General features: G+C 37.6%; 2 protein-coding genes across 3 annotated transcripts; one reads left to right on the forward strand and one right to left on the reverse strand.

Annotated features, from left to right (window-relative positions):
• The first annotated feature begins 9,178 nt into the window (after positions 1-9,178).
• LOC107802632 (WPP domain-interacting protein 2) lies at positions 9,179-14,016 on the forward strand. 2 transcript variants are annotated; one of them, XM_016626161.2, is made up of 3 exons: positions 9,179-9,317; positions 9,575-10,633; positions 13,177-14,016. In XM_016626161.2, exons 2-3 carry the CDS (start codon positions 9,577-9,579, stop codon positions 13,899-13,901), a joined length of 1,782 nt encoding a protein of 593 aa, XP_016481647.1. In that variant the 5' UTR covers positions 9,179-9,317; positions 9,575-9,576; the 3' UTR covers positions 13,902-14,016. The 2 variants fall into 2 exon arrangements, with proteins under 2 accessions (XP_016481647.1, XP_016481646.1); XM_016626160.2 differs by having other exon boundaries at positions 9,207-10,633.
• A 7,136-nt stretch (positions 14,017-21,152) lies between these two features.
• On the reverse strand, positions 21,153-23,816 carry LOC107802631 (uncharacterized). Its single transcript, XM_016626158.2, has one exon. It carries the CDS (start codon positions 23,441-23,443, stop codon positions 22,247-22,249), a length of 1,197 nt encoding a protein of 398 aa, XP_016481644.1. The 5' UTR covers positions 23,444-23,816; the 3' UTR covers positions 21,153-22,246.
• Between the last annotated feature and the right edge of the window lie 48,273 nt (positions 23,817-72,089).

Here is a 72,089-nt window from a genome sequence, read left to right on the forward strand (position 1 = left end):
AACTAGTAGTGAGTCCGACACGATGGCTATAAGTTAATTGTCTTATTTTGAAATTCGTATAAAAGCTTTGTAATAATGTTATCCATTTCGAAATCTCATTAGTATAATTATATTTGAATTGTCAAAATAGGGAACATGGCAGAACGTTGGCCATTAATTTTATCTTGGGATGTCATTAGCTAAGTAAAGAATAGTGTAGAAATATCAAAAATTATATTATTAGCCTATTTTGTCAAATATCAGATTTTGTTTAAGGCTAGATAATGTTAATGGTATTTCGATCAGATATGGCATAATAACGGTTATGTGAAATACCATGGTAGAAATGTGAATTGATATAATCCGTCTCGTTTATGATTTTGGAATATGATGAATGGTTAAGACGTTCCACTACGTTGCATGTGATGTCATTTTATTGAATCAACTTGTAGAATAATTATCTTTCTTACCAACAAAGGGTCCTCCTATTTTAATTCACTTCTTAAAAATAATGTATAAAAAATAATGTCAATAATTCTTACCAAAGGTACATTTAGTGACTATAAATAGCATGCGTAGGCCGAGAATAAAAATTGGTTTGATTTTATCTGTCATCATAAGCAAATTAACCGAATAATTATAACTTTGGACTAAAAACAAGTAGATGAGAAGGAGATATAATTTCTTCGAAAACTATTAGTTTGTTTATCAAATTAATTCTTTTTCCTAGTTTTATATGCAATTCACTTTTTGGGTATGCATATATTGTATTTACGGAAAAATGGTATTATTAATCTCACGTTTATTTTTACCCTTTTAAATTTGAATGGCTTGGAGAAATATAATTCTTACGCAAAAAATATAATTTGCGGTCAACATTCAACAATTTATGGAAAATCTATACTACTATTAAGAATATTTTGCGTGATTAGGGATGCGTTCGCTTAACCTGATTATATTTCTAAAAGCAATTCGGATTATGCGTTCGCGCAACTTCGAACGAACATTTAATAAAAAGGGGGCTCTTCGGAGAATATCAATATTAATTTCATATAACTCGAGATGTGCGGTTTAATATTTAATTATACAAGAGCGACGAACGTTCTTAATTTTATTTTAAGCACAATTTCGAACTAGTCCTTTTTTTTCTTATAATAAAAAATTTCGAAAAAAATAATAATTATTATATTATCAATATCATTGTGTATACGTACGCGTGACACGATTTTTCACGTTAAAATATATATAATATATAAAACGGATACACGTACGCGTGATTCGATTCAAAGAAGGGTCTTTAAATCTAAATAGAAGCGGTAACAATAAAATCATGCAATAAAAATGTATTTAGCAAATCAAAATAATCAAGCCGAATATAACAGTTGAGCGACCGTGCTAGAACCACGGAACTCGGGAATGCCTAACACCTTCTCCCGGGTTAACAGAATTCCTTATCCAGATTTCTGGTGCGCAGACTGTTAAATAGACAGAGTCATATTCTCCTCGATTCAGGGATTAAAACCGGTGACTTGGGACGCCTTAAAATTCCCAGGTGGCGACTCTGAAACAAACAAACAAATCCCATTTCGACTGTCCTTTAATTGGAGAAAACTCCCTACGCACCCTCGCGGGGGCGGAAAAAGGAGGTGTGACAAGGCAAAGCAATCAGATTAAAGAGTAAAGTGCTATGAGCATGTTTTATTTAGTAGAGCAAACATACTTTTAAAAGTAAGGTCCTAGAAGCAGGATTTCTACCCGTATTACCCCATAAAGTATGCATCTACCTACCCTTTTTTACTAAATACCCCAATATCCGTTTACAAATTATTACAGACCAATGAATTAATTACATAAGTAAAAATAGAAAATCAAGAAACTATTCTATAGGGAACCTTCAATTAGGCCCAGATTTCCCAAAGCCTCCAATAGCCTCATATGTCTTAGTTCCATAGACAAATCAGGGTCTAGGTGCATCAAAGTTCCCTAAGGACCTCAAGGATCCCGGGAAGTGCTTACACCTAGACTTAGTAACCAAGAATTGAACAAGTGCAGTGTGAAAAGGCCAGCCTCAGTATGCCAGAGTTTAGAGGGTTCTCAAAAGGATCCCAAGGCAGTACACATACTAGAGGGGGCAGAACTTATTAACTAAGAGTAAAGTGAAAAGTGATGGACACAAGTTGAAAAACTTTAGTAAGCAAAAAGTCTTTTTTGAAAATAGTTCAGTAAAACAATAGAGATTGTTTGAAAAAAAGAGATTGGAGAAGTTAACAAAGTCCAAATGCCTTAGGATAGGTTCAGATACAACCATGAGTCATAGCATCAAGGCAGGTTTGGTAGTCACAAACAGGGGTAAGAGGGGTTTGGGAATACATAGGACACACATAGTTAAGCCAAGACCTGGGAATTAGTAGTCATACCCAGAAGTAGCTAACTAGACATAGTCACATAATCAGACATAAAGAACAGACTTACATGCAAGGGAATAGGGATTTGGGAGATCCATGGTGGTAAACATATAACAAGCAAGAGATGACTAGTGTAGACATGCAGAAACAAACAGAAGGGGAAACATACTGATCTAAAGGGGAGGGGAAGACATGATATCATGCTAACAATGTAGCTATCAACTATAAGTTTCACAACAAAATCACAAATAGAAGCAAACTAGGAACAAAATGAACTGAAGCAACAAGAGAATCATATTGTGTTTGGAACTTTGAATTGAAACTAGAACATACCAGTGAAGAGGATAGTAAGCAGAATGAAAGAACAAGAGAGCACAAATGGTTAGCCTTGGTTAGCCTCAGCTAACTTAGAGTAGTAGCAAGTAGCACAAGAGAGAGAGAGAAGAGATTTTTTAAGTGTGAGAGATAGTTTTGAACCCAAGAGTTCGTGTCCTGTGCTAATGAAAGACTAGAGTATTTATAGTTTGAACGCAGGTAGTAAATAAGGTAAGAATCATAGTAGCATAGTAATTGAAGAACTCAGAATTAGTCAATCAGAAAATCAAGGCAAGTACTCCCTTAAATTAAGGGAATTAATTCAAACGGCAAGAACCGGTAGCATATAAGGCAAGAAAATTAGTATATGACTGATAAGGAAATAATCAAAGTTCAGTAAGCATTGGGTAGTCAATTAAGACTAAGTTCAGAAAAACTCCAATTATGGAAATGATTCAGTAAGAATAAAATACCACAGCAAATAAGGTAGGGGGATCAGTCAATTTAAACAGACGAGGTAGAATTTTAGGGTCTTTAAAAGAAAATCTTTCAATCAAACCATCAAATAAGGAAATCAGAATCAATCAAGGGAGTTATAATTCTATACTTCAACATATAAATAGAGAAGAACAAACAGACGTAGCAAACAGGTAAGGTCAGTAATATCGACAGAAAGAGGCAAGTCTTGAACAATCAGGATGAATACAATCATATAGAGGTGATATAAGTAGGCTAAGGACTTAGTAAAACCTATTCGAAGCACGGTAACCACAGAAACTTAACAAGAATCGAGTAGTCATGCTAACACACAGAACCAAAACAAATAAGATCTAAAATAATTAGGGCTTTTAACATAGGCGAGTTGAAAAAGCAGTAAGGACATAGAATAAGTCAAGATATGCAAGGATAGAAGTTTCAAACATAAAGAATCAGTTTAAACAAAGTGTAGAAGAAGTTCTGAAAAACACTAATTTTTAAAAGAAAGTAAAACAACTTAAAGTTGATGATTTTTCAAAAGAGGTTTGAGAGCAGTGTAGAACATAAAAGGAACAGGCTTGAATCGTTTAAAAATGGCCCAGATCTAAGAGATACAAACGAAAAATTAGGGTTTCAAAGGAAACCCAAGTAGAGATAGAAGAACCTGCTTAGGACTTCATAGATCGTAACAAATATAGTGTGATTTTGCCCAAATCACACCGGAGAAGCCATAAACATCAAAAACAACAACCCTAGATACAAGTTGGCATGGCCCAGGGCCCTTGAAGGCCTCAGAGATGATGAGCAAGCCGATGGAGGAACCATTGGAGGCTTGGAGTTGAAAGATGGTCACCGGAGAAGACCGGAGAAGGAGACGGCGGTTGAAGAGGGATTTGGGTTAGGTTTGAGAGAAGAGAGGAGACGAGAGCATCTGAAGATGGCGGGGTTTTGGAAATGAGGTAGGGTTAGGTGGTCTTTTGAATTAAAAAAAAGGAAAGGGCTCATGTGGACCGTTGATTTGGGTGATCAACGGTGAGGATTTGACCAGGTAAATGGGTTCCGGGTTTGGGTAGGTGTTTATAGGGGTTGGGCCGGGTTAATTGGGTAGGAAATTAGGCTGGGGAGTGGGTTTAGTTTGGGCTATAATTGAAAGCCAAATCTGGCTATAATTTAAATAGATAATTTCCCTATTTAATTTATAATAAATAATAAATAGTTTTTTGAAAATAATTTCTATACAAAAATGATTTAAAATGTGTAATTATCATTTTAAAAATATACGAACCAATTTTACGCATATAAAATATAATTATACATTAAAATGGGCTAACATTGCAATTATATGCAATTTAGCTTAAAAATACTAAATGTAATTATAAAAATGCATGAAAAATATATTAGTCATATTTTGGCATAAGTATAGAAATTAAATGAATAAATCATCATAACAATAAATTGGGAAATAATTATTGAGGATTTTATGAATAAAAGGGAAGAAAATAAATCAATTTAAATCCTTAAAATTATGGGAAAAATTATAAAAACCTTGTGCATGATTATATATGCATATATATGCTTATTGAAGGTATTTATACATATTTTTAAAAAAATATATAGGGAAAAATTGGGTATTAACAGTTCTAGTCCCTCTTTTTTTCTGATACAGTTCAAGTTTTTTTTCCTGACATTGTTCGAGGTTCTGCTCAAAATTGATACAAGTATCTATAGAAATATTTTGAAATTTGATTTTCTATATATGAATACATCATGTATTTATATCGGATACAACCTGTAATAGTAACCTACTACCTGCATATTTCATTATAAACCTAGCGCTTGTATTATGTTGTAACTAATGATTGTGTTCAATGCATTCAAGTTTATTTTTGTATTCACAATATTTTATTTATTCTTAATACATGATACTACTGCTTTATTGAGTATATTTCATTGGTTGTATTCATTTATTTTCTATTTGTATTGAGAGTATTTTACTGTATTTCACTATAGTATTGTTTTAAATACAGATGGATACAATTAAGTTTAAAATACAGATGGATACAGCTAGGCTTAAAATACAGATGAATACAGTTAGATTGAATGCACAACTAATTGATGAATAACATCAAAATGATAGAACTAACAATGTATTTATAAATATTGTTGTAAGAACTCAAATACATAAATACATCTAAATACAACAGTCAAAAATCACTGTACAAAATAAAAATTAGTGTATGCCTTATCGAATACATATAAATTCATTTAAATAAAAGAAGAGAAAATCACTGTAGAAATTAAAAATCAGTGTATACGAACTCGAATACATATAAATACATCTACAATTAGGGTCATTGCGTATTTTTGTTCTCCTTTTGGCTTCAATGGTTGCTGGTGAACCTGCAAATACAGGTTCCTCTTGAGTGATTTGCAAATCAAAATATGACCCTTCGAAATTGAGTGCTTTAGTGGGTATTCTGCAAAAAACCTATCAATGATGGATGTTTTAACACAACTGTTGAAGAGAAAAAGAAGAAGCTTTAACCGGCCAAAAACTCAAAAAATTTAGTGGTGAGTGGTGAAAATATGTGTTGATAATTTACGACTTGCACAATTTCATAGTTCTTGACAGAAGCAAGAAATCATGAATCAGAAGGGAAAAAATTTGGTGTCACGCCTCCACGTCCTATGGAATTGGGAAAGAACAATTTTGAAAAGGATGTTAAAAAAACTTGCAGGAAATCATAGAAAAGCTCACTGTTTTCATGGCTGAAGAGTAGTGATAACCATGAAAATCATGGAAAAGCTCACCGTCTATCGGAGGAAACCATTTTTCTAGTTCATATAGGAAAGAATGAGAGAGAGATCGTGGAGACAGAAATAAGATACTATGCGTGATTTTGGGAGAGAATAAACTGAAAGAATGAGAGAGAAAAATATTAGATAACGTATTTAATGGCTTAATAGTAGGAAATGACTATAAATACATATTTTGCTATAAAAATTAAAAAGTAGCTGCAGAAAATAATATTTTAAAACGATTTTTATTTATAATAAATAGGGTCTAATGCTTTGCTATAGAAGGTAAAAAAAATGGAATTTTTACCAGCAAATGTTAACACCTTATGTATTTTAAATAAATACCATTTAAAAAATTATATTCTATAGATACATTTTAATGTTTATAGAAAAATATCTAATTTTGGTTACCTCCTACCCCTAAGCCACTAAATACGCTATTTAGTTACACTATTTTCTTTCTCTCTCTACTTTGATACATGCCATTCTCTTCCCCCATTCCCTGAAAACACGATGCTCAATCTCAAAATTTCACTCACCCACATTATCTACCATTAGTCACAAACGGTGATTTTGTCTGGTATACCCCGAAGATTTCTATTGTGTTGATTAGTCGATTCTACTGGAGAAGAAAGTGCGAAATTCAAATTGAAATCTCCAACAATAATTACGGCATCAACTGGTGGATTTTATGCAGTTAAGTTCGGCAGTCCTTCATAGACGACGACTCAAAAGCAGTGTTAGTAATTTCTACAACCGAAATTGAATTCAAAGGAGATGAAGCCTCTGATTGGCGCGCACAACACAACAAATCCACGAACCTTTCTCAACTTCCATCATCTTCAATACAAGATTCAAGCCAGGGTTTTTGCTCGACGACAGATTCGCTGGAAATTAGGGTTTGTTCTTGAACAAAGACGACGGAGTTTGGGGCTGAGCAACTTGATTTTCTGTTAATATATTTCAATGTTTTTTCAACGTATCATGTTGTATTTTCATGTATTTCATTGTATTCATTGTCTTTTTTTCATTGTAATTCAATGTATCTCGTTGTATTCCATGTAATTCATTGTATTCACTGTCTTTTTTTCTATTATATTTCAATGTATCCCGTTGTATTCTATGTATTTCATTGTATTCACTGTCTTGCTTTATGCCATGAATGTATTCATATGTTTTTTTTTTTAATTAATATAATTTATGTATTCATATGTATTATATAATTTCTCTGAAAATTGCTATATTTTTGGAGTATTTTTCGGTTGAGAATCTTTTTTATAACTAGAAATACAAATTTTGTGTGTTATAATTGAGTTTGTTTAGTTATATTAGGAGTCTATTATATTAATTGATTCATTTTCCGTTTAAAAACAGTGTAATCCCATGTTTCACGCCATGAATACAGTCGAATACAATAATATGTCTAGCTGTAATCCCATGTTTCACGTCATGAATACATTCGAATACACTCGAATACAACAACAGATTAGCTGGGCTTCCTTGATTCACGCCTATTTTTGCTACTGTATTCATGAATACAGTAGCTTAAATACATCTAATACATCTTATAATAACAGAAAACGTATCTACAATCCGTAATATAGCAAATGATATCTATAAATAGCTAATTACCACTTAAAGATAGTGCTTTATGAAAATTTCTCTAAAATAATACCGTTAATTTTGAGAGATTCGGCTAAAACTAATCCCTTGCGGGCCATTCATGTCAATCTCCCCATATAATTAGGTAAAAATTGCACGGGGCGCCCTATTTGGTCGCTCCCATTTAACCTATACCCATTTTTTTTAAAACTTTTAACTTGTACCCACTTTTTAAATAACTTCAGCCCCCTTTCTTCTCCTCCTTCTCCTCCTTCGTTTTCTTCTTTCTTCTTCTACAATGATGACTTCAACACTGCTTACTTTGATTAATGAAGCTAAAACAAATATACTGAGGACTTCCACTTGGATTATTATAACATTAAAAATCCCAAACCAAGAGACAATAAAAGTTCTTTGAAATTTCACTGTCTCCCATTTGGGTTGCTTTTGAATGATTCTGCCTCATGACTTCTTTTGGGACCACCAGTGTGCCACCTTGTCCAGTAATTTAGTTTGGGCCTCTGAATATATTTAGTACGATTGGATCAGATAACATAAAATATGAGAGCATAAAACATGCTGAAGTTAATCAAATATAGAACAAAAACTTCAGTTCTAGAGCTGAAGTTCCCCAATTACAAAGACAAAAATTTCAGCTCTAGAGCTGAAGTTCGCTAGTTACAAAACAAAAACTTGAGCTCTAGAGCTGAAGTTCGCCAGTTACAAAAACAAAAACTTCAGCTCGAGTTCGCCAATTACAAAACAAAAACTTCAGCTGTAGAGCTGAACTTCAGGTTCGGCTACTAGAGTGCTGAAGTTTTGCGTGATTGTCTTTGCTACTTCAACCCTGTATGCTGAAGTTATGCGAAAAAATGGGTATGCTTGCAATTTTTTTTGCAAAACGAACACAAATTAAAACGTGACATAAAAAGCGGGTATAAATGCAAATGGATAATTAGCACACCGTTTTAGGCTCACATTCGGTTCTCACTGTTGGCCCCTACCCCATGTGCCATGTGTCCCCTTCGGTATCCTCCGTCTATGCCATGTTGCAACCAACCCTTTATTCTTCTAGATTATTCCACCCATTTACTTATTATCCTGTTATGATATCACCGTCTAAAGCAATTACAATAAAAAATGAAACACCCAAAAATTTATATGGTTTGTATGACATTAACTTAGTCTCAATTATAAATTTTTATAGTTACACGAATATAATGATATATTCAATAATTACGATCATAATTTTTTTTTAAATTTCGTATCGAACTAAATTATATTATATGAATTAAAATAAAAAAAAGATAATTTAAATTTTTAACATATGTTTCCAGCAATTTAAGATATTTACTCAATATATATAGTATATTATATGTAATGATTTTTCTTTATCCTATCAAATGCCGTTAAATAAAAGAAGAGAGGAGTATTTGCTTTTTAGCCTCTTTTCATCCCCAGTTTTATTTCTTTTCCAAAAAAAAAAATTATACTTTTCATTTTAGCTATTCTAAAATAAATAATACATTTCTAAATTTAGAAATAATTTAATTTTAAACTTTTATAATAACACAAATAAAAATAATTGTACCAATTTGGGCGGCTATAAACAAATAAAATTAGTTGTAGCAATTTGGGCGGCTATAAATTTCCAAATCCAGCCGACACCTAGGGTTTCCATTCTTTTCGAATTCATCACAAAGATCTTCTGGAAATCTAGGAATAATAATGAATGAAAAGGTAAGCCCAGTTACTTTACGTGCTTCTCGCCCTCCTAATTTCTCACATCTGTCTCCTAAATCAACTACAGTACAAGTTTAATAAACAATGAACAATGAATTCAATTCAATTTTGTTCAGTATGATGATTATTAAGCTGCAAATTATCGAAAGCAGCGTAATTTATTTTATCGGGAATTCTTGTTAGAGTCGTTATCCGTGAGCTGGAATGATGGTTGCTTGTTCTCGATCTTGATCTTCGCTCTTCTTCATCTGTAGTGATGGACTTGGATGATCAAAATTCAGCTCTTAAATCGGCCCGACATAATGAAGCAATGACCACCCCTCAAAGCAAGATTGGAAGTAATGGGTCTGGTACTCCTGTGGGTAATAATAACAATAATAATAAATTGGATGATGTAAAAGGCAAAGGAATTGAAATTAACGGGCCAGTGGATAATTCACCTCCACTGGTGAAATCCACTCCAACAAGTAAAGGATTCGGGTTAAAGAAATGGAAAAGGATTAAGCGGGGAGCGCATAAGGATTATTGGGATAGTAGTAGTATAAACAGTGATAAGCTGTTGAAACGTGGTTTGGCGAATCCGGTTGCTAATTCAGCAAAACCTGTACATTTTTCTGCCGGAAGCATCCAAAGAAGTGATGGGTCTGTGTCATCTACAAATGCAGTATTCAGGAGTCCAGGAGTTCTGGTCGATGGATTTGGTGTAATTGGTGATTTGACCTTCAATGCTGTGTCGGAATCAGAGAACAGCGAGGATCGTAGTAGTAAGTCGTCTACTGCAGCTAGTGCTCCAAATGCGAGGTTTGAAGCACCTGTTGTCCTAGGTTATTCGTCTGACATGCATCAGCTGAGAAGCTTGAGTGGGAAGAACTTGGGAACTTCAGCTCAGCAAGCTCATCAGGGAAAGGGTCGGGCTGAAACTAGTAAAAAGCCTAGAGGAGAAAGGGTCAAAGTCGAGAAGGAAAACTCTCATTCCAGCATGGAATCTGACTCGCGAAATTCTAATTTTCTCTTTATGCAGGGTAGTGACTATGTTACAAGTAATGGTACAAAATGTGAAAGGTCAATGAATGATGGAGAATTCAGTGATGAAACTCAGGATAGAGAAAGACCAATTGGTGAGGAACTTCACGCTGGTTGCGAGAGAGGAAATGATAGGGAGTCTGAAAATGTGTCACAAGAAGATCTAGTTGCTGAATCGCCACAGGAGGTTAAGGAAGAGAAGAGTGAGAATCAAGGCTCGTTCACTGATCATGATCCTCTGATGGAGTCTATCTTCAACCTCCAGACTGCTCAGGAAGCTCTTGAAAGAGGTATATCCGAACATTTCAAGTTTACTTCTGCTTATATGACAGATATCGATGTAGATCATGAAACTTGTTCTGCTTTGCATCTTCTGTATGTTGCATTTAGCTGTATCTTTCTGGTTGAATCAATATGCTTAGAGGAGTGGCACTTATGTTTGACATCTACCTATTTGGGCATCTCTCAAGAAATATATGCTAGCATTATGGCAGGAACAATAACATCAAGTCTGTTAGTCAGTGGAAAAAATGTCCGGAGGTAGCGTTCATAATCCTAATAATGTGCATATACCTAAAAAATGATTTGGAGACCACTTACGCTTTCTCCTCTTCAGGAGGCATTTAATCGTGTATATTTGATTATCATGCTGTTATGCGTGTATATTTCGGACCATGTTCTTTTCTTTTCTAAAAGCAGTTTTTATGTGCCGTAGTGTCATATATTTTGCAATTTACTTATAAATAAATGCCATATTCTTTGCAATTTACTGATTCTTTATAATTATTATTGGTATAACAACTTCCGGTTCAAGATTATACTGCAATGGGTTTGATGTTTGATAAATTTCTTTTAGCAATATCAAATCTTGTTTAGAACCAATTTTCTGATACAGAGGACATTTTCAACTTGAAGCATGTCCAGGTCCGACGAATCAATGGGCAATGTTCAATCTCATGTTAATTTGAAACATTCTACATAGCGTCTTACCTTTCTTTGTCTGTCTGGACTTGATGCCACTCCCTTCTCTGACTCCCTCAAACAAAAGTGTAACTTAACAATAAAAAACAGTATGTTTTCCCTTCTTTTATCTGCATCCAAGCCTATCATTTATATCTGTTTTAGATGTTATAGGATGGGCTTGGGACATTAGGGACTGTAATTTGAAGACTCGAGTTTCCTGACTGTGGTAAAATTAGGATATCAATCCCACCTCCTTGGCCACCAGATTTCCTTTTCCATAAATGGAAGATTGGCAACCAAGAACAGCTAGAAACTTAGATTGCTTGTGGAGAATCTTGTTAGTCGCAGCTGCATGTGCTGATAGGATTTCTAGGAGAGGACTAATTATATTTTTCCTTCATTTGTAATAAATTTCCCTCCGCATGAAACATATTTGGTAATTGTTTAATGTACTTATGCTTGTTATCATTTTGAGTGTTGCCCTAGGTTGTTAACAACCCTGTAGCAACTTTGGTGCTTAAAATTGGCTTCTTTGCTTAGTCATATTGGGTCTCGTCTGTCAGTGTAGTTAGTTAGCCTCGCAAGGCAAGAGAGGCATCATCATTACATTTGGGACACATGGGTGAGAGGGATCTAAACCATTCTCAGCAAAAGAGGTCCTCTTTGCCAACAAAGAACTTGATAGGATGGATAGGCTTCTAAATTTCAGGGTTAGTGCCTTGTGTGACTCGAACTATTTTTACAAGGCTTGCTTGGAATTTCAGCCTGCTCCCGTCTCCATCCAAACCCCTTTTTTCTCGTCCCCAACCCCACCCTAAAAAATGACTCATCAATGTCCAATTTTTTCCACTGATTTTTCCATCATTGCGTTATAACTTTGAATTTGCTTCCTCCCCCCAAAACCAAAATAATAATAAATGGTTTCATTGATTTCCCTGTTTCCATGGACCACACAAAAATTTTCTTTGCACCAGACAAAGAAGCAAAGTCATTTATGTGAGGTTGAGAGTCATGGTCAAATAAAGCTTCATTTCTTGCTTCCAAAGCATCGGATGGACGGGCTTATTCATCCCTGTCATTGACATATAAGAATTTTTTCTTCATTGGAGTTTAAGATGTTTTGAGAATAGGAAAAAGCTCATTAGCAAGATCAAGTGTAACTATATTCTTTTACTTTCGTTTGGTCCACACAGGAGTTTAGTGAAGACTCCTAGCATCGTAGAATTTATTAGCTCCCTTCAGAATTAAAGGAATGTATTCTTTTGCTTTGTGCTGTACATATTCAGCACAATGTTAGTGCTGTTTCATCAGTAAAATTATACCTTTACCAATAAATTAGATTTTCTTGGTTGATTTATTAGGGGTGTGTGTGTATATATACACACATATATTTAACTTATTTTTCACTTTCACTTTTATTTTATTTTGGTATTGGTATGATAATGATATGAGCTGAGCTTAGAGAAACAAGTGAGGATTCATATCGCCGACCCCTAATATATTTGGGACTGAGTCGTAGTTATTGGTTAAGTTATCGGTGTTGGTCCTATTTGATCTCAGAAGCACATTTAATGGAAGTGCATATATATCATATGAAGTAGTTGACCAGTTTCTTTTCTGTGCATGCTCTTGTTTTTGGATGAGATTTATTATGTCATGTTTTTATATGCTTAAAGAATTTGTTACTGATCTGTTTAGTTAATATCATATCCATTGATTTTTGGTGGTTGACAAACATTGTCCTTGGCTTTCCTGGTCTGTCTGCCAAATTTAATCATATATACCATTGACCATTTTAAGAAGACAATTACTCTTGAATTACTTATATCCATTCCACTGGGCTAAATTTGTTGGTGTGCTTTCTTTACAGAACTTCAGAAATTCAAAGAAATCGGAAAAGATGTTATCTTTGGCCATTCACTTGAGGATGTTGGTATACCTTCAGATTTCACTTCAGATCTCCCTGGACCAAGCACATCTGAGCAGTCACAGCACAGGGATGGTGCTCGACATTCTTCTAACTCCTTGGGGTCTGAAGTGGTTAGCCTAAAGCAGAATATAATACTGTTGCAAAGCAAGCTTCAGAAGGCAGCAGACCGAGTTAAGTCCAAGGAAGCCAGAGTTACTGAACTGGAAGCCATTCTAGGTAGTAGCTCAAAGAAGGAAGAAAAGACTATTGATACCATGCACCAGAGTAGTAGAGACATGGAAAGTGAGCTTGAGGGTCTTTTCAGACAGAAAATTGAAGCTGAAGTTCAGTATTTGGCAATATCAAGAACAGCCCAGAAGTTGAAAGCTGCAGCAGTTGATCAAGCTACCCTCTTGGAAGAACAGAAGATCTTAGCTTCAGAACAAGCACAGATGGTGCACAGGCTTGGAGATGCAGAAACAAAGGCTGCAATGCTCAAGACACAAGCTGAGAAGTTGGAAAGTTACTGGGAAGATATAGCAACAACCGATGAAAAGCTAAAGCTACAGAAGAATGTCTACAAGTACAGTTCTTGTTTTCTGATACAGTTGGTGCTGCTGGCCGTTGTCGTTGGACTGTTTCTGATGCAAACGTCACCTAATTATGCTGAAGTTGTACCCACGTAATGTTGAGAAGTTCTTTTCTTTTCTTTTCTTTTTCTTGTATTATCAACAACGTCGTGTGCAACGTTAGATTAGTATGTAGTAGATGTTTATAGAAAGCTTAAATACCTTGTTTTCATCTTCTCAAGTCTATAGAATAATGCTGTATTTTGTCCCGGGCCCGGGCCTTAGTGGGCCTAACGGGCTGGGCCTCGCGGTCCCGGGCTTCGTGGTCCTGGGCTCTGGCGGTCCCGGTCTTCGTGGGCTCAATGGGTGGAACCGGCCCGTGACGGGCCTAAGCCCACATGGTCCTGTGCTTAACGTGCCGGGCTCGTGGGCTTCGCGGGCCTAGCGGGCTTTTTTTTTTTTTTTTAAGACAATTTCTTGTAGTATCATGGCTATATTAAAAATATATATGTAGTATATATGTATATCTAATTATTAAAGTGTTTGACGAAAAAGAAAATAACAAAACAATAGTAAAACACTAAATTGTCATGCATAATATATTTTCTTGTAGTATATTATATTGTATCTTATGTATATATATTCTCTTATATATTTTCTTTTAGTATATGTATTGTATCTTATGTATATATATTCGCATAATATATTTTCTTGTAGTATATATATTGTATCTTATGTATATATGTTCGCATAATATATTTTCTTGTAGTATATATATTGTATATTATGTATATATTGTAGCATAATATATTTTCTTGTAGTATATTATATTGTATCTTATGTATATATATTCTCTTATATATTTTCTTGTAGTATATATATTGTATCTTATGTATATATATTCGCATAATATATTTTCTTGTAGTATATATATTGTATATTATGTATATATATTCTCTTATATATTTTCTTGTAGTATATATATTGTATCTTATGTATATATATTCGCATAATATATTTTCTTGTAGTATATATATTGTATATTATGTATATATTTTCGCATAATATATTTTCTTGTAGTATATTATATTGTATCTTATGTATATATATTCTCTTATATATTTTCTTGTAGTATATATATTGTATATTATGTATATATTGTAGCTTATAAATAATTCTAAGTATAGACAAAGAAATATTGCGAAAAGAAGCTCATGGGTAGAAGCAATAAATTTTATTACCAAAAAATGGCATATCTTTCTTAGTCATCCTTCCCCCAATGGAATGAGCACAACAAGGTACTAATACCACCATTAGAAGGAAAAAAACTAAGGAAGATGTGCCAAAATACAAGTTACATATTATTCTATGTATTATCTCTAACAAATCTCATAAATCCTTCAAGGTTCGGAGGAGGTTGCGTTGGTGGTGGTGGAAAAGAAGCTTGTTCATCACCACTTCCGGGCGAAGCCGAATCCTCCTCAAGTTCCGCTATCATTTCTTCATAAGCTTCATCTATCGCCGGTTGTGCTTCTGCAATTCCAAAGTTTCTTCTTTCCGAGCGGATCCAATCTCTAAACAATACTGATTTTTCCAAGCTATCCCTCATAGACGCTCTATGATCACCTATTTGCAGTCTTGCTTGACTGAAAGCGCTCTCTGATGCAACAGTTGAAGCTTGAATTGATAAAATATCCCGATCCATCCTTGCAAGAACAGGAAAATGTTTTTCCCTTGAATAAAAAAGTCAATTAAGAGTCATTCTAACCTTTTCAATTTCTATGTTTAATATTCGCATACCATCACCGACAATTAAATGATAAATATGACAAATACATCTAACATGGAAAATATTAGTAAATGCAGGATTTAGTGTTGTTGTAAGCATGCCTATAGCACTGATGTTACTAGAAGCATTATCCATTGAAATTGTCATTATTTTATCGCTAAAGCAAAAATATCTACAAATATCTGCAACAGTGTTAGCTATAAACTTACCTGTGTGACGCGAATTAATTATTCTATATGCAATTATGCGTTTTTGCATTATCCATTCCTCATCTATCCAATGACTTGTAACAGTTAGGTAATCACAATCATTACCACTTCTACCAATATCAGTAGTAATAGAAATCCGATTAGGTATATGAGTAAATAAATACCGCAAATATTGTTCATATTCATGTTTGAATTTATAAATATCACTCTTAACTGTTGCGCGAGGCCAACCTTTATAAGTAGGATTAAACACTCTTCTAATATAATGAACCCAATTAGGATTAGAAGCAAAAGTATAAGGTAAGCACATAACAGTAATCATCTTTGCTAATTCTTCACGATCTCTATTTGGATCGTAATATAAAATACCTTCGGTGACAGTGTTAATTCCTGGTTGAACTAGATTTGAACCTGTACTAGGGTTAACCGCAGAATCTACACTTGTCCCCTCTAGCTGCGCTTTCATTTGAAAAAATCTAGCCTTATCTCTAGGGTGTGTTTTTATGTGCCTAGTCAAACTACCTGTGCCGCTACGGTCTCCAGTATATTTATGCGACATTAATTTCCCACAAGTTTTACACTTAGCCTTATTTTTTTCTCTTACTTGAGTAAAAAAATTCCAAACTAATGATGTTTCTAGGCGTTTAGCAGGTTCTCTATTAAAAGTAGGAGTTTCTACAGGTGGGTCGACCGGTGCATCACTTGGGTTATTAAGAGGACTAGTAGGTGTATCATCTAAATCCGGTGCTTGGGTTTCATCATCATCCTCATTTTCCTCATTATTTTCTAAGATGGTTTCATTAGGATAAAGATCATTCATAATTTCATCATCTAATCTATCACCTGGTGCAACATTATGATAAAATTCACTATCGGTAAATTGAAAACAAGGGTGATCACTATCAAGAATTACGGAAGGAGGAGGACGTCTAGGTTGGCGACTACTTTCAACTTGCTTATCTTTTCTAGGTCGGGGAGCAGGGGGAAGGGTAGTTGGTTGGCCACTACTTTCACCGGTTTTATCTTTTCCTTTACCAAATATTTTTTTCAAAGTAAATGCCATATTAATTATAATTATGCAAACTAAACCACACAAAAATATATTCTAAAAACGTAAGAGTTGAAACGAGCTTACCGGATTGCCGAACAACTTCTTGAAAATTGAAAATCGTTGAACACTTGAAAACTTCAATTCAACAACTTCACAATTTTTCACGAAATTTCAACAATAAATTAAGTAATTGTAGTAGAGAGATTGAGAGATATTGATGAATTGGTGAATAAAAATGAAAGAATGAGGGGGTATTTATAGTTGAGAAATGGGGAAAAGTGTAATTATATAAAGTTTGGGGTTAAAATAAAGTTTGGGGGCCAAATGGCCATTTTTTTAACTTAAAAACGGTCATATTTTCAGCCCAAACGGCTAGATTTTAAATATGGCCGATGGAGAATTTTTTTTTTTATTTAAAAAAATAGCCGTTGGGCCCGCCAGGCCCGCCTGCCGGTCCCGGGCTAAACGGTCCCGGGATCGTGGGCTCAACCTTGAAGACCAGCCCGTGACGGGCTCAGGAGGCCCACCAAGACCGGCCCACCAAGGACCGGCCCACCAGGCCCGTTAGGACCGCGGGCCCGGTCCGGTCCGGTTCAGGCCCGGCCCACCGAGCAGCCCTACTATAGAAGAATATTTGTTGGTCCATAAGTTGAGATAGTGTTTCTATAGGTGAGCACCTACAAGTTCTTTAGCTGGTCCCATATTTTTATTCATCCAATTGTTAGCGTGGCCCTATATGAGAAATGAATATTTTTAGTCACTTCCAGAAATAATTGCCGATAAATGTATATTTTTTATGTTTTTGTTTTTTGTATATATATAATGCATTTTTTGGTTAGCAAACACAATTAATTTTAGCCGATTGGCCAATTCTGTATTTTACCCGCTCTATATCCCCATTTTCAAGGTCGAATGGTCTAATTGAATTCGAGTTGCAATAATCTCCTTCCTTTGAAAAGTGCACCTTACGCCGGCCAATTGATTGTTGATGGGATTGGCTTGGTCAATGGGCCAAGCATATGACTGATGTACACAAATGGCCACTTTTTAGCCTTGCAGAAGTTGGTCAGTATTTCAAAAATAGACCAGCGGTATGAAGTTTGAAAAGGTCATATATTTGAAATTTAAAATTCAAAACTAACATTCAGACCGCGAGCTATGTTTTTCGAAAAATGGTTAACTTCTAAATACGAGGCCATAAAAGTGGCCACATGGTGTAAATAATACTACTACTGCACTTGTTTGGGACATGGTATAACCAGGTCTAATCTAATATAGTGTTTATGTCCTAACCCTGCCTATTAACCATGGCCCCTCCATAAGATGGCTCAAGTCATGACCCATGATAACCATGTACGAGCCCCAAGCGAGTGAAACTTGTCCCTCATTTCATACCTAAGTCTGGTGCCCATGAGTTCTAGTCACCATGACTTTTTCCGTGTTCAATTCAATCCTCTTTTCGTCCCCAGTAGTATTTTAGTGTGACAAATTAATAAATACTAAATTACATTGTTGTTGATCAGTTATGTATCATTTTCTTTTTAAGGAATTGCATGAAGTTTATACTTAAGAAGGGAGTAGTTTAGCTTAGAAAATCACAGAGTCAAATAGGTACTGACAACTATACTAAAAGACTGCCTTACGAAATATGAACACAATGAAATTATGAAAACCTTATTACTGAAAATGGAATTCACGTCAATTAATCTTTAAATATCATTAAAATTGAATATCAAAATGTCGCAATCAGGTTGGTTTATAGATTTTAAGTTACTACATCTCTCATTTCTAAACTTACATATTGAGAAGTAATTGTCAGCATGCTCATATCAAATATTAAATGCCATAAGCAAATCTCCTTACTTCTCGCCTCAATCAAGAGGCATGATCGAATCTTCTCAAATTCATCCCTTTTACAGTTCATTTGTAACAACTTAATTCATAAATCTTTGTTCTTAAAAAAGTAGAATAAATTCATATATTATTCCTCTTCTTTTACCTAATAGTACGTAAAACTAATAAATTCCTAAAATTACTGAAGATAAGGGGGGGATGTTATATATATTAACTACCCGTGACAATATTGTTTGACACAGTTGAGGTTCACTTTAATTGATTTTTTATCTGTTTACACATATTATAAAGGAATTCACCTTTTAGTATTAATTAACAATGAAATTAACCATATTAACCTTCATTTATTCATTAGAAATATAAAAAAAAATTCCTAGACTCTTTACTCCTAAGAATAACTCGGAAGAAGAAGTTAATTCCTTCTTGATATCCGAAAAAATTAAATATTGTGGACCACAAAGATCAATTAAAGTGAACCGGAGGAAGTACTTGACAAGCCATATATTACAAACCTACTTGAAGATTTGATTGCTGGAACTAAATCAAATTTATTTGTAGCTTAATTGTCATTCCGTTGCGCGGATTGACCATTCATAATCTTCTTAAAGTTAATATAGTAAATATTGATGAAGCAATGGATTATCCAGAAAATATAAGTGGTAAAAGTCTAAATGAGAAAATAAAAGAAAGTGGCAAAATTCTAGATGACTAGTGAACCGAGTTGATGTATACTAAAAGAAGGTATTCACTACCTCGACTTGATATACATATACATACATAATAATTTTTGTATGTGTATAGTTGATTATTTTTTTTATAAATATTTGTCTATTTATAAGTGAACCTATTATCACTAAGAAAATAACGAGTGTAGTGACAGTTCTAATCCCTTGTTAAAATTTGTCTAAGCAAGCAAGCATGGTGGGTGTGAGAAAGGGTGGTAGGCATAGGCGGAGTGAGTATATCAACTTTGTGGGTTCTAAATTTTAGAATGACAAATTTAAGAGCTATTAACTGGGTTTTAAATTAATATTTATACATGTTCAATGAATTTTTTAACACAAATATATTATTTGAAAAAAAATTACTACTTAGGCTTCTATCTCCGCCTCTGGTGGTAGGTAACGCCGTAGCGGTATATATAAAGTCAAAATGATAGAGGGGGAAATGGGATGCTGCTTTCATATATATATGGTCACGAGAATGTGGGCAGGAAACAGTTGGGACTTAGGATTGCTTTTTTCTTTTTTTCTTCTCTTCAATTAAGCCTTCTTGATTGTTGTAGCATTCCTTCTGATATTCCCTCCTACATAATTCAAAATATGTGTAAAGGAAAATGACTTTATTTGCTCCCTTTGAACTGGGGCAAAACACAGTCACGACCAAGCATATGTATCTATCAACAAAGTAGAAAAAGGAGCAACGATGTTCATTTTCTCTTGATCTTTTCTAAGTTTAGAGTTTATGGTTTAGGCCACATTAAGAGAATCAGGCAAGGTACAATGTCTTAACTCTATACAAAAAACTCCAAAGCCAACATTATAGTGTATTGTTTGAAATTTTTTATTCATACTTCGTGTTTACATTAAACTAATAGATGCAATGAAATTACACTAATTTTCATCGCTAAATTATTAATTAACTAATATCTTTTACTTTATTTATGACATAAGCATAATAAGCTATCACAGTTTAGAATAAATATCGAGTACATTATCGTAGGATATGTCTTCTTTCCTCATTATTCTTTTGTGGGAAACAAGTTGAATTCTGAACTTGGTTTTGCGATTCCAAAAAGGTAAATGAGTGAAACATGGTTCTGGCTTTGATGACAATATAATATGACTAAATGGTTTATATATTCGACTATGAATTAATTTGTAGCTGAGAACAAAATCCTTAAATTTGTTGATTGTTGCGGTTTTGTTTTTTTCCTTGAACATAGTCTCTTTTAGATCCTCCTACCCAAGCCGTGAATTGCGGGTTTCCTTTCTGTTATTTTTCCTTATCTTGACACTTTTAAAATTGACCTATATATCTTCTGTGATTCTATTATCTTCTTTAGGATTTCTATCTTTTTTTTCTTTCCCTAATTTACAATTTATAAAAAGAAAAAGAAAAAAAAAAGATTCTCGGGAAGTTCTTCGAAATTGCGTATATGAGGAGGTTCCTTAGGGTGTTTACACTTAAAAATGGATAACAACCGAATTTATATGCCGGTTTTAAGGATATGTGGGTTAATTCAATACAAATGATTTATGATGTTAGATAAACAAATAAAAGATAGAATAAACCGCCAAACCAGCAGTAATATTGAGTTCGGGCTCGGTTAAAAGCTTAACAAGAAGTCTTCCTTTGATTCCGAGCCAACACTTATGAAGAACTTATGAACAAAAGCTAAGAATTTTTAATAACTTTTAGAAACGGAAAAAACAAATATATATTGCCTTGGTATGCGTGTTACAAAGAGTTTATTAAATAATAGACTTTCCCTTTATATAGTAAAGAAGTTTTACCTTAAGTACAATCCTAAGAAAGATAAAAAAGTTTTACCCCAAGTACAATCCTAAGAAAGATATAAATCTTCCTTTTCGCTAATCACTGATATGCTGCTGATATATTCCGAGATCTACGTCGTGGTATCCGATTGGGCATGAATATTACGGCCCTTTGTTAATTGTGTGAGGTCGTTTGGCAATGCTTTCCGAGGTCTCGGAGCTCGGATCGGGTCCGGGGGGCATAGTCTTGATGGCTCCAAAAGCAGGTCTTGTGTTCGGGCCTTGATACGGGCGGCTCGCAGCTTCGATTCCGATTTCATGCAGTTATGTCCTTACTTTGTTCGCCCCACCGGAAAATCGGAGTGCTCATTACCCCGGTTTTTTCCGTATACAATAGGTTAGTTATATACTTGCAAGCAAAGTTTAGGGCCCTTCTTTTTGAGGAGTCTCTTGTTCTATGTCCTTAATTCAACTTTTCTTTTCCCAATCAGGCCAGATGGCAAACCTCAAAACTATGAGGACCTCTACTACCAACCTATTTTTCCCTAGTTTCACTCAATTAAAAAAAATAATAATTAAGAAATGATGTTTCCATGACAAAAAGTATATTCAAAGTAGTTGTGAGCAAAGAAAAGAAATGAAACACACAAAAATAGAGTTGGAACCATATTCTACTCTCTATTAAATGTACAGTGAATGCAAGCAGAAATTAGACTGGAAGCCATATATTGGTGAAAGAAGAGTTCCTCTACAAATATATATTTATGCACATTTGGTGTTTTCTCATTTGACAGCAAGCTTGTTGGACAATCGTGCTTTCCATGAAGATAATAAGAACAAAGACCAACAGCTGTCGCTACTTCGAGAAACCCCATTAAGGATCGAAAACAAGAAAAAAAACCAAGATGGTTATTAAGCAATTATATATCCCGTTTTTCCACTATTGAAAAGTCTGATTAAAAGACTAAAATTTACATAGTTGTTGTTCCTAACCATCTCTAATTAAAAGCTAAAATCTGCATTGCAAATTTAAATGAGAGACTAAAATATACCTACAGTAGTTAATTAAATTGGAAAAACTGAAAATACTCGACATCATCATGAGGGGGCAATTCATTGAGATCAAAACCCAGAATTCTACGTCCATTGACTTCACCTGGCGAAGTCAATTGACTTGATGATGGACCAATTGGAGTGAAATTCTTGTTAACATTTTTTGAGCTGCTAGCAGCTGGTTCATTGACTGGGTCAATCATACTACTAGCCATGGTTCCTACATTGGAATTTTGAATTACCATTCTGAACTTGTTGTGGCTAGATCTATGCCCCCCTAGTGCGTGATGAGTTGAAAAGCTTTTTTCACGAGTGTTACACTTATATTTTTCAGGCGGCGTAACAATACCTGGGTTTTGGTCATTGACTACACTAACTGGACTAATAGCATCACCCAAAAACCTCAATTTCACCTTCTTTCTTCTCTTCTCGTTGACATGACTGGCTAATTCTTCATGAGCTTCAGTTTTGGACGTAACAGAATTAATGCTGTTCGTTATTTCCAATTCTTCTGGAATTCCATGCTTATTATAATAGCATCGGTCTCCAGTTAGGCCAGACTCGAGTGAATTTCCATTGGCTAGCAGCATAAGATGATGAACAGCATCGTTCAATTGTTCCTTGTCGTCAGCAATAGGCTTGCGACCTCGTTTTGCAGTAACTGACCAACCAGGAACCGACTTAGATAAATCCTCCCCCGAAGCAGAAGCAGAAGCAGTTTTTGATAAACAAGTAGTGTTTTTATTGACTGGAGGCTGAATTCCCCTCCATGCCCTCTCAGGATGACACCTCATATGCCCAAACAACGATTTCATTGATGGGAAATTCTTACCACAGATTGAACAAGTTGGTGGTGGCAACTGATTGTTGTAATTATCAAAATCTACTAATTGTCCATGCAGATCTAATATTCGTTTCTTGTGAACGAGTCTTTTGCCTTTTTTAGCAGAGAGGAACTTTTTGGCAGCCTGAACGTGAATTCTCATGTGACCCCCAAGTGCTTTACCAGAGCTAAACCCTTTGTTACACACATGACAAATCCTTCTGAAATTAATATTTTTTGGAATCTGAACTTCTTCTTCATCATACTCGTGATCTTCTACTGGAACTTGTTTCTGATCTTTTAACACGTCCTTCTCAGAAATCTTGAGCTTTATCCATACTTGTGTTTCGTTGCCAACTCGATGATCTTGATAATCAACCATTGGAAACAAAGGAAGAATTACCTCTCCGATCCACAGCTGGAGATAGACGGAGTATGTAACTTAGCTAGCTAGGCAACTAAGGTATATCGAAAACCCTAAAACAAAGGAACAAGATTAAAAAGGAAACCTATAGCGAGAAATTTGTCGTCAGCCCCAACAAGGAAAGATCATCAAAACTTATTCTATATGTCTCAGCACGTGCACCTTAAATAGGAAGATCCGATCGATTGTGTGAGAAAAATATGAGAAAATGGAGATAAAGAAGAGGAAGAAGAAGAGCAAGAGCAAGAGCAAGAGCGGAAGGATTAGGAAGAGTCATTCTAAAACTGCTAATTATGTGGGAAATTGACTGTCACGTTCTCAACTCAGACATTCTCTGAGTATCTTATAATCTGTTTGTGTACAGGTAAATTTCGGCAGCTCAGGTCATTTGTTTTTTTGGAATTAATACTAATGTGGTCTTCATTTGAGTGTTATTCAATACAACCTCCGGTCCACTTTAAGTGATTTTTTGGCCTTTTTTTTGTGATCCACAATGTTTGATTTTTTCATATATCAAGAAGAAATTAACTTCTTCTTTCCAAAGTTGCCCTTGGAGTAAAGAGCCTAGGAGTAGTTTGTTATATTTCCAATGAGCAAATTAAGGTTAATATGATCAATTTCATTGTTAATTAATACTAAAAGGTGCATTCCTTAATATGTGTGAAAAAAGCCAAAAAATCAATTAAAATAGACCGGAAGGAATATAGTCTTATTTATTAAACAAAATTCATTTTTCTAGTTTATTTAAATTACAGACTATTTTTTTACTGACTATATTTAGAATGGTAATTAAAAGACATGGGATAAGCGATGGTGTAAAGTTAAAGATATTCGCAATCTTTTAAAATTTTGACAACCAATTAAACCAAAAGAGTAGCCTAATCAAATGAAAACTCTAGTGAATTCAAATTACTTTCGAATTTTCAGCGGTATATATCTCATAGATATTCCCACTCATTTTGCTCAAATCTCAGCTAGCCAATTAAATGGCAAGTTTGTCAAGGAGTATGAGAGTTACCAAAACCCTTTTACAGAGATTTTAACCGTGTGCATTTAATATTTGTTTGAATGAGTAAATATGGTGAGTAATTACACTAATAAAGTGTGGTCATTTACTAGCTATATATGTTACTTTCACGCGTGTTTTCCATCTCAGCTTGCCGTGTTTCTGTGCAATTTTATCCGATCATATTTCATGCCTCATGCGGCCACATTCACACCGGCCAAATTTGCATGCAAATCAATTCTATTTATGGGGAAAATTGAACAACTAACCTCCATGCTTTTCAATTTACAACCAATTAGTCCAAAAATAATAGGCTAAGATTCAACGTCCAACTCCAATAGGTTCTAAAATTATTATTTAATTTTTAAAAAAGAATGCTCAAGCTTTTAAGTTAATTTTCGAATCAGTAATTGTGACTCAAATATTAGTTCAACAAACCAAATTCATTTGGATGGTGAAAATTAAATTTTTAACAAGCGTAAACATGTGAGTTTAAATTTCGAATTTGATTTTGTGAGAAATTTGGAGTGGGTGTTATTTAGACTTGTTAGAAATAGTATAAAGAGGTTGTATATAAAATTTGAAGTCATTTAATGGAGATTTGGATTGGTTTTGAACAAGAATTGTAACTGAAAATCGTGAAAGAAGTTCGTCTACAGATACTTGTATAAAGGTGTATAATAGTGTATAAGATGTGTTTATACACTCATATATACTATTATATAAAATTATACAAAAAACTGACTTCATCTTCTTCCTTGCATCTTTTCTAAAATTTAACTCAAATCTTGCTCAAATCTACTCCAAATCACTTCAAATTTAAAATTTGAACTCTTTTTGATATTTTCAATCAATTGGAACAACACCCAATCCAAACAACTAACAAACTCAAAAAATCCTATATTCGAAAACAAAGCTTTGAATGACCTTCAATTGTGGACTTCTACTCTTCAATTTTCTTACATTGCAACCAGTTGACAGGGTAAGAAGCAGCAATGGCGGAGGGCCATTTGAAGCATATGTAAAAGATGTGAGAAGAAGAGAGAGTGAAAGCAATGGGTGTGAGAACACATATTTAACTCCATAGCTTTTAGAAGCAATGGTTGTAAGAACACAAGTTTTGAATTTGCTAGTGCTTTCAAAATATGTACAATATGGGTTATGTTGGGTAAAATTTAAAAACATAGGCCATTTTTTATTATGATGTGAAGTCATGCGTATTTTCTTGTAATTCTTTCTTTTATTTAAATACAAATCCTCTAAATTATCAACCTTTCATTCTTTTTCTCTTACCCTTTAAATTTTTTTAAAAATAAATTACGCAGACACGGTTTACATAAGGAGAATATTTTACAAAATTATCCTCAATTCTCCTAGAAATGAGTAAGCTATAACTATATGTATTCTTGGAGTAATAATGAGAGAACTGGAAACAAATGTAATGTCGTATTGGGTTAAATGACAGATAAAACAGGTTGGAAGGAGTGTAAGTAAATTTTGATGACAAGAACCTTTTTTCAAAGAAAAAACAATTTGCACCGTGGAATCTAACCATTGAAATTAATTTTATTCGTTGTCATCCATTAAAACATTTTTCTGCACCTAGAAGAATATATGATAACGAGCTGAAAATATCTATAAATTGTAGCATAGAGGAAATACCGGTAAATCAAAATGGATAAATGAAATTACAGATTATTACTACGGTTAATAATCGTTATTATCTTAGACTAATATTAGTATCCGCGCGGATGCGCGGACACTAATCATATCAAATATTTAAGTTATTTGGCTTGTATGTAAATAATATTAAAATTTACACTTTCTAAGTAAATATAGATAATTATTGGATATTAACTACATGAAAAAAATTAATCATTTCTTCTATTTTTCTTTTTCGATATCATTCTTGCCGGTGTCATTGAATCCTAAAAATAATCAGGAAGCAAAATAATAACTCATATTTATGGCAAAATAATTAAATGTTGAGATAATGAATGACTCTTTGGGTAGGACTTAACTCTTTTACTACTACTTGAACTCTTATTTTATGTGTTGATATCTCTTAAAAAATATTTTTTTCTTAAAATTTCAGTTTCTAAAACATTATTTTTCAATAATAATTATTTTTATAATAATATAATTGAAAATATTATTCTTAATTCAAAACTCATTTTAATTGGCTATCTAAAAATATAAAAAATTCTTTAGCTAGTGAATTTTTTTACTCCATTTTGGTATTTGACATTAACCATGTTAAATATCTGAGTTATTTGAATTATATATAAATAACCTTAACATTTAAACTTTCTAAATAATTATAGATAATCATCAGATATTAATTAAGAAATACTACATGAAAAAAGACTAACATTTTCTCAATTCTCGTAGTGATAATTTTATTTTTGCATTATTCTCATAGGTGTCATTGGAACCTAAAAATAGCCACAAAGTGAAATAATAACTCATATTTATGGCAAAACACAAAGGTTGACACGATATAAACGATTCTTTGATTATGACGTGACTCTTATACTACGACTTGAACTCTTATTTGGTATGATTTTATCTTTCAAAAAATATTTCTATTTTGAAATTTCAATTTCTAAAATTTTATATATATTATAATAATAATTATCTTTATAATGATACAAGTGAAGATATTATCCTTAATTATAAATTCACTTTAATTAGCTATCTAAATAATGATGCAAATGAAGCTATTATCCTTAATTTAAAATTCACTTTAATCGGCTATCTAAAAATTTAAATGATTCTTTGGCCGAATTTATTTCAGTATGACTCCACTTTAAGTTTATCGATATCTCTAGCCCCAGAATTTGAATTTCTAATACCCTATATATACAAAAATTTTGTTCTTTGAATCATTAAATGTTAAATTAGTTGCTTATTATTATTATAAAACATTGCATATATTGTCTTAAAATTATCAAGTAGTTTATTTTTCGACACCATACTTGACTTAACTTCAATGCAAACTACTCAAATTGCATTTCAATTCAAATTCGAATATCATATTAGCTTGTTAGTAATATGATTTTTTAAAAACGACACATAATGTAAATTAAAAAAATTATTCTAAGATATCCTTATCTTATAATCTATGTATTTGAGTTGGAAAAAAATATTTGAAATCGATGAGATTAACTTTCAAAATTTTTATAATCAACATAGATGAAACATAAGAAGAAATTTGTTGTCATCTTTTATTTCTCATTTTTAGATCTTTCTAACATTTTTTTCAATGTTTATTTTCTTTTATCTTATTTTTTATGTCATTATTTCTTTTGTTACAAAAAATTAATTTATTTAACTATAAAAGGATGGGTTTTAATAAACATTGTCTACATATGAACTTTAATTATATTTTTAGTCTTTGGTTGAAGTTATTTCATATTTTTCTTTTGGCTTTATCTAATCAGCCAAAATAGGTGCTCACCCGACCACTAAAATTAAAAATTAAATGATGTGTAATTCATATATAATATGTGTATAATCGTGTGTTGTCGGTATATCATCTATTTATATTATCTATAAAAAGTAAATAATAAATATGACCGGATATTATGTAAATATTCTATAAGATTTCGATTTTTTGAGTTTATTCATGATATAACTTCTATTATAATAATTTTAAAACTCTATATTAATGTTAAAAAATATCTTATCTTTTTATTATCTTTGAATTTATAAAGTAAAGAGTTTTTTCGAAATAATTTGTTTACATCTAAAAAAAAAAATTCACGTCATACCAATTTTTTTTTATATACTCTTCGTTATACTTAAAAGTCGTTGTAGAAACTATCAATTAGAAACCAATTTCTATCTTATTGAGTTTGAAAAAAAAACCTTTCACATAATCTAATGATTCAAAACTAATATTCTTCAACGAAAAAAATATTATACCCTTGCAATATTGGCTTGACTACAGCTAAATGAAGGGGTTTCAGCTTATACCCTTCAATTTCTTGAATATGCTAAATTGAAATTAATGATAGCAATTGTATAGCCAAAGTTTTGTTATTTGTTTGATGTCCATTTATGTAAATTGACTCTTCAAACAAATATTCTTCAAGAAGAAAAAAGAAACAACTTTTTTTTTATTTTTAATATTGACTGATTTTGTGATGTTTCTTTCTCCAGCATGTATGTTTACTTTATTATATATGTAAGTAAACTTTTATTTGATTTTGTAAACTCTTTTTTGTTATTTAGATAAACATAGTCGTGTACCCTATATATTACATTTATTTTAAAAGAACTTTGTTTTATCCAAATCTAGCTACATTGTTTCAAAGAACTACACTCATAGGATTTTAAATGTGAAAGAGTTTTATAGTTATATGGAGTATTTTTTTTATTTTTTTTGCTAGAGGTGAAGTAGCATTTAAATAATTAGAAAAATAACAAAAGTTCCTAACATGATTGCATATGATCATTAACCGAATTAAGTATGATAACATGATAAAAAAATATAAATTTTATTTTTAATTTAAATTCGAATTTTAGAACTTTATCTATAAATTCAAAATTATCTTTTAATTTAAATTCCGTATATATATAAAAAAAAACTAAAATAGTCAAATATAGAATAAAGTTACCATATACTATTGACATTTATTAGCTTGCCACTTGGCTTAATCATAATGTCAATTATATATGGTAACTTTCTTGCTTTAATATATATATATATATATATATATATATATATATATAAATTGTAGAGATTGTACAATCTCCGAATTCCTTCGTCTGAAAAGAACCGCAAATAATGTTGAGTTCTAGGCTTTTTTCTCCTTCCTATGTGGATAAAGAAGTACCGTTTGGACAGGCCCACTGTCTTATGGCCACTAATGTCTAAGCCATTTTAAAATAGAGAAATTTTCAAAAATCACTATGTTTTAGTAATTATTAGCTTGTTAAAGCTATCATTTACTATTTTATATAGCTATATTTTAACTTGTTATAGAATGTATTCGATGTATTTAAGCTAATGTATTCATGAATACAATAGGAAAAGTCGGCGTAAAAGGGAATTATAGCTATTCGTATAGACTGTATTCATATGTATTCGCGAGCTGTATTCATGAATACAATAACGGAATTTACGAAAAAAAAGGTCTTCAGTGTTTAAAAACAGTAAGTGAATCAATTAACGCGATAGACTCCTAATATAACTCAACAAACTGAGTTATAACACACAAAATTTGTATTTTCAGTTATAGAAAAGATTCTCAACCGAAAAATACCTAAAAAAACAGAGCAATCTTCAGAGATTCAACCCATCCTTTCTTTTTTTAGTGGTATCTTTCCTAAAATATCTTTTGTGGTATCTTTACAAATAGATTTATATATTGAAATTATATAATTATATTGAATACAATTAAATACATAAAAATACATTGAATACATAAAGTGTAGCAGGTCACATATAGTACAAAAGCATATGAATACATACTGCAGATACATTTGAATACATATATACATATGAATACATAAATTATATTAATTAAAAAAATATATGAATACATTCATGGAAAGTGAATACATACTGTTGAATATATACTGCTGAACAAAATAGTGAAACAAAGTTACATATGAATACATAAATTATATTAATTAAAAAACATATGAATACATTCTATAATACATTGAATACATACTGTTGAATATATACTGCTGGAAAAAATAGTGAAACAAAGTGAAGCTTTGAAATTATATAATTATATTGAATACAGTTAAATATAGTGAATATATTGAAAAAGTAAAAAAACTAAAGACAGTAAATACAATGAAAGACATGGAATACAACGAAATACATTGAAATACAATGAAAAAAAGGTAACACACTCTTCAAGTTTCTCAGCCCCAAACTCTGTCCCCAATCACCGATATCCAGGCCGCCGTCATGTGGGGCGTCGCCGCCGATACCAGTGCCCTATGAGTCGTCCAGATAGTGAATCTCTCATTTTTGCTTTAAAATTTTGAAATCTGCACTTGTATTTCTCCATATCTTTGTTTTTCCTTTATCTTTTTTTTTTCTTTCCAGATCTTTGTTTCTACTTACCACAACTCTCTGGAGCAAAAAAAAGTTGAAAATTGATAGAGACAACGGAGATGAATCAGTAGAGAATCGTTGATATATAGAATGAGGAAGAGAATGGCGCTGTGACGGAAAGAAATTGTAGAGAGAGATCGCGGAGAGAGAAGTTTACTTCCTATACGGTAATTTTGTGAGAGAAAAAAAAGAAAGAAGGAGAGAGAAAAGTAATACACAACGTATTTAATGGGTTAAAGGTAGGAAGTGACCATAAATAGATATTTTGTTATAAAAATTAAAAGGTAGCTATAGGAGATAAATTTTTAAAAAGATATTTATTTATAATAAATAAGGTATCAACCTTTGCTATAGGAGGTAAAATTTCCTTTAAAATATCTAAGTTGACATATGATTTGGAATGTAAGAGAGGGAAAATAGCAGCCCTTTGAACACTAGATAGAGTACAGATTTTTCTTCTGAAAAAGTAATTTGAGCAGCCACCTTCAAACTACAATTTCCACTATATTTCTTGTCCGATCAAGTCAAAATTTGAACCGAGTGTTCCCCCCATTTTGCTCTTCGATTAGAAACTGATAGAACATGATTTGGAGTCCTGTAGCTCTAGAGTTTGGGTCGTGAATATTAGTTGTATTTTTGCTAATTTTCTTCCAATATTCTTGTAACGACCCGACCGATTGTTTTGAGAGTTGTATCCTTGTTCCCCAATTTACTTCTCATTTTGTACTTTATAGCTATTATGTGACTTGCCGGGTTAGGGGGGTCGGATCCGGAGAGATTTCTGAATGAATTGAGACACTTAGTCTCAAGGTTAGAGCTTAAGTTGAAAAGGTTGATCGGATATTGACTTATGTGTAAACGACCCCGGAATAGAGATTTGATGATTTCGTTAGCTCCATTAGGTGATTTTGGACATAGGAGCGCATCCGCATCATGATTTGGAGGTCCGTAGTTGAATTAGGCTTGAAATAGAAAAAGTTGGAATTTTGAAAAGTTTGACCGGGAGGAGTGGACTTTTTTATATCGGAGTTGGATTGAGATTCCGAGAGTTAGAATAGGTCCTGGTGTCATTTGTGAATTGTATGCAAAATTTGAAGTCATTCGAACGTGATTTGATAGGTTTCGACGTTGTTTGTAGAAAATTGGCAGTTCAAAGTTCATTAGGCTTGAATTGTGCGATTCGTGTTTTTGATGTTGTTTGAGGTGATTTGAGGGCTCGACTAAGTTCGTATGATGTTTTGGGACTTGTTGGTATATTTGGTTGAGGACCCGAGAGTCTCGGGTTAATTTTGGATGGTTAATGGATCGATTTGGAGTTAGAAGGAATGCCAAAGCTCACAAGTTCTGGTGCAATCGCACCTGCGGAGTGTGGATCACAAGTGCGACATTGCAGAAGCATGAAGGGAACTGCAGAAGCGGCCAGGAAGGAAGGTGGTAGAGTTTGCAGGTGTGAGCTTATTTCCACACCTGCATGGTCACAGATGCAGCGTGTTGGGCACAGAAGCGAATTGGCTAGGCAGTGGGGACTTCGCAGATGCGAGGAAGGTTCGCAGATGCGGTCCCGTAGGTTCAAGACTAGGACCGCAAATACGGTAGGTTGTTGGTTAAGTAATTTTCGCAGAAGCACAATTTTGTCCGCAGAAGCGAATGCGCGGGTGCGAGCCCAGGCTCCGCAAGTGCGGGAATGGCTGGGCAGTGTTTAAAAATGAGGGTTTTCGGTATTTTCTTTATTTTGGACATTTCAAGCTCGGTCTAAAGCGATTTTTGAGAGGGCTTTCAAGGGGATTCTTGAGGTAAGTCCTTTGTGCTCGTTTTTGATCAATAATGTTGTTTCCCTATTGATTTTCCTATCTAGATTGTATGGTTTTGAGGTGAAATTTGGGGGTTTGAGGCTAGGGATTTGGAGAGTTTGGTTTTGGGGATTTGGGTGACGATTGGGTGTCAGATTTTGATAAATTTGGTATGGTTAGACTCGTGGTGGAATGGGCTTTCGGGTTCTGTGACCTTTGTCAGATTTCGAGACGTGGACATGTGGGCCGGCTTTGGGCCGAATTTTGACTTTTGACTTATAACTTAGTATTTCCTTATGGAATTGATTCCTTTAGCCTATATTGATTGTATCGTACTATTTGTGGCTAGATTCGGGACATTTGGAGGCCGATTTGCAAGGCAAAGGTGTATTGAAGTAGAGATTTGCTCGGATTGAGGTAAGTAACACTTCTAAACTTAGCTTCGAGGGTTCGAAACCCTAAATTATGTGTTATATGATTGGTGTTGAGGTGATACACATGCCAAGTGAGGGGCGTGCGGGTGTGTACTGTGAGAAGTGTGATTTGGTCGATTCCATGGCACTGTATAGTGGATTTTTCTTGATGATATTTGGGTTTTCATCATGTGATAAAGTAATTGAGTTGTCAATCATGTTAGAGACCATGTTTAGGCTATATGCTCGTACTGTTGGGACCCATAGTGGTCGTTTCTTGTTGTTGACTTATTGATTTTATTAAAATTTCATACTCCGTCATATTCATTCATTACATATCATATCTCAGTCTCTGTTGCTATTTATTGATACATGATATCATCATTTTCGGGCTAGTTTAATAAGATTATGAGCTTGTAAGAGAAAGACTAGAGAAATTGATGACCGAGTGAGGCTGATGGCTTGATTATGAGTGATACTTATGAGATCGGACTGCACGCCGCAATGAGTTTTTACTGATTTATGATAGAGCTTGAGCTGAAGGAGCCCCTCTGGAGTCTGCACACACCCCTAGTGAGCGCGGTTGATTTATATTGAGGGATGGATATTCTCTAGACATGGATCTTGTTCGAAGAATTTATACCTGGGGATGAATCTTTCCCACGGGCTAGATTGGCCCTACCCAGTACTGAGTGACTGATGGTCAGTTAACGTATATATTTCGAGATGGATCTTCCCTGGGCCGGATTGACCATATATAGTACTGAGTGATTGAGCATTTCGAGAGTATGAGCACACGAGGCTTTCAGCATGATGCATTATATACAACATGTGCATTGGCATGTAGAAGTAGAGAAGTTATATTCTTCATATCATTTAGAATTGATCTATCTTACTGTATTGAGTTTAACTGTTGAACTTGAAAGCATGTCTATGTTTATGTACTGTTATTTCTATATTGACCTATATCGGTTGATTTCATCACTACTTTCAGTCCAAAGGATAGATTTGTTACTTATTCAGTTAGTTGTACTCATGCTACACCATGCACCTCGTGTGTAGATCCAGATGATTGTGGACTCAGGATCTTAGGAGATTATCAAGGTAGCTGCATGGCGTTCGCAGACCTTGACTCTCCTTCCTTATTTTCATTTATGTTTCAGTTCTTATCCCCTAGATGTTGTATTAGACTATATCCCTGTATATGCTCATGTACCCGATGACGCCCCGGTTTTGAGAGAGATTTTGTATTAAGTTGCCAATTTCATTATGTTTTTAAAAGGTTTTCCTTAAATTTAACTGCTTTCATATTTTTCAAAGCTTTTGTTATGTTGAAACAGTTGAGTAGTTGGCTTGCCTAGTTCCATGATAGGCGCTATCATGATGGATTGGTTTTGGATCGTGACAAGTTGGTATTAGAGCCTAGGTTACATAGGTTTCATGAGTCATGAGCAAATTTAGTAGAGTTTTGCATATCGGTATGGAGACATTTTTACTTATCTTCGAGAGGCTACCGAACCCTTAGGAGAATTCACATTCTTGTATTCTTGTCGTGCGAATATGTTGATTTCGGTAATTAAACTTTTGTTATTCTATTCTCTCACAGATGGTGAGAACACATCCTACCGGACAGGATGGACAGCCACCAGTACCACCAGCTAAGGCTGCAAGAGGCCGAGGTCGCGGTGTGGGCCAAGGTAGGGGCAGAGGTACATCTCGTACAACAGCTAGGGAAGCACCTGCAGACCCACCAGTCGCTCTAACTCAGGAGCAAGTACCAAATGTAGTTGAGCCAGTAGGGCAAGCTCAGGCACCGGTTGTGCCCATTGTGATTCCAGGCCTTCAGGAGGCTTTGGCTTAGATTTTGACTGTGTGCACCAGCCTTGCTCAAGCGGTCTCAGTTCCGGCCGCAGCAGCCACTTCTTAGGCCGGGGGAGGTGCTCAGACTCCCGCTGTCTGCACACCAGAGCAGGTGGTACAGGGATTCCAGACACCGGGGGCACCACCAGCCCAGCCGACTGCAGCTGCTCAGGACTATATGGTTCCGGCTATGACTGATGATGAGCAACGGAGACTAGAGAGGTTTATGAGGCTCCAGCCTCCATCTTTCAGTGGGGCAGATCGTAGGATTCCCAGGGTTTCTTGGATAAGTGTCAGCGGATTCTACGTACAACAGGTATTCTAAAGACTAGTATGGTCACGTTCACTACTTTTCAGTTCTCCGGGGCTGCCTTTAGATGGTGGGAAGCATGTGAGAGACGCAGGCCCATCGGTGCAGCACCACTAACCTTGCTAGAGTTCTCCATTCTCTTCTTAGAGAAGTTTGTGCCGCACTCTTGTAGAGAGGAGTTGCACAGACAGTTTGAGCAGCTACATCAGGATGGCATGTCTGTGACGCAATACGAGATGAGGTTTTCTGAGTTAGCCCATCATGCAGTTTGGTTGGTTCCCACTGATAGGGAGAGGATTATGAGGTTCATTCATGGCCTCACATATCAGCTGCGGTTGCTTATGACTAGGGAGAGGGTGTCTGGTGCTACTTTTGATGAGGTTGTTGATATTTCTCAGTAGATAGAGATGGTCCGCAGCTAGCAGCAAGGTGAGAGGGAGGCCATGAGGCCTCGTGGATTGGGTGGTTTCAGTGTTGTTCCTTCTGTGGGTTAGTTCTACCATGGCAGGGGGCGTCCTTATAGGCACGCCCAGATGGCTCGTCCAGTTCACCGTGGTGCGTCATCCGGTCAGGGTTCATACAGTGCACACCAGGGCCACTCATCTCTCAGTGCCCTTCCAGCTTAGAGTCCATCTCGTGCACCATCAGCTGAGGGTTCATTTGTAACGGGTCCTTTTGATAGTTACTCTAGTTATCGGGCCCGTCTCAGTACTCATCGCTATTCACAAGGAGAGGTTGTTTTGAGTGTGGAGATTTGGGTCACCTCAAGAGGCATTGTCCCCGCCTTTCGAGAGGTCCAGATCAGTAGAGGAGTCAGCCTACGACTTCAGCACCGGTTACTTCACCACCTGCCCAGCTAACTCGGGGTGGGGCTCAGGCAGCTAGGGGTTGCCCTAGAGGGGGAGGCCGATAAGGTGGCATCCTATGATGACCCAAGAGGTCAACACTTGTTTTAAAATAAAATTCTGCATTTTGAGGCTTTAAAAACCTCTTCTAGCATCACCCCGATTTGCGTGTGCAGTCGGGGTGAGTAGCCAGAAAGCTTATATGTGAAAATCTGTGAAAAATAATAAATTTTGACTATAAAATAAATTAATTTGACTTCGATCAATGTTTTGGGTAAACGGACCCCAACCCTTGATTTGACGGTCCCGGAGGGTCCGTAGGAAAATATGGGACTTGGGCGTATGCCCGGAATCGAATTCCGAGGTCCCAAGCCCGAGAAATGAATTTTTAAAGAAAATTATTTTCTAAAATTGTTTAAAGGATTTGGAAATGAATTTTGATTAGAACATATTGGTATCGGACCCGTATTTTTGTTTGGGTGCCCGGTACAAGTCTTATATGCGATTTAAGATAATTCTGTGAAGTTTGGTGAGAAACGAAATCCATTTGACGTGATTCGGACCTTAAATGCAAAATTTGATGTTCAAAGAAGTTTTGAGAAATTTCATTGATATTGAGGTTTAATTAGATGTTTCTGATATTATTTTGGTGATATGAGTACACGAATAAGTCCGTGGGATGTTTTTGACGTTGTGTGTACATTTGGTTTGGAGCCCCGAGGGCTCGGGTGAGTTTTGGATAGGCCACGGGGTGCATTTTGAACTTAGAAAGTTGCAAATTTTAGCTGGTGTGTCTAGGCCATCAGGCGCTCGCAAATGCAAGCTCGCAAATGCGAAGGCTGGATCGCAAATGCAAAACCAGCCCAGGCCTGCCTTGTCTCGCAAATGCGAGTGTCCTTTCCGCAAATGCGACATATGTGTCGCAAATGCGACATTGTTTTCGCAACTGCGAAAGTCCAGCATTTCTGAAGGGTTCGCAAATGCGAGCCCTGTTTCGCATTTCCCAGCTTAGCAGAGGTCGGGGTTCGCAATTGCGAACCCCTGTTCACAATTCCCATACCTGAGGCCTGCAACTTTTATACTTAGACGATTTTAAACCCATTTTTCATATCCTCTCAAAACATAAACACACTAGGGCAGTTTTTCAAAGGCTTCTTCTTCTCCAAATCAATTGTAAGTCATTTTTAACTAGTTTTCTTCAATCATTAATATCTTTTAACATGATTTCAACTTAAAATCAATGATTTTCATGGGGGAAATTGAGTGTTTTGGGTAGAACCTAGGTTTTTCAAAAATTGGGGTTTTGGACCATGATTTTAGGTCCAATTTCAAAACAAATTATATATTTGGGCTCATGGGGAAATGGGTAATCGGGTTTAGGTTCGAACATCGGGTTTTGACTATGTGGGCCCGGGGGCGATTTTTGACTTTTTGGGCAAAACCTTAGGAAATTCATTTTCATGTATTCAAATTGATTCATTTAGCGTTTATTGATGTAATTAAGTAACTTGTGACTAGATACGAGCGAATTGGTGGTGGAATCAAGGGGTAAAGCTATAATTGAAACTTGAGTTGTGTTCGTGGCATCGAGGTAAGTGTTCGATCTAACCTTAGCTTGAGGGATTAGGAGTGGTGTCCTATTTGCTATTTGCTTTTTATTGAGTACGACGTATAGACATGGTGATGAGTATCTATACATTGGTGTCGAGCATGACCGTGAGTTTTAAATTGCAATTTATTGTGTTCTTAAATGATACTACAGATGCTTTAATTGATGATTCTTGGTATTGAGCAAGAATTAAGATTGTTTTCGTGGAAATTACTTATGATAGAGTATTGGTGTTAGCTGAGATGGTTAGATGTTGGGTTAAGATTGGTTATAGTTGTTTCTCCCTTGCCGGTATGTATTTACTTTTACTTTCGAATCCCTTGCCGAGATAGTGTACTTATTTGTTGATCCCTTGCCGGGACTCTTGGTATGGTTGTTGTTAAAGGTATATAAATATAAATGGATCGGGTTGCATGCCGCAACAATACTATATATGGATCGGGTTGCACGCCGCAACAATGTTATATTGGATCGGGTTGCATGCCGCAATAATGTTATGTATGGATCGGGTTGCACGTCGCAACAATGTTATATATGGATCGGGTTGCACGCCGCAACAATGTTATATTGAATCGGGTTGCATGTCGTAATAGTTATATAAATGGATCGAGTTGCACGCCACAACAGTATCGAATGACAGGGATCGGGTTGCACGCCGCAACAGTGTTAAATGATAGGGATCGGGTTGCGCGCCGCAACAGTGTCATTATTGTTTTGTTGTAGATATTGAATTGCTCTCTCATATTTCTCTTAAGTTTCTGCTGGATTGATATTTCCCCCGTAGTGTGTACCTCCTCCCATTTAAATTGTTATTCTTGTTTATTTTCTGCTGTATATTATATAACTGCACAGGTTTATCTGGAGTCTGGTCCTAGCCTTGTCACTACCTCGTCGGGTTTAGGCTAGACACTTACCACCACATCGGGTCGGTTGTGCTGATGCTATACTCTACACTATGTGCAGATTCCGGAGCAGCTTTTGGAGAGTAGCACTTGGGGAGTCTGCCTTCAGTCCAGCTAGAGATCCTGAGGTAGTCCTGCAGGCGTCCGCAGGCCCGGCGTTCTCTTCTACTTTATTATGTACTCCGTTCTCATTTGATTTCGAGACAGATTGTATTTCTTTCAGACATTTGTTGTAGATATCTTAGTCTGTTCGTGATATTGTGATACCGGATTCTGGGTAGAGATCTGTGTTGTCTTTATCGTACTGGTTTTGGTAATTATATTAGATTAAGTCTTTCGCTTGTTTCCATTTACCGTTAATATCTAAATGTTGATTACCTATTAATTCAGATTGTTAAAAAGGGTTAAAAATGAAAGAGTCAGCAATTTCTATGTTTAGAGATTTGCATAGCTTACACGAGTAGGCGCCATCACGACTCCCGAGGGTGGGAAATCCGAGTCGTGACAAGTTGGTATCAGAGCTTTAGGTTGCACAGGTCTCATAATTCACGGACAAGCTTGGTAGAGTCTGAGGGATCGGTATGGAGACGTCTGTATTTATCCCTAGAGGCTACAGAGTTAGGAAAAACTTCACATTTGTTCTTTCCTGTCGTGCGGATTGGTTTCTCAATGCTAATTGAAATTCTACTCTGTTCTTTCGCAGATGGCGAGAACACGCGCTTCCTCATCCACTGACCAGCAGCTCGAGCCCCCAATAGCAGCTCCCATAATGGGCAGAGGGCGAGGCCGAGGTCGTGCTAGAGGCCGAGGTAGGGGCAGAGCTCAACCCCGAGCAGCAGCACCAGCTGCGGAGCCTCATATTGATTTTGATGATGAGGTTCCGGCCCCAGCAGTTCCGATGGGCCCAACTCAGGTCCTAGAGGGGTTTATTGCTACCCCAGTTCTTCAGGATGCTTTGGTCCAACTAGTGGGCCTTATGGAGAGTGTCACCTGGGCAGGTTTGCTTCCTGTAGTACCGGTCGTCTCTCAGGCTGGAGGAGGAGCCCAGACTCCTGCTACTTGCACTTCAAAGCAGGTAGCTCTCCAGTTCCAGACTCTAGTGGTTCAGCCAGTTAGAGCAGTTCAGCCGGGTGTGGTAGCTCAGATCGGTGATGGAGCAGCTATGTTTGCCGATGCTTTGTGGAGGATGGATTCACCAAGATCTTCACTACTACTTTCAGCGGTGCATCTACTGAGGATACCCAGGATTATCTAGACAATTGTTATGAGGTTCTCAGGAACATGAGGATAGTTGAGACCAATGGGGTCGATTTTGCTACTTTTCATTTGTCGGGATCCGCCAAGATTTGGTGAAGGGAATTCTGTTTGGCTAGACCATCCGGATCGCCAGCTTTGACTTGGGAGCAGTTTACTCAGCTATTTTTGGAGAAGTTTCTCCCCATCACTCAGAGAGAGGCCTATCGGAGGCAGTCTGAGCGTCTCTAGTATGAGACTAGATTCATCGACTTGGCTCGTCATGCTCTTGTCATACTCCCCACCGAGAGAGATAGAGATAGAGAGAGGGTGAGAAGGTTTATTGATGGACTTATTCAGCGGATTCGTCTTCAGATGGCTAGGGAAACTGGGAGTGAGATTACTTTCTAGGAGGCGGCCAATGTGGCCAGGAGAGTGGAGATGGTTCTGTCGCAGGGGGGTGGTCATGGGTCAGACAAGAGGCCCCGACATTCAGGCAGATTCAGTGGTTCCTCGTCTGGAGGTAGGGATTCGTATGATAGAGGCCATCCTCCGAGGCCCTTTCAGTCAGCGCTTCAGGTTTCTTACGGTGCTTCAGGTAGCCATGGTTCTCACATGCATCCTTATCAGCAGCCCTACAGTGCACCACCAGCTCCTATCAGTGCACCGCCGCTCTAGAGTTTTCAGGGTGGTCATTCAAGTCGCCAGGGTCAGTCTCAGTTTCCTCAGCCGCAACACTCAAGTGGATGTTTTGAGTGTGGTGAGTATGGTCATATCAGGAGGGCTTGTCCGAGGTTGGTGGGTACTCAGTCGCAGTAGCAGGGTTCCCATGCTATGGTTCAGGCACCAGGTGTTCCACAGGCCGCCCAGCCAGCTAGAGGTGGGGGTAGAGGTGCTAGAGGTGGAGGTAGAGGTGCTAGAGGTGGAGCTTAGACCGCTAGAGGTGGAGGCCAGCCAGCATCAGGTCGTTTGAGAGATGTAGTTTAGGGCGGTAGGGCCCAACCCTGATGTTATGCTCTCCCAGCCAAGCCCGAGGATGAGGCTTCAGATGTAGTTATTACAGGTACGGTTTTGGTTTGTGATAGAGATGCTTCAGTGTTATTTGATCCAGGGTCTACGTACTCGTATGTGTCATCCTATTTTGCACCGTATCTGGTTATGCCTAGTGATTCTTTGAGTGATCATGTTTATGTGTCTACACCAGTGGGTGATTCTATTATGGTAGATCTAGTTCATCTCTCTTGTATAGTCGTGATTGGGGGTCTTGAGACTCGTGTAGATTTGTTGCTTCTGGACATGGTTGATTTCGATGTCATATTGGGGATGGACTAGTTATCACCTTACCACGCCATCTTGGACTGTCATACCAAGAATGTGACATTAGCCTTACCGGTAGGGGTGTTCATAAAAATCCAAAAACCCAAACCAAATCGAAAACCAAACCAAACAGACCAAAAAACCGACACTTTTTGGTTTGGTTTGGTTTTAATTTTGAAATTTAAAAACCAATCAAATTTGGTTTGATTTTGGTTTTAATTAAAAAAAACGAACCAAACCGAATATAGGAGTAGCTATTTTTAAATATATTATTGCACATATATATATATGTATACTTTTATAGTAAATATTAATCGTTTGCACTTTTAGTACAGTTCTTTACCTTTACATTCTAGTTTAATTGGTAGTTTTCTTTTGTTAAGTGTAAGAATCTATTTCATGTTAAAAATAATATATTTTTAATTGAGTCCTTAAATTATTCATCACTATTTGATTCAATTATCATCAATATATCTTGGTAAATAATAGATTTCTCAAAGGGCAATTGATTTGATAGTGTTAAGTTGAAAATGTGATCGCCGAAATGTGTGTTTGGTAGTGTATGTCTTATATTTAAGAAAAAACCGATAAATAACCGAAAAAACTGAAAAACCGACATAAACCGAATCGAGAAAAATCGACTTAATTGGTTTGGTTTGGTTCTAATATTTAGAAAATCGACTTACTTGGTTTGGTTTCTTTTTAGGGAAAAACCGTTCCAAACCGAACCATGAACACCCCTACTTACCGGTTTTACCTCGTTTAGAGTGGAGAGGGACTCCTGGTCATTCTACCCGTAGTATTATTTCTTATGTGAAGGATCGGCTTATGGTCGACAAGGGGTGTTTGGCCTATTTGGCATATGTTCGAGATTCTAGTGCTGAGGTTTCTTCTATTGATTCTGTGGCCGTTGTTCGTGAGTTTCCCGAGGTATTCCCTTCAGACCTGCCAGGTATGCCACCCGACATGGATATTGATTTCTGCATTGATTTGGCTCCGGGCACTCAGTCCATTTCTATCCCGCCGTATGGTATGGCCCTGCCTGAGTTGAAAGAGTTGAAGGAGCAGTTGCAAGACTTGTTTGAGAAGGGTTTCATTAGGCCGAGTGTTTCGCCTTGGGGTGAGCCAGTGTTGTTTGTTAAGAAGAAGGACAGATCGATGAGAATGTGTATTGATTATCGGCAGTTGAACAAGGTTACAATCAAGAATAAGTATCCATTTCCGAGGATTGATGATTTGTTTGATCGGCTTTAGGGTGCCAAGGTATTTTCAAAGATTAATTTGAGATCTGGCTGCCATCAGTTGAGGATTAGGGCATCCAATGTCCCTAAGACAACCTTTCGCACTCGGTACGAGCATTATGAGTTCTTGGTGATGTCATTCGGGTTGACGAATGCCCCAGCAACTTTTATGGATTTGATGAACCGAGTGTTTAGGCCTTACTTGGATTCGTTCGTGATAGTCTTCATTGATGATATTTTGATATATTCCCGTAGCTGGGAGGAGCACGAGCAACATCTTAGAGTGGTTCTTCAGACCTTGAGGGATAGTCAGTTATATGCTAAGTTCTCGAAGTGTGAGTTTTGGTTGAGTTCAGTTCCATTTCTGGGTCATGTTGTATCAGTAGAGGGTATTCAGGTTGATCCGAAGAAGATTGAGGTAGTCAAGAACTGGCCTAGACCAGCATCAGCTACAGAGATTCAGAGTTTCTTGGGATTGGCAGGCTACTATCGTCGGTTCGTGGAGGGGTTCTCATCTATTGTAGACCCGATGACCAGGTTGACCCAGAAGGGTGCCCAGTTCAGATGGTCAGACGAGTGTGAGGTGCGCTTTCAGAAGCTCAAGACAACCCTGACTACGACACCGGTGTTGGTTTTGCCCATATGTTCAGGGCCTTACACAGTTTGTTGTGATGCATCTCATATTGGACTTGGTGCAGTATTGATGCAGGATGGCAAAGTCATTGCTTATGCTTCACGGCAGTTGAAGATTCATGAGAAGAACTATCCAGTTCATGATTTGGAGTTGGTATCCATTGTTCACGCGTTGAAGATTTGGAGGCATTATCTGTATGGCGTGGCATGTGAGGTGTTCACGGATCATAAGAGTCTTCAGTATTTGTTCAAGCAAAAGGAGTTGAATTTGAGGTAGAAGAGGTGGTTGGATTTGTTGAAGGATTATGATATCACCATCTTATATCATCCGGGAAAGGCCAATGTGGTGGCCGATGCTTTGAGTAGGAAGTCAGCCAGTATGAGCAGTCTTGCTTATATTCCGGTTGGTGAGAGGTCGCTTGCTTTGGATGTTCAGGCTTTGGCCAATCAATTCGTGAGGTTGGATGTTTTTGAGCCCAGCCATGTGTTAGCTTGCACAGTCACTCGTTCTTCATTATTGGAGCGGATCCGAGATCGACAGTATGATGATCCCCATTTGTGTGTCCTTATAGACATGGTGCAGCACGGAGGTGCCAAGCAGGTTACCTTAGGTGATGATAGAGTTTTGAGATTGTAGGGTTGAGTTTGTGTGCCTAATGTGGACGGGCTTTGAGAGTTGATTTTAGAGGATGCCCATAGTTCCCGGTACTCTATTCATCCGGGCGCCGCGAAGATGTATCAAAATTTGCGGCAACATTATTGGTGGAAGAGAATAAAGATGGATACCGTTGCATATATGGCTCGTTGTTTGAATTGTTAGCAGGTTAAGTACAAGCATCAGAGGCCCGGTGGTTCATTTCAAAGGATTGAGCTTCCCGAGTGGGAGTGGGAGCAGATCACTATGGATTTTGTTGTTGGACTCCCACAGACTCAGAGGAACTTTGATGCAATGTGGGTTATTGTTGATAGGCTGACCAAGTTAGTGCATTTCATTCCTGTGGCAGTCTCCTATTCTTCTGAGGTTAGCTGAGATCTATATCCGGGAGATTGTTCGCCTTCATGATGTGCCTGTATTTATCATTTCGGACCGAGGTATGCAGTTTACCTAGCGTTTGTGGAGAGCATTTCAGCGAGAGTTGGGCACGCAGGTTGAGTTGAGCACAACGTTTCATCCTCAGACGGACGGGCAGTCCAAACGGACTATTCAGATTTTGGAGGATATGCTTCGGGCTTGTGTTATTGACTTTGGAGGCTCGTGGGATCAGTTTTTGCCTTTAGCAGAGTTTGCCTACAATAACAGCTACCGGTCGAGTATACAAATAGATCCTTATGTGGCTTTATATGGTAGGCGGTCTCGGTCTTCGGTTAGATGGTTTGAGCCGGGAGAGGCTCGATTGTTGGGTACGGATCTGGTTCAGGATGCCTTGGACAAGGTCAGGATTATTCAGGATAGGCTTCGTACAGCTCAGTCCAGGCAAAAGAGTTATGCTAACTACAAGGTTCGTGATTTGGCATTCATGGTCGGTGAGCGGGTATTGCTTCGAGTGTCGCCTATGAAGGGCGTGATGAGATTTGGGAAGAAGGGAAAGTTTAGCCCTAGGTTTATTGGCCCGTTTGAGATTCTTGATCGAGTGGGAGATGTGGCTTATAGACTTGCATTGCCGCCGAGCTTGTCAGTCGTGCATCAAGTGTTTCATGTGTCCATGGTTTGGAAGTATCACGACGATCCATCCCACGTGCTAGATTTCAGCACTGTCCAGTTGGACAAGGACTTGTCTTATGAGGAGGAGCCGGTAGCCATCCTAGACCGGCAGGTTCGTCAGTTGAGATCGAAGAGTTTTCCTTCTGTTCATGTTCAGTGGAGAGGCCAGCCTCTGAGGCATCGACCTGGGAGTTCGAGTCCGATATGTAGAGCCGTTATCCCCATCTTTTTCCCGACTCACGTACTTCCTTCTTCTGTCCGTTCGAGGACGAACGGTTGTTTTAGAGGTGGAAAATGTGATGACCCAAGAGGTCATCACTTGTTTTAAAATGAAATTTTGCATTCCGAGGCTTTAAAACCCTCTTTTAGCATCACCTTTATTTGCGTGCGCAGTCCGGACGTGTAGCCGAAAAGCTTATATGTGAAAATCTGTTAAAAATGATAAATTTTGACTATAAAATAAATTAATTTGACTTCGGTCAATGTTTTGGGTAAACAGACCCCAACCCTTGATTTGACGGTCCCGGAGGGTCCGTAGGAAAATATGGGACTTGGGCGTATGCCCGGAATCGAATTCCGAAGTCCCAAGCCCGAGAAATGAATTTTTAAAGAAAATTATTTTCTAAAATTGTTTAAAGGATTTGGAAATGAATTTTGATTAGAACATGTTGGTATCTGGCCCGTATTTTGGTTCCGACGTCCGGTACAGGTCTTATATGCGATTTAAGATAATTCTGTGAAGTTTGGTGAGAAACAAAATCGGTTTGACGTGATTTGGACTTTAAATGCAAAATTTGATGTTCAAAGAAGTTTTGAGAAATTTCATTGATATTGAGGTTTAATTCAATGTTTCTAATGTTATTTTGGTGATATGAGTACACGAATAAGTCCGTGGGATATTTTTGAGGTTATGTGTACATTTGGTTTGGAGCCCTGAGGGCTCGGCTGAGTTTTGGATAGGCCACGGGGTGCATTTTGAACATAGAAAGTTGCAGATTTTAGTTGATGAGTCCAGGCCATCAGGCGCTCGCAAATGCGAGCTTGCAAATGCGAAGGCTGGATCGCAAATGCAAAACCAGCCCAGGCCTGCCTTGTCTCGCAAATGCGAGTGTCCTTTCCGCAAATGCGACATATGTGTCGCAAATGTGAAAGTCCAGCATTTCTGAAGGGTTCGCAAATGCGAGCCCCGTTTTGCATTTCCCAGCTTAGCAGAGGTCGGGGTTCGCAATTCCCATACCTAAGACCTGCAACTTATATACTTAAGCGATTTTAACCCCATTTTTCATATCCTCTCAAAACATAAACACACTAGGGCAATTATTCAAAGGCTTCTTCTTCTCCAAATCAATTGTAAGTCGTTTTTAACTAGTTTTCTTCAATCATTAACATCTTTTAACATGATTTCAACTTAAAATCAATGATTTTCATGGGGAAATTGGGTATTTTGGGTAGAACCTAGGTTTTTCAAAAATTGAGGATTTGGACCTCGATTTGAGGTTTGATTTCAAAAACAAATTATATATTTGGGATCGTGGGGGAATGGGTAATCGAGTTTTTGGTTTGAACCTCGGGTTTTGACCATGTGGGCCCGGGCGATTTTTGACTTTTTGGGCAAAACTTTGGGAAATTCATTTTCATGCATTCAAATTGATTCATTTAGCGTTTATTGATGTAATCAAGCAACTTGTAACTAGATACGAGCGAATTGGCGGTGGAATCAAGAGGTAAAACAATAATTGAAACTTGAGTTATGTTCGTGGAATCGAGGTAAGTGTTCGGTCTAACCTTAGCTTGAGGGATTAGGAGTGGTGTCCTATTTGCTATTTGCTTTTTGTTGAGTACGACTATAGTTATGGTGACGAGTATCTATATATTGGTGTCGAGCATGACCGTGAGTCTTAAATTGCAATTTATTGTGTTCTTAAATAATACTACGAATACTTTAATTGATGATTCTCGGTATTGAGCAAGGATTAAGGTTGTTTTCGTGGAAATTACTTATGATAGAGTATTGGTGTTAGCTGAGATGGTTAGATGTTGGGTTAAGATTGGTTATAGATGTTTCTCCCTTGCCGGGACGTATTTACTTTTACTGTCGAATCCCTTGTCGTGATAGTGTAGTTATTTGTTGATCCCTTGCCGGGACTCTTGGTATGGTTATTGTTAAAGGTATATAAATATAAATGGATCGGGTTGCACGCCGCAACAATACTATATATGGATCGGGTTGCACGCCGCAACAATGTTATATTGGATCGGGTTGCACGCTGCAACAATGTTATGTATGGATCGGGTTGCACGCTGCAACAATGTTATATATGGATCGGGTTGCACGTCGCAACAATGTTATCGGGTTGCACGCCACAACAATGATATAAATGGATCGGGTTGCACGCCGTAACAGTGTCGAATGACAAGGATCGGGTTGCACGCCGCAACAGTGTTAAATGATAGGGATCGGGTTGCGCGCCGCAACAGTGTTGAATGACAGGGATTGGGTTGCACGCCGCAACAGTGTTAAATGATAGGGATCGGGTTGCGCGCCACAATAGTGTCATTATTGTTTTGTTGTAGATCTTGAATTACTCTCTCATATTTCTCTTAAGTTTCTGTTGGATTGATATTTCCCCCATAGCGTGTACCCCCTCCCATTTAAATTGGTATTCTTGTTTATTTTCCGTTGTATATTATATAACTACACAGGTTTATCTGGAGTCTGGTCTTAGCCTCGTCACTACCTCGCCGGGGTTAGGCCAGACACTTACAAGCACATGGGGTCGGTTGTGCTGATGCTACACTCTGCACTATGTGCAGATTCCGGAGCAGCTTTTGGAAAGTAGCACTTGGGGAGTCTGTCTTTAGTCCAGCTAGAGATCCCGAGGTAGTCCTGCAAGCGTCCGCAGGCCCGGCGTTCTCTTCTACTTTATTATGTACTCCATTCTCATTTGATTTCGAGACAGATTGTATTTCTTTCAGACATTTGTTATAGATATCTTAGTCCGTTCGTGATATTGTGATACCGGATTCCGGGTAGAAATATGTGTTGTCTTTATCATACTGGTTTTGGTCATTATATTAGATTAAGTCTTCCGCTTGTTTCCATTTACCGTTGATATCTAAATGTTGATTACTTGTTAATTCAGATTGTTAAAAAGGGTTAAAAATGAAAGAGTCAGCAATTTCCATGTTTAGCGACTTGCCTAGCTTCTACGAGTAGGCGCCATCATGACTCCCGAGGGTGGGAAATCTGGGTCGTGACACGTCCAGGTCCAATTCTATGCTCTTCCTTACAAACCAAATGTCATTGCTTCAGACATAGTGATAACAGGTATTGTCTCAGTATGCCATAGGGATGCCTCTATATTATTTGACCCTGGTTCCACTTATTGATATGTATCAGCGTATTTTCCTCATTATCTGGATATGCCCCGTGAGTCCTTAGTTTTATTTGTTCATGTATCTGCGCCGGTGGGCGATACTATTATGGTGTACCGTGTATACTGGTTGTGTGTAGTGACTATTAGGGGATTAGAGACTAGAGTTGATCTCTTGCTACTTAGTATGGTCGATTTTGAAGTGATCTTGGGTATGGATTGGTTGTCTCCATGTCATGCTATTTTGGATTGTCACGCTAAGACCGTGACGTTTGCGATGTCGGGGTTGCCAAGGATCGAGTAGAGAGGTTCTCTAGACTATGTTCCCAGCAGAGTGATTTCATATTTGAAGGCCTAGCGGATGGTTAGGAAGGGTGTTTATCTTATTTGGCCTTTGTGAGAGATGTTGGAGTTGATACCCCTACTATTGATTTTGTTCTTGTGGTGAGAGATTTTCTGGATGTGTTTCCTACAGAACTGTCGGGCATGCTGGCCCAACATGGATATTGACTTTGGTATTAACTTGGTGTTGGGAACTCAACCTATTTCTATTCCTCTGTATCGTATGGAACCAACTGAGTTGAAGGAGTTAAAAGAGAAGCTTCAGGAACTTCTTGATAAGAGGTTTATTAGGCCTAGTATGTCGCCTTGGGGCGCATCGGTTCTGTTTGTGAAGAAGAAAGATGGTGCTATGCAGATTAATTATAGGCAGTTGAACAAAGTTACAATCAAGAACAAGTATCTTTTGTCGCGCATTGATGATCTATTTGACCAGCTTCAGGGAGAGAGAGTGTTCTCCAAAATTGATTTGAGGTCTCGATATCACCAGTTGAAAAATTGAGACTCGGATATTCTAAAGACGGCATTCAGGACCCGTTATGATCATTATGAGTTCCTTGTGATGTCTTTTGGGCTAACTAATGCCCCAACAACGTTCATGCATCTAATGAACAGTGTATTTCAGCCTTTTTTCGACTCATTTGTCATAGTATTCATTGATGATATCCTGGTGTACTCTCGTAGCCAGGAGGAGCATGCCCAACATTTGAGGATTGTGTTGCAACAGTTTAGGGAGGAGAAGCTTTATGCCAAGTTCTCCAAATGTAAGTTTTGGCTCAGTTCAGTGGCACTCTTGGGGCACGTGGTGTCTAGTGAGGGGATTAAGGTGGATCCAAAGAAGATAGAGTCAGTTCAGAGTTGGCCCAGACCATCTTCAGATACGGAGATTCAGAGCTTTCTTGGTTTGGCCGGTTATTATCATCGCTTCGTGGGGGGCTTCTCGTCTATTGCATCTCCCTTGACCAAATTGAACCAAAAGGGTGCTCCTTTCAGGTGGTCGGATGAGTGTGAGGAGAGCTTTTGGAAGCTTAAGACTGCCTTGACCACATATCCAGTTCTAGTTTTGCCTTTAGCTTTAGGCTCTTATACAGTGTATTGTGATGCTTCTCGTATCGGTATTGTGTGTGTCTTGGTCTAGGAGGGTAGAGTGATTGCCTATGCTTCACGTTAAAGCCTCATGAGAAGAACTACCTTGTTCATGATTTGTTGTTGGCTGCCATTGTTCATGCATTGAAAATTTGGAGATACTATCTCTATGGTGTATCTTTTGAGGTGTTTATAGATCATCGGAGTTTCCAACACTTGTTCAAATAGAAGGATCTAAATTTGAGGTAGCGGAGATGGTTGCAGTTACTAAAGGACTATGATATCACTATTTCTATATCATCCCGAGAAGGCCAATGTGGTGGCCAACTCCTTGAGTAGGAAGGCAGTGAGTATTGGTAGCCTTGCATTCATTACCTTGGTAAGATATCACTTGTAGTTGATGTTCATGCATTGGCCAACCAGTTCAACTAGATGTTTTGGAGCCCAGTCAGGTTGTGGCTTGTCTGGTTGCTCGGTCTTCCTTATTTGATCGCATCAAAGAGTGCCAGTATGATGATCCTCATTTGCTTGTCCTCAAGGACAAGTTCAGCATGGTGATGCCAAAGATGTTACTATTGGGGATGATGGGGTGTTGTGGATGCAGGTTCGGATATGTGTGCCTAATGTAGATGAGTTACGTGAGTTGATTCTTGAAGAGGCCCACAGTTCGCGATATTCCATTCATCCGGATGCCGTGAAGATGTACCAAGACTTGAGGCAACACTATTGGTGAAGGAGGATGAAGAAGGATATAATGGGGTTTGTAGCTTGGTGTCTTAACTGTCAGCAAGTAAAGTGTGAGCATTAGAGACCGGGTAGATTGCTTCAGAGGCTAGAGATTCTAGAGTGGAAATGGGAGTGGATTACCATGGATTTTGTAGTTGGGATCCAAGGGACTTCGAAGAAGTTCGATACTATATGGGTGATTGTGGATCGGCTGACCAAGTTCGCGCACTTCATTCCAGTTGAGACTATTTATTCTTTAGATAGGTTGGCTGAGATTTACATCCGCGAGATTGTTAGCCTTTACGGTGTGCCGATAATCTATCATTTCAGATCGGGGCACGCAATTTACATAGCAATTTTGGAGAGTCGTGCAGTGAGAGTTGGGTACCCAAGTTGAGTTGAGCACATTATTTCACCCTTAGATGGACGGACGGTCTGAGCGCACTATTCAGATATTGGAGGACATGTTATGCGGTTATGTCATTGATTTCGGGGGTCCATGGGATCAGTTTCTGCCGCTCGCGGAGTTTACCTACAACAACAGTTACCAGTCGAGCATTTAGATGTCTCCATATGAGGCTTTGTATGGGAGACGGTGTCGATCTCCGGTGGGTTAGTTTGAGCCAGGTAAGGCTAGGCTATTGGGTATTGACTTGGTTCAGGATGCTTTGGACAAGGTTAAATTGATTCAGGATTGGCTTCGCATGGCGCAATCTAGGCAGAAGAGTTACGCCGATCGGAAGGTTCGTGATGTTTCTTACATGGTTGGGGAGAAGGTTCTGCTCGAGGTTTCTCCCATGAAGGATGTTATGAGGTTCGGAAAGAAGGGAAAATTGAGTCATCGGTATATTGGGTCATTTGAGGTACTTTAGAGGATTGGAGAGGTGGCTTACAAGCTTGCCATGCCACATACTTTTTCAAGTAAGCATCCAGCATTTCACATTTGTATGATCCGGAAGTATGTCGGCGGTCTATCTCATGTGTTGGATTTCAACACGGTTCAGTTAGATGGTGATATGACTTATGATGTGGAGCCGGTGGCCATTTTAGATCGGCAGGTTCGAAAGTTGAGGTCAAAGGATATAGCTTCAGTGAAGGTATAGTGGGTAGGTCAGCAAGTTGAGGAGGCTACTTGGGAGACCGAGCAGGAGATGCAGAGCAGATATCCACACCTAGTTGATACTCCATGTATGTTTCTAGACCCGTTTGAGGACGAACGTTTGTTTAAGAAGGGGAGGATGTAACGACCCAGCCGGTCATTTTGAGAGCCCATTTACTGCTCATTTTTTACTTTATAATTATTATGTGACTTGTCGGGTTAGTCAGTTCGTGTCAGGAGGGATTTTAGAATGAATTGAGACACTTAGTCTCAAGGTTAGGAGCTTAAGTTGAAAAGGTTGATCGGATATTGACTTATGTATAAACGACTACGGAATGGAGATTTGATGGTTCTGTTAGCTCTGTTGGGTGATTTTGGACTTAGGAGCGCGTCCGGATCGTGATTTGGAGGTTCGTAGTTGAATTAGGCTTTAAATGGCGAAAGTTGGATTTTTGGAAAGTTTGACCTGGAGTGGACTTTTTGATATCAGAGTCGAATTGGGATTCGGGGAGTTGGAGTAGGTCCGTGGTGTCATTTTTGGCTTGTGTGCATAATTTGAGGTCATTCGGACGTGATTTGATAGTTTTCGGCATTGTTTGTAGAAAATTGCAAGTTCAAAGTTTATTAGGCTTGAATCTATGTGTGATTCGTGTTTTTCATGTTGTTTGAGGTGATTTGAGGGCTCGACTAAGTTCGTATATTGTTTTGGGACTTGTTGGTATATTTGGTTAAGGTCTCAGGGGCCTCGGGTTAATTTTGGATGGTTATCAGATCGATTTGGAGTTAGGAGGAATGCTCAATGCTGAAGCTCACCAGTTCTGGTGCAATCTCACCTGCAGAGTGGGTATCGCAGGTGCGATCTCGCAAAAGCGTGAAGCGAATCGCAGAAGCAGCCAGGAAGGAAGTTGGCAGAGGTCGCAGTTGCGGTGCGTTGGGCACAAAAATGGATTGACTAGGCAGCGGGGACTTCGCAGATGCGAGGAAGGCTAGCAGATGCGGTCTCGCAAGTGCGAGACTAGGACCGCAAATGCAGTGGGTCGCTGGTTAAGTGATTGTTGCAGAAGCACAATTTTGTGTGCAGAAGCAGATATGCATGTGCGAGCCCAGGCTCCGCACGTGCGGGAATGCTTGGGCAGTGTTTAAAAACAAGGGTTTCCGGGATTTTCTTTATTTTGGACATTTTAAGCTCAGTTTAAGGCAATTTTTGAGATTTTTTTGAGGGAATTCTTGAGGTAAGTCCCTTGTGCTCGTTTTTTTATCAATAATCTTGTTTCCCTATTGATTTTCCCACCTAGATTGTGTGGTTTTAAGGTGAAATTTGGGGGTTTGAGGCTAGGGATTTAGAGAGTTTGATTTGGGGATTTGGGTGATGATTGAGTTTCGTATTTTGATAAATTTGATATGGTTAGACTCGTGGTGGAATGGGCTTTTGGGTTTTGTGACCTTTGTCAGATTTCGAGACGTGGGCCTGGGGGCCGACTTTGGGCTGAATTTTGACTTTTGGCTTATAACTTAGTATTTCCTTATGGAATTGATTTCTTTAGCCCGTATTAATTGTATCGTACTGTTTGTGGCTAGATTCGGGATATTTGGAGGCCGATTTGCGAGGCAAAGGTGTATTGGATTAGACATTTGCTCGGATTGTGGTAACACTTCTAAACTTGCTTCTAAGGGTTCGAAACCCCGAATTATGTGTTATGTGATTGGTATTAAGGTGACGCACATACCAAGTGATAGACGTACGGGCGTGAACCGTGAGAAGTGTGATCTGGTCGATTCCATGGCACTCCATAGTGGATTTATCTTGTTGATATGTGTCATCATGTGATAAAGTAATTGAGTTGTCAATCATGCTAGAGACCATGTTTAGGCTATATGTTGGTTTTGTTGGGACCCATAGTGGTCATTTCTTGCTGTTGATTTATTGATTTCATTAAAATTTCATACTTTGTCATATTCATTCATTACATATAATATCTCAGTATTTGTTGCTATTTATTGATACATGATATCATCATTTTCATGCTAGTTTCATGACATTGTGAGCCCGTACGAGAGAGACTGGAGAGATTGATGACTAAGTGAGGTCGAGGCCCTGATTATGAGTGATATTTATGGGATCGGGTTGCACGCCGCTGCGGGTTTTTACTGATTTATAATAGCGCTTGGGCTGAAGGATCCCCTCCGCAGTCTGTACACACCCCTAGTGAGCGCGATTGATTTATATTGAGGAATGGATCTTCCCTGGACATGAATCTTATCCGAAGCATTTATACTCGGGGATGGATCTTCCCCACAGGTTGGATTGTCCCTACCTAATACTGAGTGACTGATGGTTAGTTGATGTATATATTCTGGGATGGATCTTCCCTGGGTCGGATTGTCCATATACAGTACTGAGTGATTGAGAATTTTGAGAGTGTAAGCACACGAAGCTTTTAGTGCATGATGCATCACATACAGCATGTGTATTGGCATGTAGAAGTAGAGAACTTATATTCTTCATATCATTTAGAATTGATCTATCTTACTATCTTGAGTTTAACTGTTGAACTTGAAAGCATGTCTACGTTTCTGCACTGTTATTTCTATTTTGAACTGTATCGGTTGAGTTCGTCACTACTTTCATTCCAAAGGTTAGATTTGTTACTTATTGAGTTGTTTGTACTGACGATACACTTTGCACCTCATGTGCAGATCCAGATGCTTCCGGTCACGACGACTGTTGAGTTGTGGAGTCAGGATCTTCGGAGATTATCGAGGTAGCTACATGGCGTTTGTAGACCTTGACTCTCCTTCCTTATTTTCATTTATGCTTCAGTTCTTATCCCCTAGACGTTGTATTAGACTATATCCCTATATAGATGCTCATGTACTCGATGACACCTCGATTTTGGGAGAGATGTTGTATTGGTTACGAATTTCATTCTGTTTTTAAAAGGTTTTCCTTAAATTTAACTGCTTTCAAATTTTTCAAAGCTTTTGTTGTGTTGAAATTGTTGAGTAGTTGGTTTGCCTAGTTCTAAGATAGGCGCCATCACGATGGATTGGTTTTGGATCGTAACAATTCTCTTATTTAATTGTTATTCTTGTTGCTCTTATTGCTCCGTATTTGGCATTAATATTGTAGTCATTTAGATAACTTTTATAACTCTCTTATTAACTTAGTGAGGTTTTAGTCCCTTAGTCTTTACTCTTCATATTAAAGAGGTTTTTTAAGTCCTGGCTATATTTTATTGGTTGATATACTTTCTGAGTATATTCCCATTTATGCTAGAATTTATTGTCTTCTCTTAATTTAAATAGATTGAAAAAGTTTAGACTTGGGTACTATTCCGTTGCTACCTTGTCGTGCATATACCTTGTGCTTGTTTTGCTCCAACACAATAGTATCACAACTTGTGATTATATTAATTGGTAATATTTTTATTTGAATGATAGAGGCAAATATGGGCAAGATGGTGTGTTAAAATGACAATAATTATAATATTTGAAAAGGCAAGATGAAAATTTTTCTATTTTTTAAGAAATTATATTTACATGTGTTTGCAAGAAACAAATCCGAATATATGTATGATAAGGATTGAGAATTTGATTACTTACATGTTTGGGGCTATACTAGACAATACGTTGAAGATAATGTGTGCAATCATATTATGAATGAGACACATGCTAGAAGTTTCTCGGAAAAGTTTTGAGACACTTTATGCTTTTAACACTAGCAATAATAAGTTGTTCTTTCTAAAATAACTGATGAATATTAAATACAAAGATGTCAGTCCTATTTTTGGTTATATAAATAACTTGTAGGATGCCCTTGACCAACTGTCTGGAATGGGTGTAAGGTTTAATGGAGAAATACAGTATCACGACCCAAAACTCATAATAAGTCGTGGTGGCGCCCAACACCACCGTTAGGCAAGTCAACCCATGAACTCCAATTTAACTATTTATTTTTAACTTTTTAAATCAAAAATTTCTTAAGTACACCGAATAAAAGTAGATCTCATAGAAACTTGCATACTACTTTCCCAAAATACCAAGTATGAATAATACATAATTTACAATAATAAAAATAATAAGTACAATGGTGAATAACCACTAGTATCTCCCAAAATCTAGTGTCACAAGTGCATGAGAAATCTAAGAAATATACAAAACTACTACAATTACTGTCTAAAATGAAATAGATAGTAATAATAAATAAGGTAGAGGGAGACTCCGGGTGCTGCAGATCGGAGCATAGAAGGTAGCTCACTGCTAAGTCTATGTGCAATGCATCTACGTACCCGTGTGACCACTGGAAGTACCTGTCTCAGTACTTGTACAATCAGTGCAGAAGTATAACATGAGTACATAAATCAATACGTACCCAGTAAATATTTAGCCTAACCTCGAAGAAGAGTGACGGGGAGTCGACTTGACACTTACCAGTGGTCAAATAATAATATACGTAAAGTTAATGGTGCACTGTGGGTCGGGCCTGAACCGGACCGAACCGGGCCCGCGGTCCTAACGGGCCTAACGGTCCTGGTGGGCCGGTCTTAACGGTTCTTTAAAGCCCGTGGCGGGCCGGTTCTTCCTAGAAAGCACACGAGCCCGGGACCGCTAAGCCCAGGACCGGCTGGAGGGCCTGGGCCGGGCCTAACGGCTAGTTTTTATTTAAATTTTTTTTAAAAAAAAAAATTTCAACGGTCAAAATTTAAAAAGTAGTCGTTTGGGCTGCAATTTTGACCGTTTGGATGTTTAGAAAATAGCCATTTGGCCCCCAAACTTTATATAATTACACTTTTTCCCAATTCTCAACTATAAATACCCCCTCATTCTTTCTTTTTTACTCACCAATTCATCAATCTCTCTCAATCTCTCTACTATAATTGGTTATTTTATTGTTGAAATTTCGTGAAAAATTGTGAAGTTGGTGAATTGAAGTATTCAAGTCTTTGATAATAAGTAGACATATATGAAATGCAAGAAGTAACAATGAAAGAGATAAACTTTGATAATAAGTTTCCCAACATGGATCAATATGAAATGTCACGACCCAAACCGATGGGCCGCGACGGGCACCCAGTACCTTACTTGACTGAGTACCAACGTAATGTACCTTTCTTATTACATCATTATATACATGTGACATATGGGCCTAATAGGCTAACATAATCATTTATAAACTCAAACATAGGCCGACAGGGCCGTACAATCTTCCACGTACACGACATATGTCTACAAGCCTCTAAGAGTACATAAGTGTCACAAAGGTCGTAACAGAGTCCCGCCATACCAAACAATAGACGTCTAAATCATACTAACCAAATACGCAGCTCCGAAGCAAATGGAGCGCACCAACATCTTCCGCTGAGCTGATAGCCTACTTGGAAGGCTCTCGACCTGTCTATCAGGACCTGCGGGCATGAAACGCAGTGTCCCCAGGCAAAAGGGACGTCAATACGAATAATGTACCAAGTATGTAAGGCACATAAATAAATATATATGAGACATGGAAGACATATGGAGTACATGACTCAACCCGTACGTCTGAATAACTTTGTAAATCATAAATTACTTTCTACGTCATGCATATGCGTATGAATGTCATATCGTGCATAGGTATATGTTTCATAACATCATCAGCCTCTGAGGGCATCCCATCATATCATATCGGCCACTGTGGGCAAAATCATCATCGTATACCAGCTGATCAGGTGGTGGTGCGTATATAACACCATAACCTTTCCTATATCCCATATACATATATATATACATACATATATACGCGTATATAACGCCGTTTGAATACATACATATATATGCGTATATAACGCCATTTGAATACATACACATATATGTGTATATAACGATGTTTGAATCATATTTCAGCCACTGTGGGCAATATCATCATCATATACCAGCTGATCAGGTGGTGGTGCGTATATAACGCCATAACCTTTTCCCATATCCCATATACATATATTTACATATATACACGTATATAACGCCATCTGGTCATGGGTCAATGCACGTAGATGCAATGCATGAAAAGTACGTCAATAAAACCATTCAGAATGTCATAAGACCATTTTGCCCCTTGAGCAATATCACAAAGTAACATCCTTTCAACTTTCGTATTTTTTTGAGACCCATGAACAGATGATAAAATATTATGACACCTGGAAATTAAAGAACATAGATATTTCTATTACTTCTATGAGTAGAGTCACTTTTGGAATTTGTGCATTTGCACGTTTCGTTCATACCGTAGGGATCATGCCAAAAGAAAGAAGGGATAGCCTTAACATACCGGGAGTAGGAACAACTCCGCATAATTATCCCATTGGAAACCTTTGTGGATTGAATTTAAAACCCAAAATTGGATTGAAGCTTGTGCGCTTTTGAATCTTGAGGAACGAAATTGGTGTTGGGCTTGAATATTTGGACGAAATTGAACTGGATTCTGTTCCTACGTTTTGGTTTCAAACCACAAGCAAATTGATGTTTTAGACCCTTTTAACCAAGAAATGATATCAAACATTCCTGGATAACATTTAAAGATTCAAGTCTTATTTAAGACTTTAACTTTTGGACTCTTTCAATTTAAGACACATATACATATATTCATGAGTCATTCTTGCAAATTAGTGGCCTTGTGCCACATTTTTCTTTTGTAGTTGATTAAATTTTCTCCGCTTATTAGTTAATCGGGTAATGTTCCGTTACCGATAATTAATTAATTACCCGCAAAATCGAGAATTATTCCCACTTACTTAAAATATTACTCACTTTTAACATACCTTGTACACTTTACTATCATGTCCATGTAGTACCTTGTATGGCACTAGTCCATAAATACCGGCTATTTTAGCCCGGGCCGTATTATATCCCAAAATGCCAAACTTTGACAAAATTCGTTTTCTTAGACTTGCTCCCCTTTTCACCTTCATGAATTTATTAATCACTTGTGAAATTGCAAAATCCTTATAATTCCCAAATAATCTTTTCCTTGGACTGATGTCAGTTATCTTACGACAAACTCAACGTAAAATACTGTAGGTGCAATACTGTCGTAACTTATTACTGCAAAGCGCAACATCACCGTAATGTAATACGGATTCAACACTATCGTAATTTATTACTGCGAAGCGTAACATCTCCATAATGTAATACTGCTGGGTAGAACACTGTCGTAACTTAATACTGCAGGACGTAATATTGAAGTAATATTGCGGGGTATAACATCATTCCCCCCTTTGGAACATTCGTCCTCGAATGTTGACTGGTGCTCTTATCATTTGCGTAACTTATAGCTCTTGTGAATACATTAATAATCTACTTGCCATTCAAGCAGTTGCTTTGTGAATTAATCCAAAGTCTAGGGTATTCCTCTTTTTAGTCTTTTTGCCTATATCATGACATGTGGTCGAAATCTTCCTAATCATGCAACTTCTGTTACCTCTTGTCATGCGGCCTGTATGACCCTGGCTTATAGGTGCACTTATATGATTCATCTTTCCTTTTTTTTACCTTTTAGTCGATCTGTAGGACTTATTTTGTATATACAAGGCTTAATAGGATGCCTCTCTAGGCCTTTATAGGTATACTGAAGTCCTTTGCTCGATACTTTGTAGAATTTGCGAATATGGTCATATCATATTTCATAGATCTAATTTTCCATTCATATGACTTTACTACATTTACATGGGTTATACTATACCATAATTTTTACTTCAATCTACCTCTACTGAGGTATGCTTACCAAGCTCCCAGTTGCTTTTGTTGCTTATCCTTTAGGTATAAATCTCAGTACTTCAATGCTCCTTCATTACCGTTCGTCTTAAGAATGGCGGCTTAATCTCATCTCATACTTTGTGACTTTTGTCTATCCATCATTGATTTACATCACTATTAATCTACAATATACCACTGATAACATTAAACTTCTTACGTCATACCTTGCCACTAGGGCTTACGTTCCATCGAGGAATATTTGAAGTGATTTTCCTGATCCACTTAGGGGTGATACTATATTTCAATGATCGTATTTTATAGCATCCTAATGAGATTCACTTATGTGGGTATTTTAATCTCATACAATCCATGAAATCCTCTTCAAATCATTACTCACTTGAAGGCCAAAACGTCATCCTTTATCCATCACAATTACACCATCATTGTACTATCAGGGCAGCGTTCCATCTTTTCTAAATGCTACTAGTCTTATACTCCTTTGAGTTAATTCAGGCTATAATTAGCTTTCTGTAACTTAGAGAAACCATCAGCTCTTCTTGTTTTCATGGGCTTTATCCCGAGGACTTATCCATTCTCGTCACCTTCTCACTCGCCTTTCCTTATTCTTACTCATGTTTTCTTAAAACTTTGTCGCTCTACCATACTTTAGCTTGCGACCTATAAATATCCATTTATAATACTCGCAACTTTCCTTCAACTTGCTTGCACCATAGATTTTCTTATGTTATTCTGGAATGTCAAGCGATACATCACATCGTTTCTAACTCTTCTATACTCTTTTAACTACATCTCTCGATACGTAGAAACCATAGGCTGGAAGATATGCCACTAACGATGTCGCTATCATTCCTAGATATTGAATCCTCGTGCTTATAACCTTCTATCCAAAGTATGAACTATTTACAACTTTCTGCATTTGAGTATCTCGTACGTTGTTCACCTTTACCTTACTTACATTAAAATTTCTCATCTTGTCTTTTATCACTTTCATGACCTCCCTTTCACATAGGTATAATTCACGTCCATAACTTGGAGCTCTATTATAATACTTGCACCTCTGGTGCCTATACAATCCGGTGGGAGCTTCGTACTGACTTCTTATAAGGCTGGTACTCTTCATAAAGCTATTATAAAATATGGATATTGTACTATCTTTCATATACCTCTGCTACTTAAGAGTGATCCTGAGGTCTATAATTCTCTTAGTCCCTCCTGTTTTGCTTAGTCGATGTAACTCTTTAGTCTCCTCTTCTTTCTGATCAGCCTCTATGTAGGCTTAAGATATTTTCCGACCTGTGTCTCCTGGTATTAGTTATTACTTTAGTCTTTCGTGGGCGTTATGGAATATCCTTAATAGAATCTTCTAATAATTCAATCCTTTGTCTATGCCCTGGGCTAAATTCTTTCTTTTAACTTATACCGGAGTCTTCTATGGCTGTATGATTGTCAACAAATATGCTGCTTGGATAATGTTCCAAAATCTTGAGTGTGTCCATAACATACTAACTCTGGATCATTGATCAAATAATTCCTTCGTTCTGTCTTAGCTTTCTTTCAACGTAAGCTACTACTTTTCCTGGTCTTTCTGCCCCCTTGTTGCGTCCATACTTAGCTTATCTTAGTGCCCACACTTGCCATAGTTTTCATATAACTCATATGATCTCGAATATTACTTTGAATTTATACTTCCCATTCATTAGCCACGTTAAGTGCAATTTTCCTTTGGAATGCTTACAATTTTATTACGAGATTGTTGTTACACGACCATTTCCTCTTTAGGTCGTTGTGCTTAGGTTGAAGCCTTCTTTCTTATCTCCTCAGCTAGTCTTTTGTTGTAGTATTTAGGGAGAACCCTTGACTCTCGTAAAGTTGTGAGCTTATTACGAACCTTTTTGATGTCTTTACTTGCTTGTAATCATCCGTAGTTGCTTACCTCCATGCCCTTGTGCTCGTATGGTTGTTTCTAAACTGATATTTTGACTGCCTTCTCAGTGGCACCTTCTTTTATCCCCGTAACAATCATACGGTATCTTTAGCTACCCCGACTCTTGTTTGAATATATTTCAAGTATTATAATGGTATTCTTCGAGGCTGAACTCTCCATGTTGGGTTCTACTTTGTTTATCTCGCACGGTCTGATGACTCGTCTGTAACCTCCTGTTTAGCAATAATTGGGATCTTCCTGACCAATTACTAACTACTCGTTGGCCCATTCTCATATTAATATTCCTTGTAATCTTTCTTGGGTTATTTCCTTTGTCTTAACTTACGTCTCGCACATGCTCTTTATTTATTAATAACAGTTCGGGCAAGAACCTTTACTTCCTCTCCTTGACGTCATGCTTGCACAATATTCTTGAATCGTAGCATACCTGTAAGATTTGGATAAGTTCTGTTTCATTCCTCTTTTATTTATCGCATTCTTCCTTTACCATTCCATAGTCACTAGAACCACTTAATTCTGACATAATACCACATCATTCCATATTCCCCCTTTTAGGGGTGTATTAAGAGCTGAAGCTACGATGATCTACCTATAGATGTGTTACCTCTTCATCATTGGCATCTTTTCACATCATCAATGACCCTTACTCTTCTTGGCGCAATCCTTCTGTACCAAGGATAACAAAGTTCCTCACCCGCGATGGTAAAATTTAGTATAGCTGGCACATACAGTCCCTTAAGCTGAACTTTGCTCACATTGCTTGTTGTAGGGAAGCGTCTTCCTGAATAACCATTCTCTGGGTTTCTCATGAATCTTCCTCTGTGGTCCATTCTATTATCGCCGGAAAGCAATATGGAGTTCTCATAATGCCGACTACCATCAAATTACTCAGTCCATAATTCATATTTAGTTCGTCTTTTTCCACCAGTCCATGCTGAATTCAATTACTCTGGGGTCTAACTTTTTCTTCTGAATCACTTTAGCGTCGCGAACTTGTTTCTCGAAGTGAGGATATGACTTTATGGCCTATACTCTTTTGTTGTCCTAAGGCCTGTCACTTCTCGTTTCTTCCTTCACTTGACTATAGATTTTGTAACATTGTCATCTTTTGATATACCGTTGTCATCCATGTATCACATCTTACTCATAATGCTTTATTAACTCTTTTATAATTTCCCGCTAACATTTATGCTTATTACTTTATTTTAAAAACTTGAACAAGAGATTCTTTTGCTCTTAGCTTCCCTTTGCTCTATCCGATGGTTCTTCAAGTTGCTTAACGTTCTCGCTTTACTAGAGACGCGAGCCACACTAAGGTAATATTTATTCCGTCCAGGCTTATAGTGCATGTCTTTGGGGTACTCATAGCCGGCTGCACTATTTCAGAAGGCATCATCCGGTGTCTCATAAAGAGATCTATTAGCATATTTGTAATGTCTTTCAGAAATGTCAATTGACGCAAACAATTCATCCATCATATCTTCTTATACTACTTCTGTTAATCCCCATAGGGCATATCTGGAATAGGTGCGACCAATTGTACATACCTCTGTTACTATTGACTATAACTCAAAAGGCTTATGTTCCTCTACCTCAATTAAAAACGTTGTTAGCAGGCATCATCTTATTACGAATAAAATAGAATTTCAGAACTTGGATTCTTATAAGTGAGCTCTACCACACGATCTAGAGTAAGAAGAAAGAGTGACAATCCTAAATGCCCTGTAGCCTCCTGCTTATAAGTGTGGTGCACGACACACCCATAAACAAGACTCTACTAGACACGGCTTGTAGACTTCCTAGGATAGAACTGCTCTGATACCACTTTTGTCACGACCCAAACCGATGGGCCGCGACGGGCACCCAGTACCTTACTTGACTGAGTACCAACGTAATGTACCTTTCTTATTACATCATTATATACATGTGACATATGGGCCTAATAGGCTAACATAATCATTTATAAACTCAAACATAGGCCGACAGGGCCGTACAATCTTCCACGTACACGACATATGTCTACAAGCCTCTAAGAGTACATAAGTGTCACAAAGGTCGGAACAGAGTCCCGCCATACCAAACAATAGACGTCTAAATCATACTAACCAAATACGCAACTCCGAAGCAAATGGAGCTCACCAACATCTTCCGCTGAGCTGATAGCCTACTTGGAAGGCTCTCGACCTGTCTATCAGGCCATGCGGGCATGAAACGCAGTGTCCCCAGGCAAAAGGGACGTCAGTACGAATAATGTACCGAGTATGTAAGGCACATAAATAAATACATAGGAGACATGGAAGACATATGGAGTACATGACTCAACCCGTACGTCTGAATAACTTTGTAAATCATAAATTACTTTCAACGTCATGCATATGCGTATGAATGTCATGTCGTGCATAGGTATATGTTTCATAACATCATCAGCCTCTGCGGGCATCCCATCATATCATATCGGCCACTGTGGGCAAAATCATCATCGTATACCAACTGATCAGGTGGTGGTGCGTATATAACGCCATAACCTTTCCTATATCCCATGTACATACATATACATATATATATACATACATATATACGCGTATATAACGCCGTTTGAATACATACATATATATGCGTATATAACGCCATTTGAATACATACCCATATATGCGTATATAACGATGTTTGAATCATATTTCAGCCACTGTGGGCAATATCATCATCATATACCAGCTGATCAGGTGGTGGTGCGTATATAACGCCATAACCTTTTCCCATATCCCATATACATATATTTACATATATACGCGTATATAACGCCATCTGGTCATGGGTCAATGCACGTGGATGCAATGCATGAAAAGTACGTCAATAAAACCATTCAGAATGTCATAAGACCATTTTGCCCCTTGAGCAATATCACAAAGTAACATCCTTTCAACTTTCATATTTTTTTGAGACCCATGAACAGATGATAAAATATTATGACACCTGGAAATTAAAGAACATAGATATTTCTATTACTTCTATGAGTAGAGTCACTTTTGTAATTTGTGCATTTGCATGTTTCGTTCATATCATAGGGATCATGCCAAAAGAAAGAAGGGATAGCATTAACATACCTGGAGTAGGAACAACTCCGTATAATTATCCCATTGGAAACCTTTGTGGATTGAATTTAAAACCCAAAAATTGGATTGAAGCTTGTGCGCTTTTGAATCTTGAGGAACGAAATTGGTGTTGGGCTTGAATATTTGGACGAAATTGAACTGGATTCTGTTCCTACGTTTTGGTTTCAAACCACAAGCAAATTGATGTTTTAGACCCTTTTAACCAAGAAATGATATCAAACATTCCTGGATAACGTTTAAAGATTCAAGTCTTATTTAAGACTTTAAGTTTTGGACTCTTTCAATTTAAGACACATATACCTATATTCATGAGTCATTCTTGCAAATTAGTGGCCTTGTGCCACATTTTTCTTTTGTAGTTGATTAAATTTTCTCCGCTTATTAGTTAATCGGGTAATGTTCCGTTACCGATAATTAATCAATTACCCGCAAAATCGAGAATTATTCCCACTTACTTAAAATATTACTCACTTTTAACATACCTTGTACACTTTACTATCATGTCCATGTAGTACCTTGTATGACACTAGTCCATAAATACCGGCTATTTTAGCCCGGGCCGTATTATATCCCAAAATGCCAAACTTTGACAAAATTCGTTTTCTTAGACTTGCTCCCCTTTTCACTTTCATGAATTTATTAATCACTTGTGAAATTGCAAAATCCTTATAATTCCCAAATAATCTTTTCCTTGGACTGATGTCAGTTATCTTACGACAATCTCAACGTAAAATACTGCAGGTGCAATACTGTCGTAACTTATTAGCGCAACATCACCGTAATGTAATACGGATTCAACACTATCGTAATTTATTACTGCGAAGCGTAACATCTCCATAATGTAATATTGCTGGGTAGAACACTGTCGTAACTTAATACTGTAGGACGTAATATTGAAGTAATATTGCGGGGTATAACATGAAATCACTAAGATGTCATAACTGACCTCGAAGGAACAAACTCACTGATAGCAACACCAAATCAAATCTTAAGTATTACGTACGAGTTTGCTGAGGCAAAAGACCCGATCCTATACGAATAGTGATACACAGTATTGTCGAGGTGAACGGTATGTAAGAATAGTGTTACATACTGCCGAGGCAAATGACCTAATCCCATAAAAGTAATTTACAACACCACTGAGGCGAACGACCCGATCCCATTAGAATAGAGAAACTATCTCACTCACAAAAATACGTGCGAGTCGGGAGGACAAGGATCTATGGTTCATCAAATATTCCATAATTTTCCAAAGTAAGAGACTCAGTCAATATTTTCTTCTAGCCTCGATCCCAGTCATAAATTAAGTAAATCAAATATACCAGGTAAATACAAATAGCACATTTTAGATATTATGTGAATCTAAGTCTACCTGAACATAATATGAATATGGCTACATACAGACTTGCGTCACCTCGTGCGTATGTAGCTCCCACAACAAGTAGCACACGATAATTAATACACCTAAGGGGATAATTTCCTCTTACAAGATTAGGCAAGAGATTTATCTCACTTCATGGTTCATTATTCGGCTCTTAACCACAGTAGGAATCCGCATACGACGCCAAACAATCCGAAACTAGTCAAAAATCGTACAAACTAATCCATTGTCACGATCCCAAAACCAACCCGGTCGTGATGGCGCCTATCATGGAACTAGGCCAGCCGATACAATCCCAAAACCAATTAATATTTTCACTCTTAGGGTAATATCAAATTTATTTAACAATAAACCTTTATAAAGTATTTAAAACAAAAACAATAGTGCGAAAAGAAAGCCCAACATCGGGGGTGTCACTAGTCATGAGCATCTATTACAACTGTCTGACAACATCAAGGCCAACATGGCCGGGAAAATCTCAAAAATACACAAAGGGAGAATAAGGAGGGAGAAAAGCAGGGCTGCAATCGCTAGGCAGCTACCTTGCTAACTCCGATAAACCTGCCATTGAGTAATCAACACCCGCCACCGGGTTCAGAAATACATGAATCTACACATAAGGTACATGGAGTAATGTGAGTACTCCAACTCAGTAAGTAATAAAGGTAAATAGAGTCTGAGCAGTAGGAAAAAAATAAGATCCACATCATGATAAACTCAGTAAGCATAACATGTTTTCGATCAGAATATGAGTCAAAACATCTCATTTAAAATCCAGCTTTTGGTAAAATCATTTGAAGATGCTTTCCAACAGTTTCAATAGAGGTTCAATGCAGTTGACAGTAAAAGTGATGAAGATCATAATCGGCCCCTCGAGCAAAACATAGTTCGTATACAGCCCCATTGGGCAAACATAAATCATAAACAACCCCTCGGGCAAACCTCTCGGTCACTCTTATCCATCTCATAACATAAAAATCTCAGTGGAAATAACAAAGCCAAATCCGTAATTAAGTTCTGAACATCTCGTAAAAACTCCAGTTTCAATAAAAGTTGTTTAAAATATTTGTTCAATATTTTCAACAGAGGCTCAGTATAAAGAGGATTGAAAACAACAATTTCATAAATACAAGCCCTTCGAGCAAGGTATCACTCATATATATATATATATATATTAAGCCCCCTCATGTAAGCCTCTTAGTCACTCGAGACTTAACTCTCATCAATTTGTGCTCACACTCAGCACTCACGCTCAATAGGTACTTTATAATAACAGCTGCGGCGTGCAGCCGGATCCATAAATATATAGTCGACTGCGCTCACTAGGGGTGTGCAGACTCTGGAAGGGATCCTATAGCCCAAGCGCTATATCGCTGCGGCGTGCAACCCGATCCAACATATCGATGTGGCGTGCAACCCGATCCAACATATCGCTGTGGCGTGCAACCCGATCCATTATATATATATATATATATATATATATATATATATATATATATATATATATATATATCGCTGCGGCGTGCAGCCCGATCCATAATTATATAATCCTCACCAACAGGCCCTCGGCCTCTCTCAGTCATCAACCTCACAAGCCACTCGGGCTTTTAGTAAAACAGGATGCTCAGTCCAAAATATCATTTTTATGCATCAAAGGAGTAATAAATACAGAGTTATGAAATCAATAAAAACATAATATAACTGAGATCTTAAGTCAAAACAGTGAGGAAATAATAAGAAAAAGCCCCTAAGGGTCCAAACAACTTGGTACGAGGCCCAAATATTGCATTCGGCCCAAAACGTAGTAATATTTTCCGAAATACAAGTGTATCAATTAGTTTTCAGTCAAATACGCAACTTAAGAGTCATTACGGGACGGACCGAGTCACAATCCCCAACGTTGCATGCCCCTACGCTCGTCATCTAGCATGTGCGTCACCTCAATATAGTGAAACAAAGTGAAATATGGGGTTTCATACCCTCAGGACAATATTTACAATCATTACTTACCTCAAACGGGACGAAAATCTACATCGCAATGCCCTTGCCGCTAGACTAGGCCTCAAATCACCCCGAATCTAATCCAAAATCAGAATCATATCATCAATACATGCTAAAGGAACAAGGCCCACACGAAAATTATCAAATTAAATCAAAATTCTCAAAATTGCTCAAACCCGGCCCCCCGGGCCCACGTCTCGGAATCCAACAAAAATCACAAAACTAGAAACTCCTTTCACTCCAGAGTCTATACATACCAAAATCATCAAAATCGAACCTCAAATGGCCCCTCAAATCCCCAATTTAAACTCTCCAATTTTAAGCCCTAATCTCTCAATTTCTTCTCAAATTTTCCCACTAATATCATGATTAAGCAAGGGAATAATCCTCATAAACACAAGATACAAGTTCCAAGTAGCTTACCTCACTGAAAACGCTTGATTCCCCCTTGAAATCACTGCTTGGAGCTCCAAAATTGACCAAAAATGGTGGAAGAATAACCAAAATTCGCGAAGGATGGCTTTTATAGTTTCTGCCTTGGAGACTCGCACTTGCGGTCCAAATGAGTGCACCTGCACTACCGCATCTGCGGTCCATTAAGCGGACGTGCGGATTCCACTTACCCGCAAATTTCCGCATTTGCGGCTACACACTCGCACATGCGGCCCCGCTGTTGCGATAAAATCACCGCACCTGCGATCAAGCTTCAACTGGTCCAAAATCGCATCTTCGGCCTTCCTCACGCATATGCGACCTCGCACCTACGGTTCTAAATCTGCAGGTGCGAAAATAACAGAAACAACAAATTTCAGCTGCATCAACTCAATTCTAACTCTTCCGTCAACCAACTAAATTCATCTTGAGGCCCTTGGTACCTCAACCAAAAGCACCAACAAGTCATATATCAATACACGAACCTAGTCGAACCTTCGGAACACTCAAAACAACATTAAAACACCAAATTACCCTCTGATTCAGACCTAAGGATTTCCAAACATTCTAATTCTGCAACCGATCCAAAACCCCATCAAACCTCATCCGAATGACCTAAAATTTTGCACACATATCACAAATGACACAACGGACCTACTTCAATTTCCAGATTCCATTATGACCTCGATATCAAGATTTCCACTATCGACCAGAAAATGTTAAATTTTCAATTTTACCAATTCAAGCCTAAATCTACCACGGACCTCCAAAATACATTCCGAACACGCTCCTAAGTCCAAAATCACCCGACGGAGCTGACCAAATCATAAAAATCCAAATTCTATATCGAATACTAAGAAGTCAAGACTGGGTCAAACCTTTCAAATTTAAAGCTTCAAGCTGAGAATCATTCTTGCATATCTATTTCGATTAACCTGAAAACCACAACTGATGATTTACATAAGTCATAATACATCATACGAGGCTAGTCATGTCCGAGAACTAGCAAGTGAAATACAAATGCTCAAAACAATCGATCGAGTCGTTACATCCTCCCCCACTTAAACATACGTTTATCCTCGAATGTATCCAGAGTTGTTCCAAAAGCCAACAAATCATTGTATAACCTTACCAAGTACATACCCAGGGGTGATCCCACGTCACCCTATCCCATATCGGTCTGATAGCACAACATAACTTAAATTTTGTAATCCAATCTAGCCCATAAACCTTAGAACCAAATTTCCACTTCCGAAATCATCTATAGGATTAGAATCTCACACCTATACTCTGAATAAGTCCGAACAAGCTGTAACAAACCATACTTGTAGCCTTAGATGCAATTACATGATATACCACATAACTCAAACACTAGTAGTAATAACTTCTAATCACGGAAGCTGCTCGAAATAACCAAATACCGATAGTAAGCCTCATATCAAATAAAGCCTCATTCCAACACTTTCGTATATTGCCAATGATGAATAAAATACGCAGAAAGTCATAACCCATTCCTCAGATTAACCATTCATGAAGATCTCTCTCCTTTGGCAAGGACCATAGTAAATTTCTAAGCCGAATCCCGATATTATCCTTCCAACGTGCTGAAATCGAATCTGATAGTATTCATTCAAGATACCAATGACCTCATCTCATCTAATACGGCTACTCTAGTGATATGACACATCGATACAATCTCAAACCACAACCCGTGCAATCCATGCACCACAAGAAACAGTCCAAATGTACTCAAATCATGGAAAATGAATCAAATGAGAGAGTTGTACCGCAAGCTTACCAGTACCACCACAACACAATGCTAAGAACTCATCACACATTGTAGGACCAGAACACACGAATCTAACTCGAAGGATCATACCTCTACATAACTTCGCTACAATGCGCGACCCTTTCCAAACACTGGTCCACATGAAGCACCTCAAGACACCAGGCTCAAAGTCAACAACCACACGCCATTTGATGTCTAGTACCAAAAGTGAATCACCATAACCACGGAGAGAAAATGACGCAATGTCATACTAGTCCGAGAGAACATATCCAATGTGCAATCAATCATGCAACACCCAAATACTCGTCTCACTCAAATTCTGCTATAAAGCCCAAATGAAACCGCATGATATGTACATATAACCAACAAATCATAACTCCTTGCAACACAGAAAGGTAACTCATAGATCACTCCAGAACGTGAATAAACTTAATGACAAATCAAACGGCACATCCATCAACAATAGTAATTCGGAGTCAACCAAGTCGACTCGATGAAGAACATACCTCCATATTGGCCTACTCATGAACCTCTTATCAAGGAGTTCCTAAAGTTGCTCCTTCAACTCATTTAACTTCTCCGGTGTCAAACGATATGGTGAAATAGAAATGGGCTGAGTGCCCAGTGCCAATTCAATACCGAAATCAATAACCCTATCCGGCAGCATGCCCGACAGGTCTACAGGAAACATATCCGAAAAATCCCTCACTACCAGAACTGGATCAATAGTAGGAGTCTCTACACTGACATCCCTCACGAAGGCCAAATAAGAAAGACAACCCTTCCCAACCATCCACTAGGTCTTTAAAAAAATGAAAACACTCAACTGGGAACATAATCCGTCGAACCTGACACTCAATTCGTGGCATCCCCGGCATAGCCAACGTCGTCGTCTTAGTATAACAGTCAAGAATATCATGACACGAAGACAACTAATCCATATCCAATATCACATCAAAATCTACCATACTAAGCAACAAAGGATCCACTCGGGTCTTCAAACCCCTGATAGTCACCACACAAGGCCGATACACGCAACCCACAAACACAACATAACCTGTTTATAAGAACTCCCAGTCTCCAAATTCATATGGCACATGAATCAACATATCCGAGTATATAACACACCTCTAATACCCAATCATTCCACGAGGGATACTCCTATTATTCTTCTGTGCCACCAAGCAAACTCGAATATCAGCAGTCAATCAAATAGGAGAGTGCCACAACACCAATGATGTATCATTAACTCAATCACATTGCCCTTTCTGAAATGTATACCCTCATCAAGTCACACCAATTAGTAATATCATATGCCTAATCATCTGAAACTGCCCGTGCTGCCTAAGAATTTATGACCTTTCTTTCAGAACTGAACTGTGACCTTACACATACAATCTCAACCCTACACAACAGACCGCATATACCATGCCATACTATATCAAATATGAGGACTTCATAATCCATTCCGAGCCACAAACAACTACATACTCAACTAGCCAAGAACTTTTCATTTGATCTCATCTAGAAGAAAATCACCATACATCACATTCTCCTCATGCCAGTAGAAAATATACATCTCTAACCATGGTAGAAAACCATTAAGAACTCTCCGAATCCCATTTGCACAAAACCAAACCATCAGGACTGAATCCTTTTAACTCAACCAAGTTATGCAGGTCACCAAAAACCCAAGAGCATTGCCATGAAATACCTGTATAAACTCATTACCTCATAAGCACCCAAAGAACTAATCATAACCCTTACCATACCGATCAACCCTACTACCAAGATGTTCTATTTATTCGAGTTCCTTCTGAATCACCTTCGATTGGTACTTCTCCTCGCTAGGATACCACATTCCTCAACCTAGACTCACCATACGAGACTCAAGGATGAAATTGCACCTCCCTAGGGCTCATAAGTCGCTGAATACTCTCGTAAATATTCCCACAAGCACCACATCCAAAATACTTACCCTGAAGAGACTTCCTGCGAATCTAAAGCCATTACCTCCACCTTACTGATACTGATATGTAAAATCTATAATGATATAGAAATGCCACAAGTCTTGACACCCTCCAATGTAAACCTTAGGTTCTAGCCAATACATATCCTGAAGATCTCTAGTTATTACATGTAAATCTTGAATCCTTTAAAACTATTCTCGGGTGTCATCCACTATACTCAGGTTTCCATTAAACTGATCAAACGAACCCAACAACCTGTGCCCCATTAGAACAGAAACACCTATGGAAGTAACCCATCCTTCTAAGTAGTCTAGTGACCTCTTACTCCATACTCATTACATCCCTTACAACCACAACCAATCCACCCAACGTTTCTCATATACCCATATAGCATAACACAACCCTTATTTAAAAATTTTCTTTACTCGATTCATCCTCGATCTCAACCTCTGTAAGCCACAACTGATTCGCCGGTATACCACAAACTGAAACTAATACGACACTTAGCCGCACAATTAACTTATCAATAGTAGACTCCCCTACTTAGCTCAAAGCCATAGGTCAAAACATACAAAAAATCTCACAATGCCCATACTCTATTACTGCCATAATACCATAGTGAGATTTAACTAAATCCTTCATAAGCTTGTGCAACACAAACCA

Source organism: Nicotiana tabacum, chromosome 10 (assembly GCF_000715075.1).
Source record: "Nicotiana tabacum cultivar K326 chromosome 10, ASM71507v2, whole genome shotgun sequence".
Taxonomy (NCBI): Eukaryota; Viridiplantae; Streptophyta; class Magnoliopsida; order Solanales; family Solanaceae; genus Nicotiana; species Nicotiana tabacum.

Coding starts and splice junctions, on each gene's coding strand:
- LOC107802632 (XM_016626161.2), top strand. CDS start 9,577: ATGGACTTGGATGATCAAAATTCAGCTCTTAAATCGGCCCGACATAAT. Junction 10,634..13,176: donor TCAGGAAGCTCTTGAAAGAG/GTATATCCGAAC, acceptor CTTTCTTTACAG/AACTTCAGAAATTCAAAGAA.
- LOC107802631 (XM_016626158.2), bottom strand. CDS start 23,443: ATGGTTGATTATCAAGATCATCGAGTTGGCAACGAAACACAAGTATGG.